We start from the raw sequence: 72,089 nt of genomic DNA, 5'->3' as shown, positions 1-72,089 counted from the left end.
ATAATAATGATACTAATATTTATATTAATAATAATAATGATAATATTAATATTAATAATAATACTTATTTTAGTAATAATAATAATAATAATAATAATAATAATAATAATAATAATAATAATAATAATAATAATAATAATAATAATAATAATAATAATAATAATAATAATAATAATAGTTTTACTACCTCAAAGGAGTAGCCCTTAAGAAAATGCCCAAGTCCAGGTGTGAACCCGCGACGTCCCGCTAACCCGTAAATACCATTAACCATCAGTCTATTTCTGTTTCTCTGATCACAACTTAAATATATTAAACCCGCCTTTTCTGTTTCCCTTTCTTCATCTTCAAAAAGATTTCTTTTAACATCATAATAATACCGAATATCATTTATCATTATAATTATCACATAAAATCATGAATTATCATTATAATCTTAAATGATAATCTTAATCATACAATCATCGAAATTTTTGTGTATCATTCATTATCAAACTTTATTATTAGCCCACTATATCATCGTCACCATTTTAATCGTTATCATATTACTCACCGGTTACCATAATCACTTTATCCTTAATCCTTTCTAGTTTATCACCACCACTAATCTCTCGCCTATCTTTATATCATAATCATTTACTATCATCATCATAATCATTACTTTATGTATCATTAACTTGATATCATCATCTATTCTAGATTTCATCATACATATAATCTTAATCCTAATCATTCTAATTAAATTGGGTTTCGGCCCAACTAGGAACCCGAAATATATAGCCCAACATCAAAACCCGTAATGCGAGTCTACTTATAATATTTCTGGCCCAGCTTCTGCTCGATCCAACAATAAACCCCGGCCCAATTTGAACATGTGGCAGCCCAATCCATCCATGGATTTAACTGATGCAGCTAGATCGAAGGAAAAAAAAATAAATATCGTGCCCCACTTTAATCACTATCAAGTCACAGTTTTCAAAACCAACCTTGTCTACCACTTTCTCAACCAAAGGAAATAAAAAAAATGACTTTTAAGTTTCTTTAATCGAGAATTTGGACAGCAGTAATAACAACAAGTATGGTAGCTTTCAAGTGAGGTTGTTGGGTCGTTTTTAAACGAAAACAGTAAGAAGGAAAATAGCAGCTTTTGTGTCAATTTAAATGGTGGTGGTTTATGAGTGGATGATAGGTGTTTATATAGCAGTAAAGCTGATGTTCGAGTGGAATTAGAAACAGAAAGGTAATAGCAGCCTCTTGGTGATGGGTGTTTGTGTGGTTGTTCATAATACGAAGGAGAGGGAGAGAGAGAAGAGAGGGATGGATGAGAGAGAAGTGGAAGCTAGCGATGGTGGTTCCTGGGTTTGGTTTAAATAGAAAACGAAAACAACAAAACTAGAATGGTGGTGTGTTGATGTCTGTTCAAACAATAACCGAAGCAGCAGCAACTGTAATCATAAAATAATAAGTATAGCGGTAGTAAGGATTAGAGGGTTTGGGTCTGTTGTGGACTGCAGAAAGAAGGAGAAATTAAACGGTTCGCTCATTTGGTTAAGAAATAGAAAAATATAACGCAGGTGGTTGGGGATATGGTTCGATCCCACAGAAACAGAAAGTAGCTGAAACTGTAATTTGAGAATAGGGTTTGAGTGTATCAATGGTTAAAGGTGGTTTCGAGGGTCTTGTAGTCGAACAGAAACTCGCATAATAGCCTCAACAGTAGCAGTAGCAGCGATTTGGTTCATGGTTCATGGTGATAATGTGTTCCGGATTCGAAACAGAAAAAGGGATAGGGAGGAAAAAGGGAGAGAGAAGTTAGAGAGAGATGGAAGGTGGTTCTTGGTGGCGGGTTATGGTTCGTAGTGTTTTAATGGAGGTGAAGTGGGTTTCGATGGTGAAGGTTTTTGGTGGTTTGTGGTTCAAGAGTGTGATGGGTTTAGGGTGATGATTGCTTGGTTTAGTCGATCACAATGAGTAAAAAAACAAAAGAGTGTTCTCGTTTATAACTAGAAATGAATCGGAGATATAGATGATTGATTTATGCTAGTTCATGGTGGTGAAGATGGTAATTCTTGTAAAACAGGAACATGAAATCAAGAAATGGAAAATGGGTCTTCTTTATCATAACTCGTGTATATGTATATCTATAAATAATCTTATTAAGTGGGATTGGAAAGAGGAACAACAACAATTTGTCTTCAATCAAGGAATAACAACAAATTTAACACTGTACATCTTTAATCATACCTACTCGATTCATTGAATCAGAAATTATATAATATAATATTAATAATATAAAAAAAACGTGTGAAATATTAGCCGTCGTCTACTATTTCATTCCTGGACTGAAATTCGAGCTCCGTTGATAAATCAGTGACGGATAATAAAAAAAAATCTCAGGAAATCCCAAACTTTTAAAATTAAATATATTTATTTATTTAAGTCATTATGATGTAAAATTTGATTATTAACTATTAAATAAAATTTACATCACTGTCCACGCTCGATCTCAGTTAAAATATAAAGAGTGTTAAAATTTATTATTTAACTTCTAAATATATTTTTAATAAACCTATGATTCATATAACACATTTTCGGATCACCGTTTATTTTAAAATCATATAAGTTCGAATTAAACTTCTCTAAATGATAATCGAAATGTCCAACGAGTGTTACAATCATTAAATCATTATATTTAATATACATTCTACATATATTTATATTTATTTTTATATGTATACACATTTATATACAAATAATAGTTCGTGAATCGTCGAGAACAGTCGAAGGTCAATTGAATATATGAAACAGTTTAAACTTTTTGAGAATTAACCTTACAGACTTTGCTTATCGTGTCAAAATATTAAATCGTATCGAGAGTTTGGTTCAAAATTAGTCAAAATTTTCCGGGTCGTGACAGTATCTACCCGTTAAAAAAATTTCGTCCCGAAATTTGATCGAGGTTGTCAGGGCTAACAATAAGAGTGTTTTCATGACGAATATGAATTGATAGAATAGAATTTTTTTTCATCATTGAGTAATATGGATAAAACAATTCGATTACTTGAAGCGTATGGGTGAATTTTTCACAAAAAGATTGAAATGAGAAATAGAGTTTCGTCTTAACTTTCGACGTGGTGTTTGTTGAATTCCGAAATTTAAAGGATTTAAAGAAAATCTTCTAAATCTAAATGATTTAATTCTTCGGCCAATAAGAAAATTAAGATTCTCTAATTGAATGCGGAGATCTGCCTTGATTTTTCTATCACATATTTCACTATAAATTAACTTCTTCCATTCCGTTACCTTTACCATTCCTATATCCAATTCCCAAATTCAAAAGTTTATGAAAATGCTAAATTCAGTTCTGATCCTTGTCCTTATCCTTACTATCACAACCATCATTCTCCTTTTCCAACTTCCACCAGAAGAGTCTACTTATTTCTACTTTGTCCTTGGGGTTATAGTGCTCTTAATCCTCCCGTGTCTTTATGTTGCTATAAACATTGATATACACGGTTTGTAATTTATGTATCGTTATCGGGCTTTATATCCTTTCTTATACTTAGAAGTCCTTGCTTCTGTTTTCTATAATCATTGTCATCCCCAGTTAATACTCCCCCCTATTTGCTGTGATTTATACTCCAATTTCTATTTCGGAGTTTTGTACCTTCGTTTCTTCTTCTTGCAATTCGCATCTCTTGTAATGATAAAAAATTCGTAGATATAAGTTTCAGAATGAACATTGTTATTGTTCTAAGAAAGAAACGGTAATAGCACAATTTGACTTGTCAAATTACCAGAATATCCGGAAAAAGACCGAATCATCAAGAAAAAAATATTTTCTTGAAATGTTTAGAGGTTAAATAGAATACAAGAGTCATGTAACATGGCACATGATGACGGTACTGTGAATCATCACGTTCCATTAGAAACTCAGCATGACTTAATGTAATATAATCACGTTGATCAAGTGTCATTATATTATACTAACTCATGCATCAGTTCCCAACACTACTTCAAAATCATTCATATTTTAAGCTCGACAGTTTTACAGAAATTTCCAATGTAATGTGTTACAGATAACACGAGGAGGTATATAATTTCGGACGAGAATATTTATGAAAATATCTTTCGAAATATCGGAGATATTTATGATGATATTTTAGAATTTCTAAGTTCGAAGGTTGATGAAGAAAATCCTTCCGCAAGGATTTAGAATAAATAGGAACAAGATATTCGTTTAAAGATTTCAACAGATACGAAATCATCTGGATTCATTAGGTACAGGCTTAGTCTTTGTGATTTGTCCACGGTCTCCTTCATGGTGTGCTCAATCCGATTTTCAGTACCAAATTGTCTATCGAGTGTTCCTGACACTTCCTTCTTTATCATCAACTTTTGGCCATTAAGACCATCTACAACATGCTGCTTCATCAGCATTTTCAAAGTTAACGGATCTGGGTCATCGGTTATCAGACCGAGGTGGTTTCAAGAGAATTGTGTTTTTAGATGATTAAACGTTGATGGCAATATGGTGGAATATAAAAGGTTCCCCGGTAACAATAAAGAGTACGCATATATATCAAGGTTATAATAAGGTTGTTTCGGATGAAAAGTCGAAGTTGACTTGCTGGAGTTGTGACAAAATTTGCTACTTTGAAAGGGATTACCAAATTATTTTGGGTAATAATAACACTAAAGGAATTAGCACAGCTACGTGTGAAACGTTTACTCAGTTTCCGAGAGTTTTTCAGATGCATAACTATATGCATCAATCTTTTCTTCCGTAGATGAAGTGCGGCTGGTTCATCCTCTCGATCGAGGTGTTTTCAAGAATCATGAAAGGTTTGAACGCAGATTATAATCGTCAAGATACAAATGAGGTTTAAGATGAAAATCAAGTGGCAAACTTGAAGAATTGTTTAGTTTCATATGTTATAATCGATATTTTAATTCATTTTAATTGTCCAAAGTTAGTAGTCCAATAGTCCAATAGTTCATATATAGTTTAATATATAACATTCAAATTAATTAATACGTATCGTGACCCGTGTACTGGTCTCAGTATTGATCACAACTCAAACTATACATATATTTTGGAATCAACCTCAACCCTGTATAGCTAACTCCGTCATTTACATATAGAGTGTCTATGGTTGTTCCAAGATAGATATATAGATGGGTCAATATGATATGTCGAAACCTTGTATACGTGTCCCGTTATTTAATGTGCGTAAAATAAATAACAGAAATTAAATGACGATAAATAAAATTGCGAGAATGTAAATTGCGATAATTAAATTGCGATAAATTAAATGTAACCAGTTAGCTAGGAACAGTTAGCTAGGAACAGTTAGCGTGGATTCTTAACAAAATTTCTCATAGTTAATTTGTTTGTTTCTAACAAATTTTATTTTGTCCAATGTTTTCTTCGTTATGCCACTTATTGGATTATGATAAATAAAAATCCCAATATGAAATTTGATGAATATGGTTATTCTGTGGTAAGCGGATTTGTATATTGGTGGATGTAAGTAGGATAGTAAACGACTGCTGGATCAGCTTCGAAGAATGTACATTGTAACTTATTAATGTGAAATCTGAATATTCCTCGGGTATTACCTACCCGTTAAAATATTTTCACAATTAACACTTTGTACAAAAGAATTTTTAATAACAATCCTTATGAAAATATATATACATATATATTTTCTTCAGATGTAATCATGGATTTAATGAGTTAATATAATATTAATCTCATCTGATTTTCGGTTGGAACTGGAATGAATAATCTCCAAAACTTTAGAGATTACATAATCGCCGTGAAGAGCGAAGATAATAAATGTACAACGATACGTAGAACGATGATTATACTCGAAGTACAGATGGTGACATTGAGGCATGGATTGTTGATGATACTGGTGCTGTTATTGATGGTACTGTTGGTACCAGTGATGTTGCTGAAGCTGGTAAGTTTTGTATCATATTTTCCAAAGCTACAACTCGAGCGCGAAATTCGTTGACTTCTTCTATTATTCCGGGATGATTGGCGGTTTGAACAAGGGGATGGATAAGGTTTAGAATTTGAGATATTATATAACCGTTGCGAGATATTCTGGAAATGAGAGTGAAGATGGTGTTTCGAACTGGTTCGTCGGTAAGTGCTTCAGGTTTTTTGCCAAGAGGTGAATTCGGTTGGTGGAAGGAAAGGATCACCTTCTTCTCGTCTCCATTAATTAAGTCAACTACGAACACATCAGATGAATTGGGGTTGGATGACTGGGTGATTCATTCTGGTGACGCTGCTTTCGGAGCTTAGGTGAAACTCCAAATCGGAATTCGAGGGACTTGAACTAGTGGTGAGTTCCATTTTGCTCGGTTAGATAAAGAGTTTTTGGTATGAAATGAATTTCGGATATCGGATGATATTCTAATTACATAGAATATCTATATATAGTACAGAAGATCTCGTAGATTACGGAGAGAATTAAGTAAACGTGTCAGATAAAGTCTACAGTAACAGATTCGCTAAGATATGAATTTATCTGTACACTATCTATCAAATAAGTGCGGGAAGTCGTGTCTAGACTTAGGAATAATAAGCAGGTAATTTTCCACTAGAAATGATAAACAATACTTATAATATGCAGCTAAGGTCAAAGTTCAGACTCGCTAATGCATCCTAACAACTATCAGTTAGACACACTAATGCAAGACCTGGTTCGCTAGGACCAACGCTCTGATACCACCTGTAAAGACCCGTCCTTATCCACCTGGACGAAGTCATCAACATTTGGTCCCATTGCGATGATCGACTCCAAGTAATGTCCTTAAAATGAGCTAATGCACAGCGGAAGACTTAATTCGTACCTGAGAATAAACATGCTTAAAAGTGTCAACCAAAAGGTTGGTGAGTTCATAGGTTTATCATAACAATAATTTCAATATATTAATAGACCACAAGATTTCATATTCAAAAACGTTTTAATAAAAATATTCTAAGTGGTTGAGCACTTGGTAACCATACTTAACATTTAATCAATGTCGCATATTCCCTTTATTATGAAATCTCACTACACCGTACCAAATGTAGTCACCGAAACGAAGTACTGTGCAACCGTTGAATACTGGTCGTCCAGTCCGGTTGGGGTTGTCAGGCCCGATAGATCTATCAACAGGATTCGCGTTTACAATACCCATGTAAATATTAGTTACCAAGCTACAGAGAAATATGCCAGTGGTACAACTCAACGTAGAATGTATTTTAAGTACTTGTGTCTATCTCGTAAATATTTATAAAAGCAGCGCATGTATTCTCAGCCCAAAAATATATATTGCAAAAGAAATTAAAAAGGGAGCAAATGAAACTCACAATACTGTATTTCGTAGTAAAATACATATGACGGCAGTGACTAATGCAAGGTTAGCCTCGGATTCACGAACCTATATCATTTATATATACATTAACACATATACTCGTAATCGAACAAATTTATATATTGTTAGTGATTTAATTGTTGTTTTAATTATGTGTTTCATTACTAACCTAATTAATATAAAATAGTTATGTTAGATGTAGTAATTATAGTTTTATATAGCTAACAGTTATTGTTAAGATAATATTGATAATAATAAATAAATATCTATTTTTGTTTTATAATAATAATAGTAATAATAACAAAAGTAATAATTCTTTTGAAAATGATACTTTTAATGATAATAATGATAATTTTTATAAAAGTGATATTTTTTAAAAATGTTACTTTTAATAATAATGAGTTTTAATAATAATAATTATAAAAATATTGATTTTACTAATAATAATGATACTAATATTTATATTAATAATAATAATGATAATATTAATGTTAATAATAATACTTATTTTAGTAGTAGTAATAATAATAATAATAATAATAATAATAATAATAATAATAATAAAAATAATAATAATAATAATAATAATAATAATAATAATAATAATAATAATAATAATAATAATAATAATAATAATAATAATAATAATAATAATAATAATAATAATAATAATAATAATAATAATAATAATAATAGTTTTACTACCTCAAAGGAGTAGCCCTTAAGAAAATGCCCAAGTCCAGGTGTGAACCCGCGACGTCCCGCTAACCCGTAAATACCATTAACCATCAGTCTATTTCTGTTTCTCTGATCACAACTTAAATATATTAAACCCGCCTTTTCTGTTTCCCTTTCTTCATCTTCAAAAAGATTTCTTTTAACATCATAATAATACCGAATATCATTTATCATTATAATTATCACATAAAATCATGAATTATCATTATAATCTTAAATGATAATCTTAAACATACAATCATCGAAATTTTTGTGTATCATTCATTATCAAACTTTATTATTAGCCCACTATATCATCGTCACCATTTTAATCGTTATCATATTACTCACCGGTTACCATAATCACTTTATCCTTAATCCTTTCTAGTTTATCACCACCACTAATCTCTCGCCTATCTTTATATCATAATCATTTACTATCATCATCATAATCATTACTTTATGTATCATTAACTTGATATCATCATCTATTCTAGATTTCATCATACATATAATCTTAATCCTAATCATTCTAATTAAATTGGGTTTCGGCCCAACTAGGAACCCGAAATATATGGCCCAACATCAAAACCCGTAATGCGAGTCTACTTATAATATTTCTGGCCCAGCTTCTGCTCGATCCAACAATAAACCCCGGCCCAATTTGAACATGTGGCAGCCCAATCCATCCATGGATTTAACTGATGCAGCTAGATTGAAGGAAAAAAAATAAATATCGTGCCCCACTTTAATCACTATCAAGTCACAGTTTTCAAAACCAACCTTGCCTACCACTTTCTCAACCAAAGGAATAAAAAAAAATGACTTTTAAGTTTCTTTAATCGAGAATTTGGACAGCAGTAATAACAACAAGTATGGTAGCTTTCAAGTGAGGTTGTTGGGTCGTTTTTATACGGAAACAGTAACAAGGAAAATAGCAGCTTTTGTGTCGATTTAAATGGTGGTGGTTTATGAGTGGATGATAGGGGTTTATATAGCAGTAAAGCTGATGTTCGAGTGGAATTAGAAACAAAAAGGTAATAGCAGCCTCTTGGTGATGGGTGTTTGTGTGGTTGTTCATAATACGAAGGAGAGGGAGAGAGAGAAGAGAGGGATGGATGAGAGAGAAGTGGAAGCTAGCGATGGTGGTTCCTGGGTTTGGTTTAAATAGAAAACGAAAACAACAAAACTAGAATGGTGGTGTGTTGATGTCTGTTCAAACAATAACCGAAGCAGCAGCAACTTTAATCATAAAATAATAAGTATAGCGGTAGTAAGGATTAGAGGGTTTGGGTCTGTTGTGGACTGCAGAAAGAAGGAGAAATTAAACGGTTCGCTCATTCGGTTAAGAAATAGAAAAATATAACGCAGGTGGTTGGTGATATGGTTCGATCCCACAGAAACAGAAAGTAGCTGAAACTGTAATTTGAGAATTGGGTTTGAGTGTATCAATGGTTAAAGGTGGTTTCGAAGGTCTTGTAGTCGAACAGAAACTCGCATAACAGCCTCAACAGTAGCAGTAGCAGCAATTTGGTTCATGGTTCATGGTGATAATGTGTTCCGGATTCGAAACAGAAAAAGGGATAGGGAGGAAAAAGGGAGAGAGAAGTTAGAGAGAGATGGAAGGTGGTTCTTGGTGGCGGGTTATGGTTCGTAGTGTTTTAATGGAGGTGAAGTGGGTTTCGATGGTGAAGGTTTTTGGTGGTTTGTGGTTCAAGAGTGTGATGGGTTTAGGGTGATGATTGCTTGGTCTAGTCGATCACAATGAGTAAAAAAAACAAAAGAGTGTTCTCGTTTATAACTAGAAATGAATCGGAGATATAGATGATTGATTTATGCTAGTTCATGGTGGTGAAGATGGTAATTCTTGTAAAACAGGAACATGAAATCAAGAAATGGAAAATGGGTCTTCTTTATCATAACTCGTGTATATGTATATCTATAAATAATCTTGTTAAGTGGGATTGGAAAGAGGAACAACAACAATTTGTCTTCAATCAAGGAATAACAACAAATTTAACACTGTACATCTTTAATCATACCTACTCGATTCATTGAATCAGAAATTATATAATATAATATTAATAATATAAAAAAACGTGTGAAATATTAGCCGTCGTCTACTATTTCATTCCTGGACTGAAATTCGAGCTCCGTTGATAAATCAGTGACGGATAATAAAAAAAAAATCTCAGGAAATCCCAAACTTTTAAAATTAAATATATTTATTTATTTAAGTCATTATGATGTAAAATTTGATTATTAACTATTAAATAAAATTTACATCACTGTCCACGCTCGATCTCAGTTAAAATATAAAGAGTGTTAAAATTTATTATTTAACTTCTAAATATATTTTTAATAAACCTATGATTCATATAACACATTTTCGGATCACCGTTTATTTTAAAATCATATAAGTTCGAATTAAACTTCTCTAAATGATAATCGAAATGTCCAACGAGTGTTACAATCATTAAATCATTATATTTAATATACATTCTACATATATTTATATTTATTTTTATATGTATACACATTTATATACAAATAATAGTTCGTGAATCGTCGAGAACAGTCGAAGGTCAATTGAATATATGAAACAGTTCAAACTTTTTGAGAATCAACCTTACAGACTTTGCTTATCGTGTCAAAATATTAAATCGTATCGAGAGTTTGGTTCAAAATTAGTCGAAATTTTCCGGGTCGTGACACGTAGCGTACTTAACTTTGTCCTCTTCAGTACACTTACTTATGGCAAACACCGATTCGACTTTCTCGGTCCACCATTTCAATCCAATTGGTCCTTCGGTTCCATCAAATTCCAAAGGTTTGCAGGCAGTGAATTCTTTGTAGGAGCATCCTACATGATTTCTTGTGGAATTAGTTCCACTACTAGATCCAGAGTTATTTTTATTTTGCATTGCAGCCTGTACTGCGGCTATGTTTGCGGCAAGGAAAACACGGAAGTCTTCCTCGCTCATGTTCAAATTCTGACGAGTCGCCGGTGCCATTTATAAACTCATTTAAGAGTAGTCAATAGTATTTCGTAGCATAATATGAACTCATTTATAAAAGCTTTTTCTTCATATTAGCATTTTATAAGTTTAAATTCGGGTACTACCTACCCGTTAAGTTCATACTTAGTAGCTAATATACAATTCAACTACTACAATTCCATATGAAAAACTGATTATAATAATATATCACATACAAATATTCTTCAAACTTACAACTTCGCTATATTACATATAACATGAAATATAGTGCACTATGATACAGGACAGTTTTGAAGATAAATCTAGTTAATACGCAAGTTGTTCAGCAAAGGAAATAAAGACACGTAATTCATAAGTCCAGAAACAAGTCATGCATTCTGGTTTTACTAAGACGACTTCCCATCCTTGGTCTTGTGGAAAATAACCGTTATGACCATTGGCTAGGCAGCATGTTGTAATGTCGTCAAAAGGACGAGGGTTTCGTAATGTCCAACAGCCCCGTAATAATCTAAAAACCTTGTTTCTCACCCCAACTACTGAATCCGTCACTTGTGGGAAGGTTTTATTTAAAAGTTGCAATCCGATGTTCTTTTTCTCACTTTGGTAAGAAGCGAACAATACTAACCCGTAAGCATAACATGCTTCTTTATGTTACATGTTAGAAGCTCTTTCTAATTCACGAAATCCTATGTTGGTATATGTTGAGTCAAAATAGGTTCTTAACCCGTAGCGTAAAATTGCATTTGGGTTCCGCGCATTTAATGCTTTAAAGAAAACACGGCGTAACTTACGGTCTCCCCAATGTGATATACCCCACCTATCAAAGGAAAGCCTTTTATAAACTAACGCATTTCTGAAAAGTCTTTCAAATGTTTGACAAGTTAATTTCGCCATAACTAAATGTTCTGATGAATTCTGGCCGACTCTAGACAAGATTTCCTCAATCATATCCTCTGGTAGGTCTTCTAAAATATTCGATTGGCTACCTTTAATGTCCATTTTGTTTTTATACTGTAAAATAGACAAGGATTAGATTCGTAAAAGATAATTAACAAACAATACAAGCAATTTTTACATAGAACATAAAAGTACAAGCACACTACAATACATATAATACACAACATGATTACAACCCTCTAATCTGAATCACTGGTTTCTTCTTCTTCAGAATTGGTTCATTTTCCTAATTTTCTAGGAATATATGGTGTTCCTCTAATACGAGACGTCGTTTTCCATAATGGTTTAGGAAAACCTGGTGGTTTAGAGGTTCCCGGGTCATTGTTACATTTTAGGAAATACGGATGTTGCCGATACATATAAAGTTCATCAGGGTTGGAATCAGGTTTCTCTATTTTTATACCTTTTCCCTTATTATTTTCTTTTGCTATATTAAATTGGGTCGAGGTAATTTCTATAACATCATCGGAATCCTCATCGGGATCTAATTCATTGAAAAATTGGTAATCTTCCCAATATTTTGCTTCCTCGGTGGAAACACCATTGACCATTATTAACTTTGGTCCGTTGGTTGAGGATTTTCTTTTATTTAATCGATTTACTATAGGTATCAATATTTCTTCCTCCGGAACCTCTTCTTCTTCCTGTTCCTCCTCTTTCGGTTCCTCCTCTTCCGGTTCCTCTTCTTCCGGTTCCTCTTCGAGAATTTGTGAATCTTCCCAAAATATATTCGACTCTTCATTATTATTAGGTGAATCGATGGGATTTGTACTAGTGGTAGACATCTATCACACAATATCAAACACATTAAGAGGTTAATATATCACATAATATTTACATATAAATAATATATAGTTTCCAACAAAAGTGTTAAGCAATCGTTTTTAAAGAAAACACGGTTGAAGTCCAGACTCACTAATGTATCCTAACAAACTCGATAAGACACACTAATGTAAATTTCTGGTTCTCTAAGACCAACGCTCGGATACCAACTGAAATACAGTTGGGGACAACCGTCCAACCCAGTGCCTTCCCAGCTAACCGCCTGGTGACCACATAGTGTACCTCAGATACTGATTTTAGGGCCTGCCTCTCGGCTACTGCCAACCCTCGTAAGGGATCGCAAGGAGTAAGAGCCAATGCTTCGTCACAGGTAACACTGTGAGAACCTCCTTTACGACTAACCCGCCACACATGGATGGCGTTATTCCAGCTCTGATACCAACTGAAATGTCCCGTTCATATTGATTATAAACGTTCCATATTAATTGATTTCGTTGCGAGGTTTTGACCTCTATATGAGATGTTTTTCAAAGACTGCATTCATTTTTAAAACAACCATAACCTTTATTTTATCGATAAAGGTTTAAAAAGCATTACATAGATTATCAAATAATGATAATCTAAAATATAACGTTTACACACGACCATTACATAATAGTTTACAATAAGAATATATTACATCAAAAATAAGTTTCTTGAATGCAGTTTTTACATAATATCATACAAGCATGGACTCCAAATCTTGTCCTTATTTTAGTATGCAACAGCGGAAGCTCTTAATAATTACCTGAGAATAAACATGCTTAAAACGTCAACAAAAATGTTGGTGAGTTATAGGCTTAACCTATATATTATCAAATCATAATAATAGACCACAAGATTTCATATTTCAATTCATCCCATACATAGAGATAAAAATCATTCATACGGTGAACACCTGGTAACCGACATTAACAAGATGCATATAGAATATCCCCATCATTCTGGGACACCCATCGGACATGAAAATTTCAAAGTACTAAATCATTCCAAATTCCAGAATGGGGCTTGTTGGGCCCGATAGATCTATCTTTAGGATTCGCGTCAATTTGGGGGTCTGTTCCCAAATTCTTAGGCTACCAAGCTAAAAAGGGGCATATTCGGCTTCGATCATTCACCCATATAAAGTAGTTTCATTTACTTGTGTCTATTTCGTAAAACATTTATAAAATTGCATGTATTCTCATCCCAAAATATTAGATTTTAAAAGTGGGACTATAACTCACTTTCACAGATTTTTACTTCGTCGGGAAGTAAGACTTGGCCACGGGTCGATTCACGAACCTATAACAAATATGTACATATATATCAAAGTATGTTCAAAATATAATTACAACATTTTTAATACGTTTTACTGTTTTAAGTTTATTAAGTCAGCTGTCCTCGTTAGTAACCTACAACTAGTTGTCCACAATTAGATGTACAGAAATAAATCGATATATATTATCTTGAATCAATCCACGACCCAGTGTATATACGTCTCAGGCTAGATCACAACTCAAAGTATATATATTTTTGAAATCAACCTCAACCCTGTATAGCTAACTCCAACATTACTGCATATAGAGTGTCTATGGTTGTTTCAAATAATATATATACATGGGTCGATATGATATGTCAAAACATTTGCATACGAGTCTATGGTATCCCAAGATTACATTAGAATACATGTATAATACAATATAAGTTAGCTAGGATATGATTTGTATAGAATTGTTACAATATTTCCCGTAGCTACAATAATCAAAAATATCCAATCTTGTTTTACCCATAACTTCTTCGTTTTAAATCCGTTTTGAGTGAATCAAATTGCTATGGTTTCATATTGAACTCTATTTTATGAATCTAAATAGAAAAAGTATAGGTTTATAGTCAGAAATATAAGTTACAAGTCATTTTTGTAAGAGGTAGTCATTTCAGTCGAAAGAACGACGTCTTGATGACCATTTTGAAAAACATACTTCCACTTTGTGTTTAACCATGATTTTTGGATATAGTTTCATGTTCATAAGAAAAATCATTTTTCCAGAAGAACAACTTTTAAATCAAAGTTTATCATAGTTTTTAATTAACTAACCCAAAACAGCCCGCGGTGTTACTACGACGGCGTATATCCGGTTTTACGGTGTTTTTCGTGTTTTCCGGTTTTAAATCATTAAGTTAGCATATCATATAGATATAGAACATGTGTTTAATTGATTTAAAAAGTGATGTTAGAAGGATTAACTTTTGTTTGTGAACAAGTTTAGAATTAACTAAACTATGTTTTAGTGATTACAAGTTTAAACCTTCGAATAATGTAGTTTTATATATATGAAGCGAATGATGTTATGAACATCATTACTACCTCAGGTTTTATGGATAAACCTAATGGAAATGAGAAAAGTGGATCTATCTTCAAAGGATCCTTGGATGGCTTGAAAGTTCTTGAAGCAGAATCATGACACGAAAACAAGTTCAAGTAAGATTTCCACTCGAAATAAGATTGTTATAGTTATAGAAATTATATCAAAGTTTGAATATGAGTATTACCTTGTATTAGAAAGATATCTTACTGTAAATAAGAAAGATTTCTTGAGGTAAGCTAGCAAACTTGGAAGTATTCTTGATTTTATGAAACTAGAACTTATAGAATTTATGAAGAACACTTAGAACTTGAAGATAGAACTTGAGAGAGATAAATTAGATGAAGAAAATTGAAGAATGAAAGTGTTTGTAGGTGTTTTTGTTCGTTAGTATATGGATTAGATATAAAGGATGTGTAATTTTGTTTACATGTAAATAAGTCATGAATGATTACTAATATTTTTGTAATTTTATGAGATATTTCATGCTAGTTGCCAAATGATTGTTTCCACATGTGTTAGGTGACTCACATGGTCTGCTAAGAGCTAATCATTGGAGTGTATATACCAATAGTACATACATCTAAAAGCTGTGTATTGTACGAGTACGAATACGGGTGCATACGAGTATAATTGTTGATGAAACTGAACGAGGATGTAATTGTAAGCATTTTTGTTAAGTAGAAGTATTTTGATAAGTGTCTTGAAGTCTTTCAAAAGTGTATGAATACATATTAAAACACTACATGTATATACATTTTAACTGAGTCGTTAAGTCATCGTTAGTCGTTACATGTAAATGTTGTTTTGAAGCCTTTAGGTTAACGATCCTGTTAAGTGTTGTTAACCCATTGTTTATTATATCAAATGAGATGTTAAATTATTAAATTATCATGATATAATGATGTATTAATATATCTTAATATGATATATATACAATTAAATGTCGTTACAACGATAATCGTTACATATATGCCTCGTTTCGAAATCCTTAAGTTAGTAGTCTTGTTTTTACATATGTAGTTCATTGTTAATATACTTAATGATATGTTTACTTATCATAATACCATGTTATATATATATATATATATATATATATATATATATATATATATATATATATATATATATATATATATATATATATATATATATATATATATATATCCATATATATGACATCATATAGTTTTTACAAGTTTTAACGTTCGTGAATCACCGGTCAACTTGGGTGGTCAATTGTCTATATGAAACCTATTTAAATTAATCAAGTCTTAACAATTTCATTTAATATATATATAAACATGGAAAAGTTCGGGTCACTACACTTCCCATAATGACAAACGATGACAATAACAAGAAAAATAAGAACACGATAATTTAATGTGGTTATATGTAATCAAGAGTTGATTACTTTAATCCACAGGCCAAACTAGAGGGATTTTATTGATATACTTCGTGATACATGGTATGGGTTACATTAGGTTGCTCAAATAGGCAAAACTCAACAAGGAAACTGTGATGACCCGAAAAATTCTGACTAAATTTAAACTTAATCTTAAATGATTAATGATTTCGACACGATAAGCAAAGCCTATGAAGTTGAATCTCAAAATTTTGAACTATTCAAATACCCTTCGGTTGTTCTCAACGATTCGCGAACAATTATATGTAAATAGATACATATGCTATAACTTGAAAACGTAACAAAGTGTTATGAAAAGGATACCGTACATTACACTTATTGGTTTATATATCTATTTGAATATATATGATCTCAAGTTATTTAGTAAACGATAATAACATTCGATTATCGATTCAATTGATATTTAGATAAGTTAACTAAAACGTTTAAGATGAACTAGTAAAACACTAATTTGCTAAAGTATTTTCAAATTGCTACAGTACCCAAAATGCTACAGTGTTTTTGAAAATCGCTATTTGCTACAGTAAAATTGACTTTGCTACAGTAACTTTGCTACAGTAAAACACTATTTTAAAAATGTATTTTAACAAATAGTGAAACGATGATTTATAGAAGTAAATGACCAAAACACTCAAACGTATAAGATAGACTTTGAGTGACATAGTTTATGGATAGTTTAAGTCTATATTTTGACAAAGGTACGTGTCACGAAACGTAAAATGCAAGTTTTCTAAACGTACGAAAATACGTTCGAAAAACCGGAACCTGGACATAAGTCGAGTGATGACGTACGACTTATCGGAACTAAAATTACAAATCAACTATGCATGTGAATTTAATATAATATATATTTAATTATTTAAATTATATATATTATATATTTTTTTATTACGTCGACAAACAAAAATACAAAAGTTTTGTGAGCTGGAAAAGGAGCCCATGCGATCGCATGGGAATCCTTCTACAAAATCATGCGATCGCATGGAGGGGAATTCCAGGTCAGGTACTATAAATTCAGGTGTTTTGCTCGAATGAAAAATCACACACACATACTCAAATATATATTACTCCGTATAATATTTATTATTATTATTATTATTATTATTATTATTATTAATAAGATTATTATTAATCTTATTATTTTTATTATTAGTGTTATTATTTTTGCAATACAAAAATAATAATGTACATAAAATATTAAGACGAAGTGCTGTCCAAGTAATTTTCAAAACGAGTTCCCAAGCGAGCTAGAGCTAAGGAAAATATGGGTTATTACCAAGGAGGTTATGGGTAATGTTCGGGGATATTTTTGTGAAGCAAACCTCGTGTTTATCATCTCCGATGCGTCTAAGTGCTTTCCTACAATATTGTATATCAATATTAAACAGTGAGTTTCATTGATCCCCTTTTAATTGCTTTTGCAATACATTTTTGGGCTGAGAATACATGCACTTTATTTTAAACGCAATGAATACAAGTACATACTAAATTCTACACTGAGTTTGAACCGAAAATCCCTTAGCTTTGGTAACTAGTAACTGCCAGTTATAAGAACTGGTGGGCGCAGGTAGTAGTATATGGATCCATAGGGCTTGACATCCCCGTCCGAGCTAGAGCGCTAGCCTTTTAATGGACGTATGCTATTTGAGAAACGTACATGTTGGTTTGCGTGTATTATTAAGATGATTATACAAAGGGTACAAATTATATTATAACGTTAAAGCTTAGTTACCAGGGTGCTCAATCTTGTAGAATATTTTGATAAACGTTTCTGGATGAAACAACTGAAATCTTGTGATCCACCTTTATATACAGATTATATGAAACAATAAAACTATGAACTCACCAACCTTTGTGTTGACACTTGTTAGCATGTTTATTCTCAGGTTTTCTAGAAGTCTTCCGCTGTTTGCTTAGATGTTAAACAAGCTATGTGCATGGAGTCTTACATGACATATTTTTCAAGGAGACGTTGCATTCACCAAATCATCACCATGTATCTTATTTTGACTGCATTGTCAACGGAAATACTGTTGTAAACTATTATTTATGGTGATTGTCTATATGTAAAAAATCATCAGATTTCGAAAACCTTTGATTTAAATATTCATTTATGGTGTGCCTTTTCAAAAGAATGCAATGTTTACAAAACGTATCATATAGAGGTCAAATACCTCGCATTGAAATCAATGAATGACGTGTTCATCCATATGGATTTGGAGCGATCGTCACAGAAACAACTTAACGACCAAGAAAACGAGGATTTGGAAACTTTCGCAGACCATACTCATTCTCGCGATCGCGAGAATTTACAGGCTTCTCTTTCGTGATCGCGAGCTTCATGATGAGCATAATCTACAGTCACGAACAATGATTTCCCTATCGCGATACCAGTCCGTATCAATCTCGCATTCGCGAGTCTTCTTCTTCCAATTCTCTCGCAGTCGCGAGTCCTTCTATCTCGTTGTTTTTGTTCAAGCTTCTTCACTCCAACACCTTGCCATGGTGTTTTAATAAATTAATAAATTTCATCATTACGAAAAGCGATAGCTCTTAGAATTATAATTATAAAAACTCAAATTTTAGACGTGCAATTAGTAGTGTGTGATGACAAACTTGCATCAATGTCATTCATAACACTAATTATAAAAGCACAAAAGTTGAAATTTTGATGACATTAATTTGGTATTTAACAGGGTCGGTCCTGAGTATTTTGATGCCTAGTGCAAAACTGCCAAATAATGCCTATTTTCTATCTTATAAAGGTGTTTCGAACTTAAAAAACTACCGTAATTTTTTACTCCTATAATGTAAAAATTACTAAATTAATACTCTGTAGTGTGTGTGTGTGTGTGTATATATATATATATATATATATATATATATATATATATATATATATATATATATATATATATATATATATTACTTCATCCATCTCCAGATACATGTGTATTTCTAATTTTGTTTTCTCCAGTATAAATCAACTTTACTCTTTTACTCTTATATATAATTTTACTTAAAAGTTTATAATACTAGAAGTGACATTACCTCATGTCCTCTAAGAAGAGAAATTTTTATACTTTACTTAAAGTTACACCAATAGAACATATGTTTTTGAACGAAGTGAGTATATAGTATTTACTTAAGAGGGATATAAACATTAATCACATTTATAAAAATAATACTAATTGAATGTATAAAATAAAATTAATTAATGTATTATAAATGAAGTATGAAGTAAATCGAATATGACTTTTTTCCTTAAAAAATAACTTAAGTCAATAAAATTTCTAAAACCAACTTCAATACTCCATTATCGAAATCAGACGGTACATATTTTTCATTTTGCCGCCTACTTTTTTAATTAAAATTTTAAAATTTACTCGAATTATAGGTCAATGGTTTGTACAATACGTTGTAAAAAATGTACCATATTTTAAAGCTAAAACTAACATATCTGGAAAAGGAATAAAAGTCTACAATAATGAACCTGACGCGTACAGTACTAACAAAAGTTAATAATATATATCTATAAAATTATTTTTCTCTCACTTCAACTTTTTACCTATCTCTCTTTCTTCTTCCTTTTCCTTCTCTTCATGTATCTTTTTGCAACTTAAAAAAAAAAACTCAAACCCTCCATTTGATGCCCCTTAAATCTTGATGTCCAATGCGGTCGCACTTGTGGCCCACCCTCAAGTCTGGCCCTAGTATTTAATGATGTTCATACTTGCATGATTTGTATACACGTATCACACGTGATCAACACGTTCCTAACATTGCATAATCAACTGATTATTAAGTAAAACCTTGGATGCATTGTCAATGCTAGCACCATTATAGCACACTACGAGTAGATGCGCTCAAAGCTCGTTGGCACTACAAGCAGGTGCACTCACAAAACTGGCATGCTGGCACTAAAACATGAGCTACTAGAAAAGTTGTACCAAGGACTGTAACATGCAGTTCATATATATATGACATTAACCGACAAAAGATGCCATAGGTGGTTGCCACGATTCCAACAATGTACGATCACCAGATAGTTATGTAGTCCGCACGACGGTTGTTGCATACAGCTGGTAGATTGCATCAGGACCACTTGCACTTTTTCCAGCTCTATAGACAAAACATTACGACATGGTAAGGGTATGTCCCCTTTTGTCACGTTACATGCCACTAATGAATAATAATGTTCTACTATAAACTGAACGTGATACCTTCATTACAACACACTTGATACGTGCTTAATACATTCAAATTTCACGTACAACACTCAAAGCGACTAACTTGTTAGTTGCAAGACCATCAATGTCAAGAGTGTGTCCTGATTAAACCGGCAATCTTAACAACTTCATAGATGTTATTCGACAGTCACATGTAATGTTCATTAAACATAAATCCTAACACTTTCTCTAGAGCCATCAATATCGGCTAGCCCGATGATGGAGGATTGACATTTAATCACCTCTGCTAAGATCCTCATCTCACATCAGGGTTACTCACAGTACACTGGATCGGAGAGTTAAATACAAAAAACCCTCAAATCCTCTCTTCTTTTGTTGACAAGTATGGATCGAACTCTAAGGATCAATTCTATGCTTGATCAGTAGTTCGTTCGTGAAACATATAAATCTTTTTTTTTAACTCTTGATAGATATACATATCCTAGTATCCTACACAAAGATTCTTATTTGACTTCACAGAAAAGGTACATTTATTTATTTATAAAACAGTCAGGAACATGCATTGGATGTATATAGATAGATTTACCTTTATATTGTGTAAGGGAGGACCCATTTACTATTCAAGTTTGTAAAAGTAAAGGCACTAAACCGACCATTTACATCACATGTTAAGTTGTTTCCTATGTGATCCTACCAAATGCACTTTCCACAATTAAAGGATGAGACAAGAGAATTATTGGAGAATTTGGTGAATCTTTGTATTGCTAAAGTACCTTTTGGAACCTTGTAGCATCTATATCTATATAATGTACATATTTGAACAGTAGTAATATAAGTTGACATGTTATATTAATAAGAAGATGCAGTTTTTATATATTATAAGACATATGAATAATATTCTGGTAGTAGTAACAAATATAAATATATACATACATGTAATGTCATAATTTATGGTATACTCTCATTGTTTAAGTTAATAGGAAATTCGTCTTTTATAGAATCATCGAGTGTGTCTGTTGAGTAACGGTTAGGCGAACTGTTATACCATCTTGACCAGAAGAGATAGTTAAAGAAGTTGATTAAACTTAGTCCTGCTAACAGCCAATAAAACAGGTCTAATCTGGCCTTATTTAGATCAGAACCACCCAGCCAGCCACCATCTAATGATCTTGACGTGACCTTGTTTACGAGCGAAACAAGCACAGAGCTCAGATAGAACCCAAATGAGTATGAACAGTAAGTTATAGCTGTTAAAAAGGACTACATCCCTCTCAAATTTTGCTTGTAAAAAAACTCGAGCAACCCCACTGCAGTAAACATTTCAGATACTCCAAATATCAAAAACTGTGGAGAAATCCAAAAAATGGATAATATTTGACCCGAATTAATGAATGACTCCCTTCTCTTTTTTTCTAACAGGGCAGCTGAGACCATTGAAAAAGTAGCAACAAATAGGCCAAACCCTATGCGCTGCAAAGGGGTGATTCCTGAAACTTGACCGGTTATTTTTCGGGCAAATGGGACGAAAAGGTAGTTGTAAATAGGGACTAAAAAGATTAATAAGATGTAAGGGATGACTTGAAGTGAGGCTGGTGGGATGTGAAAAGATTTTGTGATTTGGTTATTCATAATACTTTCTTGTGACACTGAGAATGTTTGTAGTTGTGCTAAAATTGTGTTGAAGACGATTGTGCATGCGAATATTGGGACGACCGAAATTAGAATCTTGACTTGCTCAACATGGTCCAATGTGCAAAGTTTCCATGAGCTTTCTTTTGAGTTTATACCATTGTTTCCTTCTTGTTTCTTTATACAGGCTTTGTCTAAAAACCTGAATTTTGTTTGCAGTAATCAGCTACTCCGTATAACATAGTTAATACCGAGTATACTATTTCTTCACTTATTTACTTGTGATAAGTGCTTCAGTGGTACCCGTCGCTTATGATCCCTGGGCCCGCAGGAGGGCCTTATTGAATACTGAAAGGTGCAGGTTCGAATCTCGGCTTGCAACTTCCTGTTGGGTATTAGGGGGAGGTGTCTTACACGGCTTACTTAGCCCTTGCGGGGTGGGCGGTATGGGTGACATAGTCACACGGAGTCAGGGTTTCTCTGCCAGAATAAACCTTTTGAATATATCTTCGAATCGCATTAAAACGAAGTTACATTACCTGAACATATCAGTATGACCAAGACTAGATGGGCAGATATGACCCCTCTTATAAATTGCAGCCACAAATACCTGCAATAGTTTAACCAAATGTACACAGTAATTATCACTACTAGAAAAAACAGCTTTTTGGTGACAAGGGCTATTATGTCATTAACAATACAAAAATTTGTCACTAAGTCAAGTTAATGACCAAAATAGGTGGGTCACTTCTCGTCACTGTAGTCTGTCACAAAATATTATTAGGGACCAAAATAGTAAAATTGTTAACTGTAGTGACCATTTGTTAAGTCACAAATATGGTATAGTGACCAGAGGCGGACCTATTAAGGGTCAACCGGGTCGATCGCTCCCAAGTCCCAACAATCCAAATATTATCTCAGTCTATTTATGTGTTATAGTTAGACATTTAGTGTATTTATATTTTAAAAGTTGACATTCCCCCCCCCCCCCCCCCCCCCCCCCCGTTTTCTTGTCTTTTCTCTTCCAATTTTTTACATTTTTCTCGGGTCGAAAAAATTCCTAAATTTGCCGCTGATAGGCACTAAAATGAACGACTTTTCTAATAGTAACTAAATATCATTATTATTATTAGTAATAGTGACTAAAATTAAATAACGACTATTTTAAATAACGACTAAAATTAAATAACGCCTATTTTAATAGTAACTAAATATCATTGTTAGTGACCAAATAATAAGTTGTCGCAAATAACCATTTTTATTGTATTATAGATCCATTAAGGGGATAGGCACTAAAATGAAGTGTTGTATAAATATAAATTCGAGACATACCCGAAAGCTAATAGCGGAAGCGGTCGGATCGACATTTAGATCACCGGTCGGGAAAGCGATCACCAATAGGAAGGCTTTCTAGTTTCACGGCCTAAGTTCCTTCTACGGTTTGCAATGTTCCACTTGAACAACTATACTCACAATTTTACTACTTACTAGTGTATGATTTTCTCAATGATTTGTTGTGTATTTCTTGTGTTTTTGTGTATCTTACAAGAAGAGTTTAACTCTCTATTTATAGATACAAAGAGAGTATTTATTACCATGTAATACCAAAAGTACATAGTACTTATTACCTTTGTAAGTGTACTATCAAAGGGTAAATGGTACTTATTACCATTAGTGTACTACTCATTAATAGTGGCATGTACTACCAAAAGTACATAGTACTTATTACCTTTGTAAGTGTACTATCAAATGGTAAATGGTACTTATTACCATTAGTGTACTACTCATTAATAGTGGCATGTATTACCAAAAGTACATAGTACTTATTACCTTTAGTGTACTACTCATTAATAGTGTACTATCAAACACAATGAGTTTGTGGGTGTACCACAAATAATTTCCAACATCTCCCACTCGCACACAAACGAATTTTGATATACTCCTATATCTTGAAAAACATACCGTATAGTACGCAAACCATTCATACTGGGAACTAGGCTGTACGACCGGCATACTTTGAGAGCACACGTGCTATACATCTGTTAGGAATATATAGCGTCTCAAAACAAAATGACAAGAGTAGATTTAGTATGCAATATCCTAGATCATTAATCACATTAATAACTCACATGATCTCAGTTTTGCTCATAAAACTGTATTGTATTCCCAATTATCATTTATCACTAAGATTTGTCACTGAGACAAGATAATTGGCCGGCCGGTGAATACAAATCAATGCGAACTTCAAATGATCTTCCTTTCTCTTAGAATCCTTCGGCCTTAACTCGACTTGCTTTTCTAAGAACGTCCCGCCAGGTCGAAACGCTCATGACCCTTAAGCAATGCCTTAAGATAGCAAACATCAAACTAAGCCTCAAGAGACAAGAAAAAGTCATAAGGATATTATTTGAGGTTACTAATACCTCAAGGGACTCACATAACATAGAAGTAGAGATCGCTTTCTTCTATTTCCCTTATTGGTCGTCTTGATCACATGTGGTATGAATCACATGCTGCAACATTTCTCCTTTCCCAATGGAGGTATGTCTTTAAATCAATGTTGCACAGATGATAGTTTAAACATACTCAATGTTAAAACTCGAGTTCACTCATCTACTCATCAAAAACACGTCTTTCTCATAAGAACTCACATCTGGATATAGAAGACAGATAATGCGAAACTTAAATAATTCACATATTGTTGTAAACATTACAACTGTAGCATCAAATATTTTAAGTTTGCGCTCAGTTGTCACTCAGACAATATACTTAAAATGCGCCACTTCACCAGTCACTACTAAAGTGATGGAGCTGATCACCCATGTGAGTGGGCTGATCTATAATTTGTCCGACATACTTTTTTTACAATAATACTTTGTTTATAAGATTTGACAAACACATTGTCATGGATATCAAATACTAAATATGTTGGGAAAAATAAAAACTCAATACAATCTCAAAATCTACGCAACCTCTGAGACGTGACATGTCACATAAACATGTCTCTCTAGGCATGGATTTCTCAAATGATTTATAACCATTTCATTCGTAGATATGTACTACATATTTACTAAAACTCTTGCAACCATGTCTCTAAGTAATGATGCATTTTACAATTATGTGCTTGACTTACAATGGATCTTAGAATGAACTACAAAGTACTAACTATTTGAGTAAACTATTACTCAATCAATAACTTTGTTATAAACTCCAAGTTTCTCAAAAGATTGGTTAAGCTACAACAGCTTATTGAATCTTAATTGACAGTAAAATTCAGCCTCCATTGTAAACAAGGCTTCATATGACTAACTCTTGTTACTCCATGAGATAACAACCTAGTCAATATGTCTACAGCCTTTTGATTTCAAATCATTTTCATTAAAACACAATATGATAACATTACTACTTAGATACTTAGTATCATTTTCATGGCTTTTCAATTGCTTTCCATCTTAAATGGAAATTAATCAACTTTGTACATTGCATAACGTACAAAGGATTTCCAACATTATTCGCATAAACAACAAACTTCATATGCTCATTTCATATTGGAGTCTAAGGACAAAAAGATATGCTCAATATTCACCATAAGATTCTCAATGAGATTATTTAACACGTTCAAGGATCTTGTTAATATAAGCTCTTGTGAAAGAGATATTAACTTCCTTGAACAATCTCTTAAAATTCTAATTTCAAGAATACATGAAAATTTTCTCACAATAACATTCTTCTTATTTATTCAAGCCACAAAAATATCATCAACGTATAACGATAAAATAAACATTTAGACCTTTTAGTACATACTCATGATCCTTATTGATCATAATGAAATCATTCGATATGATTACATTGTGAAAGTACATATATCATTTTCTCAAAGACTATTTGAGGCCATAGATTAATTCAAAAAATCTATAAACCATATGTTTGTGGCCATTGTTTAAAAAATCTACACATTGATTTCTTGTTACAGTTCTTCATTGAGAAGTTAAGACTATTAACAATGATATAATGTAATTCACGGTCTATTGTTTGTCATTATGGCTAGAATCAACCTAACTTGGTGAAATTATAACAAGATACGAGGTTCTCACAAAGTAAACTTTTCTTGTTGGTTGTAGCCTTATGCCATATGTTGATCTTTGTTACTTCAGGATACTCACTCCAATTCTTATTCCATTATTCTTATTCAATCTCATTTCGAATAGGGTTTATGCTGACAACTTCTTTGTCGTAACTGAGTTTCAAATCGTATCTGAGATTTCTTTGAAACTAATTCTTGGTATCTCATAAGCTCTCACTCAAATCAGAATTATTCTCATTCGCAATAGTTTGAGAAATCATGCATAGATAAACAAATTATCTTGTGCATAGATAAACAAATCTTCTAACATCATTCCTCAAATTTCTCCCACTCGAATGAGATAATTATATGAGATAAACAAATTTCTCCCACTCAAATAAAGACGAAACTTTATTTGTATCTAGAGATTTTGAAAACTCATTTCCAATCAAGTTTTAAAATGAGTTAGACTCCCACCGACGTCTTCACGTATGAACATATAACCTCTTGATTGTTAACGTACTTGGTGAAAACAAATTTCCACCTCTTGGACCTATTTTCCAAAATTTATTTGATAAATTTAATATGTACGTTTCACAACCTTAATGTCTTATGACATTGTAATTGTCATAATCTTTCCATAACTTATATGGTGTGGAAGTTACTAATTTTCAAAGACATTCAATTAGGTACGAATGTGAGATTTCACATGTAAGACCCGAATATTTTATTGTACTTATGTGTGTATAAGTTATTCAAGTTGTGGGGTTTAGGTTGTATTTAATTAAAAGGTAAAAGAAGCTGAACTGGGCATTTGGCGTGCCGCGCGGCCTTATGGCGCGTCGCGCCATTACGGGCTGACAGCTCACTTTGTTTTTAATTAGATATTTTGAGGGCAATTGGGTAAATTCACTTGAGGGCCGACCTTAAGGCCCTAGATCAATTTTGGGGAGCCTCATAACTCCATTTTCATCTACTTCACTTCTTCCAATTTAGTTTCTAGAGAGAGAGAGATTCTTAGTGAGGGAAAGCTTGAATCAAGGAAGAAGGAGGCGATTTCGGATCAAAGTGCGGGTATTAAAGTTGTTCATCTTTCCTCTAGCTACGTTTTGATCATAGTGGTATGCTCTAATCTTGATTTCCTTGTTTAATTTGTGAAAGGGTTAGAGTTAGGGTTAATGATGAACTTAAAACCCATTTGTGGGTGAATGGGGTGTTTTTGGATGAATTTGGGTCATGAAGACTCAAAGATGACTAACTAGGTTTTTCAAGTGTTAGATTAATGATTATGAACTTAATTGGTTAGTTAAAGTACTAGAACACTTTAATGATATGTAAATAGGTGTTATTGGGTATGGATGACCCAAATGGGTGTGTTGACTTTGAAATGGGTCAAATGAGTCTTTAATGATCTAAGCGGCCTAGAAAGTATGAAAACGAGTTAGCCTTGTGACCTAAATGTGTTTTAAACCCATCTTGACGAATGATTAGGGTTTTGGTGTGTGTTGACCCAATTTAGGGTTAAGGGTGCAAATGGGTTGAAATTGCACCTTGGGTCAAAATGGCTTAGAATGGTGAAAGGGTTTGGTTGACCGACTTGAGTTTGTGTTTGATTATATGTATAATGTGATAGGTACGTTACTTTGAGGTTTCGCAAGCTCGGGTATCTTTTCACAAGACTTTGAGGTGAGTGGAATAATTATATGCGTATGTATATAATGTATCTATTGGTTGTAGCGTGAAATGTGTAGTGTCGAGGTGCTAAGACACCATGTTTCACGTGAAGAGTGTAGCATCGAGGTGTTAAGATGCCACTCGGGTGTAGCATCGAGGTGTTAAGATGCCACCTAGGAGTGTAGTGTCGAGGTGTTAAGACACCACTCCGTAAATTAATGAGTGATGCATCGAGGTGTTAAGATGCCACTCGGGGTGATGTGCCGAGGTGTTAAGGTGCCACCCTAGGGGTTAGTGGTGCGAGGTGTTAAGTGCCCTAACGGATGTTGTGAACACCGATGGCGTTTTCGCGAGCGCCGTTCCCTTGTACTATTGGTTAACCATGGTTATTTGTGTGGTAAGCATATTATATTATTCGAGTTATATTTATATGCGGTTGTTATGCTAGCTTGTGGTATTGGAGGTTTATAGCTTGTTATTGCGACGATAAGCTAATTGTGTTTGTTAGCATGTTTGCGGTTTGTGTAAGTGTATGCAAGTAGGTATAATTATATATGTATTCGTATAATTATTGCATTCACTAAGCTTTGCTTACCCTCTCGTTGTTTAATATTTTTATAGGTTCGGTTGTGGACAAGGGTAAGGGCATTATCATGGATTAGAGATCCCGCTTGTTGATTAGGGGACGCTTTTTGGAAGTGTTAGTTCTTGGAGTTTGACCGAGACTTGGGTAGTTTAATCCCAAACGCCATGCTCGTAGTGTAGTTTGGTACTTAAACTTTTTGGCGGTCGAAACTCATATTTTATATTAAACTCGTAAAACGGCCGAAGTGGGCCCCGCTTGTAAAACATCTTTTTTTTATGTTTGAATCGTGATAGTTTTACACATTGGAATGTGTGGTTAAAAGCGTGTGGTCTAAAAATGTCGGGAACTAGTCGATCTTTCTCGCATTTTGAAACTTTCCGGACAGGCCCGAATGGCGCGCCGCGCCACTTCTCTGTACAGCAAATTTTTTATTTTTATTTTGTATTTTGGTCGCGGTTTGGTTTGGGTTGTTACATCACATTACCCCATCATCGCCCTAACCAATTCGAGGAGCGTTTATTCCAACTTTTTAAAACATCGTTTTGTTGTAGAGTTAATGGAATAAATAAATGACTTTTGAATACTTTTAGCATCACGTAGTGCTATGAACTAATCAGAAGATATTCACTTCCTCGATTGCACCTATATACGGAGTATATGTTTTTAATAATTTTTCCCTTAAGTTAATTTTCAACAAAATTCACATAATTTTGAAATTTAATCCAACGCTTTGGATTTTCGAGAAATCAACTAACACGAGAAAATTATTAACAATATGTCCTTTCTCTTTCTCTAACGTTCATAAGACCACATAATTCAAATGAGTCAAGTGCAATGAAATGAACAATTTAGTTTACTTTCTACATGATTTTTCGTAGCTATTTCCTTGGCGATGCTTACAAGTGCACAATTTCACTTTATCACTATCTAGCGAGTAAAAACATGGTAGACTAAGCTAGAAGTATTGTTAGTTAATATGACTAAACCAGCATGCCACACTTACTTCATTCAAACATATTAAATTTCTAAGTGAGGAAATTTTATTTAGTTATCACTTAGATAACGATAAAATCATTTAGGTTAAAACTAATATTAAATGAGCTTGTTCTTAAGGAGAACTCAACCGCATTTCGTGAAATCAATAATGAAAACCAAAATCACATAGATATTTGTTTTGATGAACAATCATGTAAGGATCTAAATTCGATCATCATCCAAGACTAACTTGTATGAATCGTTCTTTACAACTCCATCTAAAGAGTTAATTTTCCACATATATCCACTTAACTTAAAAAGTGAAATTCATCAAAACTCTACAAAGATTTCGTTATTCTTTAATAAATTGTTTTCCATGTTCAAACATACTATTCACAGTGGACAGGATGTAAACACAAAGTTTACCAACCATGTTAACCATATACAATTCAAAACGAAACTTGCTGTTTTCATTATATGTAAGGTGCAATGTCATATGCTCCAAACTTTGAGGTAAGAAAATAATGATAGCTTGAACCAATGTTCATGCGTAATCTACCACTTAATTAGGGATTTATTTTCTTTCTCATATACATTTCTTAAATATGGTAAGAGCATCTTGAGCATCTTGCTCTTCCAAACACATTGGGCATTCATGCTTCTCAATTTTCAAAAATCATTTATATTTAACTTAAAATGCTCGTTAAGTCAAACAACGTTGTTGGATGTGAAAGCCATGATAGAACACAAAGTTCAAATGAGGCAGTTTTAAACTGAACCAACGTTCAATACATTAGACAATTATGCAAGACTAATTTATATCCATCAATATATACAAAACACTTTGTCAATAATAAAATCATGCTAAATAATAGTTCACAGTAGGGCATGAAGAAAAAGTTCACTATGTTCCCAATTATCATCCACAAACCTACCATGAAACTACAATTAACATAATCAATTATGCAAAGTTATCTAATTATAGCACATATGCTAATTTCATAAAGGTTCTAATTTCACTAAGAAATTACTTTTAAACGTAAAGAAAGTTTAATTATTACACTTAGTAATGATTCAATTGTACTATATTTCACTAAGAAATATATCATAAATTTGGTCCTTTATGAACTTTTCTTTCTTTTCCTCAATATTTCTATAACAAATATAGAATTACAAAAGAATTATATTACATCGGATACATAACCTCACTTCATGTTAAAAAAAATAACATGAATCGATTTGGAAAATAAACAAACCATAATCGAGGAAATGTTTATCTATACCAACAAATGGTTAATATATTCAACATTTCACATAGAAATGTCTATTCCAAAACTATAGAAGGTATAATATTTTCTTTCAATCGAAATGAAAGTTTACCATAATTATTAGTAAAATAATTGATTGTTATGATCACAATTTCATTACAAAAGTACAAATTTAAAAGAAAGAAATGTATAATCATTACAAAAATGATTAACCAAGTTTTCTTCTCGATACAAAACTTTCTTTATATAATATCTATAACGTATACAGAAAAAAAAATCAACGTTTATAACAATTATCCCAAAGATAATATAATGAACCAAACATAATTTTTTTTGAACTACTCCTAGTTCATTTAATAATTCACCACTTACATAAATAACTATATAGCTCCGTAGTCCAAAACACTAGAGCCATAATACCATATCAATGATTACACAATTGGTCAACAACTATTAACCAACCACTCCCACTCACAAAAAAAATTATTTGTGGGTGAAAGTGACATAAAGTTCCAACATTAATGGACCAAATTTAATATTTCAACTTTTAAAATTCGTTTAATAAATTATCGCAATACACTTAAAAAAATAATTGTGAGTAGTCACGAAACTACATTGACGATGTATATATCTAGATTTATTATGAATCATAATTTAATATTAATGTAACTAATACATTCATTGTGTACTCATTTCATATTCATAAGAAAAGTTACATAAACTCATCATTGTAGATTTATATAAAAATAATAATGTCCACATACATAATACATAATAATATAATATTACAAGCAAATAGGTATGTAACTAACAAATAGATACATTACACTATTTGTTTAGCATCACCCGAAAGTAAGTTCATTTTTCATTTAATTTATCATTTACCATTCTACACATGATAGTAAATACTTATACTCATCTTTTCATTTTAATCCCTTTTATCATTTATTTCTTTTTATATTCCTTCATCTTAAAAAAAACGTAATAAATCGTAGGGAGGCACCAGGTGTATATCTATTGTATTACCTTACACATGTTATCCACGTGTATAGCTATTGTATGGGTTATTACTTTATTCATCCATCAATAATGGATTTGTTTTTTTTTTATCCTTTTTTTTCAGCAAAACAAAAATACCCGACAAATCCAATCTGCTATCTTTGAAAATTATAACTAAAGCTCTTCAACTCAAATTATATGATTTGCTTTAGTTTTTATATTTATACATCCATCGTCATGCTAAGTAGAGTAATAGTAATAATATTCTAGAGGCAAATTATTACTAGCAGTTCATGTAATAAATCAAACATATTTCATCAAACAAATTGACGCACTTAAAACCGGGATTATAAACATATAGCTCTGATACCAATGTTGTATAAATATAAATTCGAGACATACCCGAAAGCTAATAGCGGAAGCGGTCGGATCGACGTTTAGATCACCGGTCGGGAAAGCGATCACCAATAGGAAGGCTTTCTAGTTTCACGGCCTAAGTTCCTTCTACGGTTTGCAATGTTCCACTTGAACAACTATACTCACAATTTTACTACTTACTAGTGTATGATTTTCTCAATGATTTGTTGTGTATTTCTTGTGTTTTTGTGTATCTTACAAGAAGAGTTTAACTCTCTATTTATAGATACAAAGAGAGTATTTATTACCATGTACTACCAAAAGTACATAGTACTTATTACCTTTGTAAGTGTACTATCAAAGGGTAAATGGTACTTATTACCATTAGTGTACTACTCATTAATAGTGGCATGTACTACCAAAAGTACATAGTACTTATTACCTTTGTAAGTGTACTATCAAATGGTAAATGGTACTTATTACCATTAGTGTACTACTCATTAATAGTGGCCTGTATTACCAAAAGTACATAGTACTTATTACCTTTAGTGTACTACTCATTAATAGTGTACTACTCATTAATAGTGTACTATCAAACACAATGAGTTTGTGGGTGTACCACAAATAATTTCCAACATGAATATTACTGTTGGTGGCTTTAAGTGATGACCCATGCACATATTAGAAGTAGATGAATCTTACTTGTAAGATAGGCACTAAAATGCTTCCTTGAGGAAGTTTATTCCTATAATATAAGATTCCAGAAACCCAACAGATCAAACCCATTGCCATGATAACAGCAGATACTCCGAATCCAATATCCATACCCGAATGGGTTTGGATCCAAACAATGAAAGTGAGTGCTATAAGTTCACCCATGGAGAAGGCAAAGTAGGCAGCATTGAAGTAGGTAGAGAGCTTTTTTGACTGTTTTGAGTCACTTTTGTCGAATTGGTCCGCACCATGAGCTATCATATTTGGCTTAACACAACCACTCCCTAGTGCCACCAAGTAAAGTGCTATAAACAATATTAAGGTCTTAATTCCTTTAGCTTCTATGCAATGGTCTCCATCTGTTAACATATTGCATTTCGGTGGCTTTAAATGAGCGCAATGGGCTTGGAGCGACAACAGTATGAAACCCTATACAATATATAACAAATATAAATCATTAAATGAGCATGGTCCAGTAACATTATAAGTTTTTTTTTTTTTTTTTTTTTTTTTTTTTTTTTTTTTGGATTAGCGAGGAAACCCCCCTATGAATGAGTACATTGACTTCTCCACAGAGGGTAAACATCGAGTAATCAAGCCCCCTGAGCGCGAGACCTGGTACCGGATGAATTGCGCACAAGGCACACCCTCTGGTCACACTCCCTTTAAGAACGAAATGAAAGTGAAAGGAATTCGACTTACAGAGAGTTCGATAAATCCAAAAATGAGCGTCGTCCAGAAACAACCTAGATAAGAATCAGAGAGGTAGCCACCAAGGAGAGCAAGAATAAAGAGAGTACCGATAAAATTTGTGACTATGTTAGCTGATTTTGATAGCGAAAAGTGCATCTCATTTATGAGATATGTTATAAGGTTGTTCCCAACTGCTGCAATAGCCATTATCTCAAATGATTGCACCCCTGCAATATTCAAAGTAGAACATCATCAACTAAAGTAAGTTTAAGTTGTATATAATTGAAGATATATATAGATAAATATATGAAGAGATATCATACCAAGAACAAAGAAAGCAGCTCTAATTCCTCCATGTTTGTTTCGATCCGATGGCCTGCCCTTCCAATCAACAGTCGCCTCTTCTGACATTCTTTCTCCTTTATGTTTGTGTGTGCCAATAACTACTTGTAACTAAGTGAAAAAAAAAAACCAAAATAAATGGTTTGAAGAGAAAAAAAAAACTTGATTTAATTTTGCCACATTAGGAAAATGGAAGTTATAGTTAGATGTCTAATCATGATATTATAGCCATATATGCTGATTAAATTAAGGAAAAGAATTAAAAGGTTGTGGGGGCTAAAACTCTCTTCCCTGATTATGAGGCAGGTAATTAACCTTTACCCTTCTATTCATTTTATATATATTTCAGTGACAATTAAATATTTATTTGAATTGGATAGTATTTGTACAGTAATTCTCTATGTCATATTGTCACCAGTTAAGGTCTTTCTTACCCCTCATATTTAAAAGATTCTTTAATCCTCAACACTCCCATCTTAATATAGCTAGGGATGGCAAAAATACTCATACCCGATGGGGAAACCCGAGACTCGACATTAGTGGGCCGGGTTTAGTCTGCATCCGCGGGTTTTCAGCAGGGTATGGTTATGGTTTTAATTTTTTTCCCGGGTTCAGGTCCGGCGATGGGTTTAGCTAAAAACCCGCTTACCCGACCCGAATACCCGGCCCGATGGGTATTTTTGTAATATTAAAATTCAATAAATTATTATAATTAATATTAATAACAAGACAATGTTACACTTGTACAAGTCACTAAGCTACTTGTTCAATTTTCATTTGAATATATTTACATATATTTATTTGTGGTAATCGCAACTTTAATATTTTGTAGTTTTGTACCTACAACAAGTATATTTCAAGAATAGAATAGGTGAAAATCTTTACTGATAGATTGTTCAATATATTAGGAACGACTAAATTAGTTACAATAAAAATGTGGCAACTATAGGAAGTCTAGATGTTAGTTCAAGTAAAATAAATTGTTAGTGACAAATTGTTCAAGAAATACTACCTACAATAAGCCTAGTTCATCAAATGGGATATTTTATACCCGCGGGAAAACCTGTCACCTCGATTGTTAGTAAGTAAGCGGGATCCCCGTTTACCCATGGGGAAACCCGAAACCCGATAGTTAGTTAGTAAATAGGGACCCCGGTGGGTTTTGGGCCGGGTTTGGGACATAGTTTCTTAATCGGGTTCGGGTTTGGGATTACCTAAACCCGGCCCAAACCCGGCCCGATGTCATCCCTAAATATAGCTTGAACCACTGACGTTGCTAAAATACTATTTTTATAAAATTTAATAACATTGATTTGGATCAACAATATATATCCCATTATTTGTTCATATAATTGGTTTACTATTTTGTCAACTTTATGAGTAGCCAATACACTCTTTCTAGATCTATGATCTATCCAATCCAACGTCACAGCTGAAGGAGTAATATTTTTATTGATTATTTTTATATTTCGTCTTTAGAAGAGGATATACTCGCACACAGTTTCCACGAATATATACGTCCGTCCCATCTCAGAAATTGAACCCGCAACTTTAAGTTTGAAGGTCATCTGGATAATAATGTGAATGGCTAATATATGCGAAAATAAGGGCAACAAAAGAGTGCAATAAGTCAAGAAACAAATGAAGGCGACTTCCACTTTCTTGCAACGTATTACGTAGTAGTGGTCCAGATCGATCAACTACGTTTGATACAGCCATAGCCTGTAGTGTCCAGTGAGTCGACTTCTAAACTGTCATTGCTCGATCTGCAAAATTCTATACATTATAACAATCCTACTGGATTGATCTAAGAGAAATTAAACATTGATTCTGTTAATCTGTTATAGTGATGGTTATGAATTATGATGAACACCATCTTTTTGCATGGAGGAGGGTCCATGAATTATTACTCTTTATCCAATATTACGACAACAATTGAATCTGTTATTGTGTTTTTGTAAAGTTTCTTCTTACAAAGATTGTTTCCAATCCGTAAATCTGTAACATGTTCCAGACATGTTTCTCCTTTACATATGTAAATCATTTACAACATACACCTCTCTAGAGTTTTATCAAAAGAGACCCCCCCACCCCCCAATCCATTTCTTTATCATAAAGCAAATGGTAATGGTATTTTTGACTTTACTACTAAAGTAACTTCCACTAGTTAAATTTCAATGAACATGCATCTTATAAGAGTCTTGTTATATAAATTTGGTATTAGTATCATTATATCTATCAGCCACCCAAGATCTCCATTTAAGCTACTATAAGCGAATATTACGGCACTAGACCAACCACTTTGTTAACAACAACAAAATCCAATCCCAGGTTAACAACATATTGAACTAAAAAACAATTATTATCAAGTAAGTATAATTGAAAACAGTATACCACGGAACAAATCTGGGAAAATTGACATTGATATACCATATTAAGAGAAACTTCCTTCCATAACTTCATAAAAAGATGGCATCAAGAGCTTACATCTTCATCTAAGCATCTCTTTCATAATATGATTTATTTTATGATATAAACTACTAGACAGAGTACATGTCAAATATATGTACATGTATGGAATGTCATAACTTAAATTACATTTTCTTGTTCAACATCCTTAGTTGGCATTATGATATTATGAAAGACTTCATTTGTAGATTCAACATTTCCTCTTCGTGATGACGAGACGCTAGATGATTGATTATACCAATTTGCCCAGAAGAGATAGTTAAGGAAGTTGATTAAACTTAGGACCGAAAGCAGCCAATAAAACAAATCTAATCGTGTTTTATTTAAATCGATACCACCAAGCCAGCCACCATCGGACGACCTTGAGGTGATCTTATTTACCAAAGAAACGAGCACCGAACTCAAATAAAAACCAAACGAGTATGAACAGTACATAATAGCTGTTAAAAAGGACTGCATTCCTTTCAAATTCTGCTTATAAAAGAACTCGATCAACCCGACTGCAGTAAACATTTCTGATAATCCAAAGATTAAAAATTGCGGAGCTATCCAAAAAATGGATAATTTTTCACCAGAAGTTGTAAACGCTTTCCTTCTTTTTTCCTCCATTAAAGCAGCTGAGACCATTGAAAAAGTAGCAGCAAACAGACCACAACCGATGCGTTGTAAAGGGGTAATTCCTGATACATGACCAGTTATTTTTTGTGCAAACGGGACGAAAAAGTAGTCGTAAATAGGGACTAAAAAGATGAGTAAAATGTAAGGGATGGCTTGTAGTGAGGCTGGTGGGATATGAATTGATTTTGTGATTTGGTTGTTCATAACGCTCCCTTGTGACACTGAAAATGTTTGTAATTGTGCTAAAATTGTGTTGAACACGATTGTGCAGGCGAATATTGGGATAACCGAAATCAGGATCTTCACTTGCTCAACTTGGTCGACTGTACAAAGCTTCCACGGGCTCTCAGTTTTATTGGTAATGTTTCCTTCTTGTTCCTTTATGCAGGCTTTGTCTAAGAACCTGTTAATTAATTGTTTTACACTAATCAAGATAAGAGACTGATTTTGACTGTAGATGGAATAACCAATAAAGCAAGGTTCTGAATTTGCTGGTTCTTGATATATTATTGTTTGTTTTTTGATTAATTAAAGAATGTAGCAAACTAGTTATATATAATATTAGAAAATTAGAAAATGTTTAGTGTCCAAGATCACCTGAATCTGTCTGTGTGACAAAGATCGGCCGTATCAACTGATGATGTGTAATCATAATTGTGAAGCTCATTTCGGCTCCCATGAAGCAGGCGGGGGTTAGATGGAGGGACTTTACTTCTTTTCAAAGTAGCAGCCACAATTACCTGCAATTAATCATGTTATTGTGTAGTTAGCAGATAAGAAAGGCATCAAATTAAGAGCATAAAAAGGAAGAAATATAAGTGTCGCAATAGCAAAGTTAGTTCTAATAAGATAACATGCATGGAAAATAAGCGTTTATATGCATAACTATCATGTCCGTGCGCTAAATGAACTAAGAGATTCACCATGGTTTCAGAACATATGAAAGTTGGCTAAACGAACGGGGTAAACGTGTGAGATTTTTCGTGTTCAGGATACCTGTGGTTGTGGAAGGGGGAGAACATTTTACTAAGATGCACGCAACCTATAACATATGAAAGTTGGTTATCTTGTTACCGTTTTCGGCTATTTTCTCTGGTCATCCCAAGATATGCTGTTGGATGCTGCTGGTGAGGTTTGAATTACTCAGTGAGAACTCTCACATAAGGAGGAACCAAACCGCTAGGCTATTTGTAAAGATATAGGATCATAAGAAAATGAAGATGGATGGAGGTATACAACATCAACTACGACACCATTTATAGAATCAATATTAATTAAGGCCAGACATTTTTTTAAGTAACATGATCTTACTTGTAGAATAGGGGCTAAAATGCTTCCTTGAGGAGGTTTGTTCTTATAAAACAAGGTACCAGAAACCAAGCAGATTAAACCCATTGCCATGACGATAGCAGACACTCCGAAGCCAATATCCATACCTGAATGGGTTTGAATCCAAACAATTAATGTGAGAGCTATGAGTTCACCAATTGAGAAGGCAAAGTAAGCCGCATTGAAGTAGCTAGAGAGCTTCTTTGATTGCTTTGAATCACTCTTGTTAAATTGGTCAGCACCATGAGCTATCATGTTTGGTTTTACGCAACCGCTCCCTAATGCCACCAAGTAGAGAGCCAAAAAGAATACGAAAGCCTTCATTCCGTTAGCTTCTATGCATTGATCTCCGTTCGTTAGCATGTCACACTTTGGTGGCTTCAGTTGAGGGAGATGAGCTTGAACTGACAATAGAATGTAACCCTACACAAGTTTTTAAAACAAATAACAAAAATATACGGAAATGATCAGTATAATTTATTTTTATATTGCTAGTTGTACGTGTTTTATGTACTGTTACTAGTTGAACCATGCACGATCCATATGAATCGTGCGTGGCCCAACATGTAACAGAACGCAACTGCTAGAAGCAGATGACAAACTTTTGTATAAATAATATGTTTAGTAACCCCAAGTTGGATAGTACTTAATGAAAATAATAACAAGCATGGGGTAGAAAAGGGCGAAAACGAACCATCCGGGCTTGCCTGGGTGGCCATTCCATGTGTGCAGGCTTGTATTCATTCCAGGTGGTGCAGGTTCGAATCCATGGGAGGGGAGGTTTTCCCACAAATGTTGAGTCACCATTCCACCTTCTGGGTGGGTGGGACCTCAGATAAAATCAACTCCCCTTCGGGGATTCGAGAGTGGGTTTCCTCCTCCGCGGGTACGTGCGTTTAACCAACTAACCGGCCGTTAAAAAAAAAAAGGGCGAAAACGATTTGACTTACAGATAGTTCAATAAATCCAAAAATGAGCATGGTCCAGAAACAACCAAGATAAGAATCAGAGAGATAGCCACCAAATAAAGCAAGGATGAAGATGGTTCCAACGAAGTTTGTGACTATGTTGGCGGATTTCGATAGCGAAAAATGCATCTCGTTTATCAGATATGTTACAAGGTTGTTCCCAACAGCCGCAATAGCCATTATCTCCAATGATTGAACCCCTGCATAAATCATACTAACTATGATCACATTTTTATTTGTGTATTACAGCAGCACCAACACCAGTACCAGTACCAGCAACACTAACAACAACAACAACAACAACAATAACAACACTATGGAGTATGAAGGAGATAAGATGTAGATAGTGATCCTTAACCCGAAAATAAAAAGCCCCGAAGGCCGAAGGTAGTAACTATTCTGTGTTAATTAAAATAAATATATAGGCAGAGTGAACTGACCAAGAACAAAGGCAGCAGCCCTCATTCCACCATGCTTGTTGAGATCACAGGGCCTGCCTCTCCAATCAACTGTTGCCACGTCAGAAATGCGATCTTGTTCTTGTTCACGTCCTCCTGCTGCATTCATATTTATAAACAGCAGATAATTTTTTATATTAAAACAAAAATGTCTGAACACAACCTTAGTTAACCAAGATCTATTTCTGCATATAGGCTCGTACCTTTGTGTTCTTGGTTCCGTTCTGATTCCATTTATGTGTTTATGGATTAGTTACTATTATAAGACCAACAAAAGTAAGATGTTTGGAAGAAGAAGAAGAAGAAGAAACAATTGACTAGCTTTCTGTAATAATAATTGAAAATTCTAAAAATATATAGTGTATTTTAAGATATTAAAGCCTATAGCTTGTTCACATGAAAAACATGTTGAGAAGAGAATTTTAAGGGTAAAGGACTAAAAGTCTCTTTTGGTGAATACAAGGCAAGTTGGCCTCCATCCCATTTTATATACAACTCAACTGACTAGTGCACAGTGCTGACCCTCTTCATTACAATAATATTTACTGACAACACATCCATATAAAAAATCACTTCTAATATTATTCTCTTTTTTAATATTATTTATATTTATATATTATATGTGTAGTCATGGGATCCGTTATAAATAGCAATTGTAAGAACTTAAACAGTTAGTATAATTATTTATTTTTTTATTTTTTTTTACCAAAGGGATATTAGCCCTGACAGTATCGTGGTAGCCCTTTCAACCAATAGGTTGGGGGTTCAAGTCATGATTTGGATGAATATTATGGATATGGACATGGATGTTTATTGGATGAACATTTGTATTCCATGAATGAACCCGATTTTACGAAAAAATGCATAAATATTCAAACATATAATACACACTACTACACAAAAGAGTATAGAAACCCCTTTTGCAAACCGGTTTTCTGGATAAGAAATAAAAACCGGTTCCGAAAGAGTATAGAAACCGGTTTTTAGTAACACGGAAATGTGAGACCGGTTTTTTCAAAAAACCGGTTTTCAAAGTGTACTTTAGAAACCGATTGTTTTGTGGAAACTAGTTCCAACTTTGGAAACCCCTTTTTTAAAGAAACCGGTCTCCATACCCCGGCCACTTAGGAAACCCCTTTTTTAAAGAACCGGTCTCGATGCAAATTTGAAACACTTTAAAAATTCTACCCCATTTTACATTTTCCCGCTGTATTCCCAAACAAAAATTCAAACATTTTCACTCCACACAAACACCCCAAATACTTTAAAGGACACCAACCAAATTTTATGAATTTTAATGTGAGCAATTCGCTAGTTCTTCATCTGCTTTATGGGTATGTTTGGATGAAAGTAGCTGGAGCTGGACCTTGTAGCTGGAGCTGGAGCTTATAAGATAGAGCTGGAGCTGGAGCTTATTTTATAAGCCGGTAGCTGGAGCTTATTATTTTTTATAAGTGTTTGGTAAACTAGCTGGAGCTTATTTTCTAGTTCATAAGCTCTACTTTTTTTCATAAGCTACTAAAAGTAGCTTATTTTTTCAGAGCTTATGATTTTCATAAGCTCTACTTTTTTTGTCTACCAAACGAAGCTTATGACTTGGAGCTTATTAAAATCATAGGCTCAAGCTCCTATAAGCTCTCATAAGCTCCGACAAGCTCCTCACCCAAACACACCCTATATATGGATATTTAAATGCCAAACTATCATAAGTGAGTTCTAATAATGTAAGTGTTAAACATTCTAAACCCCGTAAGGATTATTGTGCCATTGTCCGACTATTTATAATATTACATAAACCCTAATAGTACCCTAAACCCATTAACGGGCCGGGCCTAATCCATACTCTAACACTCTCCGCAATCCGAACGGCGAAATCGCGAAAGTTCGGACTGGAAGAAAACACAAATATCAAATAAACAAATAAAACATAATATATATTTTTTTCTCTTGATTTGTTGCGTTGAATAAACCGATATTCGCTGATTTGGTTGCGTATGTCTTAATGGCTTCTTCTTTTCCGTAGCGTTTTTTTTCTTTACGCCGTGGCTTGTGCCTAAGGATCAAGTACCACTTTGGTATGCAATTTCTGTCGACGATAACAATAAACTTCAACGCGCTGCAAACAAGAATTTTGACTATATTCTCTTTTTTCGGAGTTTGGAACCTAGTCAAGCTAGGCGGCTTATCCCCACGCCAATTATTTTAAAAAATAAAACTGTAAAGATAAAGAAATACTATCCTCATTAAAAGGGATGACTCGGTAGATCATAGAACAAGATCAGAGGGTTTTTTTTTGTTTTTTTTTTTTTTTGTTTTGATACTTGGCATAAACATGGTAGGAACTCTTTTTTTTTTTTTTTTTTATCATTATTATGTATATGTGACATGGAAAAAATAAAAGGGTACGAAAATCACTTTCAAGGAAGAAAAGAGGATAAATTGAGAAGCTAGCATGCATCTAGTGCGAGATAGAGGTAGGATTAAATGAAAGAAAGTAGGAAATTACAATTTGGAGTGATACGTAATGCGACGGAACAAAAAGAAAAAAAAATAGTGAATGGTAATGTTGAAAAAGGCTATGGCGGTCGTGATTATGATTATACATTATACATAGTTATACATTTATAGGAAAATAAAAATAAAAAATAATGTGGTGGATAGCTAGAGAGAGATGCGCCAATGGGGCTTTGCCTCATTGGTCACCATGTTAACATGGTGTTCGAGGAGACCAGGGTTCGAGTCTCGGGGGGGGGGGGATTTTCGTGAATTAACTTCTAACCACTAACATTGCCTTTCAAAAAAAAAAAAAAGCTAGAGAGAGATGCATGATTATACGTTGGGTTTTTTTTTTAATAAGATTGGAATGGTGATCGACCACCATAGAAGGGAGGTGGTGATCGACCAAAATATAGAAATATAGAATGAGACAGATCAACCAGGATCGTACCTATCTGATACCATGTTAAACATTCTAAACCCCGTAAGGATTATTGTGCCATTGCCCGACTATTTATAATATTACATAAACCCTAATAGTACCCCTAAACCCATTAACGGGCCGGGCCTAATCCATACTCTAACAGTAAGTTAACAAATTATATGATTGTTATTTTTTTGAGCTTTTATTCGATTTAATTTAGCTGTATTTGCTTATTTGTTTTGTTAACCAGGAGCATCATGCATCTCTCTTAGAAATTGAAGAATGGTCTTTTTGTACATTGACGATGGAGATCGAGATATTGGACAGTACTGAACCATTTTATTTAGTTTTACATGAAGTCGGTGAACATAAATGTATAAAACAAATTTATTTAGTTTTACATGAAGTAGTTACATAGCTAGCGAGCACACTTAGTCGTAATTCGTAAACCATTTTATGAATTAGTATGAAGAGATGTTGGACTGCAATGTCCAATTGGGCAACATTAGCAAAGGATGAAGATGCTACAATTTTAAAAAGAAAAAAGTAAAAATGAAAAAGAATAGAAACCGGTTTTTGTTAAAAAAAAAAAAAAACAGGTTTCTATTCTCCAGAATATAAACCTATTTTTTCGTAAAAACCAGTTTCTAAAGTCAAGTTTCGAAACCGGTTGTAAAACCCGTCTCAACTTTATAAGCCCCCATGGATGGAAACCGGTTTTAAACCGGTTTCGAAAGCCTCAAAAACCGGTTTTAAAACTCCTTTTTTGTAGTAGTGACATAAATATAAATATATCATCATAGTTACTTTCAGTTACATATAGTATTTCATTAAATATATAAATATGCATTTCACTTTTAATTGCAGTAAATTTTTGATATTTCATATTCCAACTGGTGGAATATTCCCTCCATATTTAACGACAGACTGGTTAGTTAAGTGATTTTGAACATGTAGGATATATATGTTACGCCTTATGTTTAAGTAAGTATATAATTTTATAACACGTTATGACTTTTAACAGTAAGAAGTTGAAAAAACATATCTAATGATGGATTATCTAGTGAATATCCATTAACTCGATTAATCAATCATATATGTATATGGATGGATAATTAAAATTTAATGAATATGAATGAAATTTTGGTTAATGAATATGAATGTGAATATAATATAATCCAATACTTATATGATCCATGTCGTTCCTAGTAGTAGGACAAATGTAAATGTATTTGAGTAGTTTTACCTATTTAGGTAATCTAGTGAATATTTTTATTCAGAGATCTAATCAAATTATTTTGTGATCCGGTATATGTATAAAGGAAGGCTATGAGTCTAATTCAAATTTCATGTTGTTTAGTTTTTGAGTTAAGTAATTTTTCTCTCTTATATTTCTCTTATATTCAAAATTGGTTAGCCGTTAAATGGTAAATTTAATTTGTTTATTGTGGATGAGAAACTAGGAATTAATATGGACTGTATTTGTTGATGGACTCTAGTCCAATGGACCACTTTTAAGTTAAATCGTATACTTCCTTCGTCCCAAAAAAAATCACGGTACCATTTATGTCTGTCTAAATGTCTTTTACTCAAACTAATACTACAAAGTCATTAAAGTTCCAATTCAACTATTTTTATATATGAAAGTCGGAAAATATTTTACTACAGATTTTATCGTTTCCTTACTTTGTTTTGGAAGTTAATTAATTACAATAACTTATTTAATGAAGTGTAAAGTGGACATTTCAATAAATTATCATAAATTAAAGAACTTTTGTTAGTGAACATTTAATTCAGAACGGAGGGAATTATAATTAAATATTTATTTTAAAAATAATTCTATCCAAATGCTTGCTAATTAATATTCCGTATTATCTAATACGTAATGAATAATACCGAAAAAACTGTATGAATAAAAAACGTAATATGATAAATGTAGCCCTATATATAAGATGTCATATTTATAACTAATTGTTGTCATGAATAACACTAAGACCAAGATTATATGAGGATACGATATTAAAAAAAGAATATTTATGTTTTGCAATTAATTCAAAGGAGTTTTAAAAGTTAAATATGGTATGCTTAAACTTATATCTAAGAACTACATTTAGCATGTGTGTCCATGTGTATAAAAGTTCATAAAACACAATATTAGTGAATTTATCAAAAATAATACTCCCTCCGTCCAAGATTAATTATCCCCAGACAAAAAAAAACACGGTGTAAGAAATATCATTATCACATTGTATTTTTTCGGTATTTTATCCTAACTTTACAGTTTTACCTTCAATCATTTAATTATAAAGCCCTCAACTTTTGTAATTTAATTAAATCAATAAGGAAAATATTATAAATTTCGTTAAATTTACATTCTATTTTTAAAAGTGAACAATTAATTTGGGACAACTCGGAAAAAAATAATAGACAATTAATCTAGAATGAAGGGAGTACTAAAAATATCACTACATATTTGCTAAATTTCAAAGAACCTTTAAAATACACTTTCAACTACAACTTATCTAATAAAGATACTATATATTTTTTCATGATTAGGTGACACTATAAGCATGTTAGAAATACTAAAATAGATACCCCACCGTCCCATATTAATAGTCTATAGACAAAAAATACACAGTTTAAGAAAATGTCATAAAAGTACTGTATTTTCTGTTTACTTTTCAGCTTTACCCTTACCTTTTTCTTTCTCCTTTAATCAAATCCACATACATTAAGGGCATAATAGAACTTAAGCTTCATATTCTTTTCTATTTATGGATGTAGACTATTAATTTGAGACATTCCAAAATGACATACTGGACTATTAATATAGAATGGAGGGTGTATTAAATAAGTGGAGTTGCTACAAGTCAATAACAAGGAAGCAATTCACATCAAATATCAAATATGATACGCTATCTGTTCTAAAATTCATTTTAATTTTTAAATTTTTTTCTATTTCTACTTTGACTTTAAGTGCTTTTATTTAAGATATATAATACTTGATAAAAACTAGAAAAAAATTCGACCGCGCGTTGCTGCGGTTGTATTCGACGCGCGGTCGAATTTGGATATACATTCTTTGGTACCTAATATATCTAGTAGGTTGGGTTGTTTGTTGGACGTGTATGTATGTATGTATTATAGCCCGAAATATATAGTGTTTTTTTAACGATGTCCGTTTTTCGTTTAGTTAGTCGCGTTGTGTTCGTAAAATTATTTCGAGTTTAACGGTGGTCTCAGAAAAATTTAACTCGCACCGAGCGAGAATATAGGGCCCGTTACCTAGTGTTTTTTAACGATGTCTGTTTCGCGCGTAGTTAGTCCCGTTGTTGTGAAGACCCGTCCTAATCCATCCGGACGAAGTCCATATCGATTATAAACGATTCACAACAGTTGATTTCATCGCGAGGTACTTGACCTCTATATGATACATGTTACAAACATTGCATTCGTTTTTGAGAAGACAATCTTTCATTACAACGAAAGTTGACGGCATGCATACCATTTTATAATATATCTAACTATAATTGATTTAATAATAATCTTGATAATCTCAACGACTCGAATGCAACGTCTTTTGAAATATGTCATGAATGACTCCAAGTAATATCTTTAAAATGAGCAATTACACAGCGGAAGATTTCTTTCGTACCTGAGAATAAACATGCTTTAAAGTGTCAACCAAAAGGTTGGTGAGTTCATTAGTTTACATAAATAAACATTTTCATCATTTTAATAGACCACAAGATTTTCATTTTCAGTTCTCATAAACATACGTCTCATGCATAGAGACAAAAATATCATTCATATGGATTGAACGCCTGGTAACCGACATTCACAATATGCATATAAGAATATCCCCATCATTCCGGGATCCTCCTTCGGACATGATATAAATTTCGAAGTACTAAAGCATCCGGTACTTTGGATGGGGCTTGTTGGGCCCGATAGATCTATCTTTAGAGTTCGCGTCAATTAGGGTGTCTGTTCCCTAATTCTTAGATTACCAGACTTAATAAAAAGGGCATATTCGATTAGATAATCCAACCATAGAATGTAGTTTCGATTACTTGTGTCTATTTCGTAAAGCATTTATAAAAGCAGCACATGTATTCTCAGTCCCAAAAATATATATTGCAAAAGTATTTAAAAAGGGATTAATGAAACTCACGCATATAAATATTGCAAAAAAGTTAATAAAGCATTTGCATGTATTCTCAGCCCAAAAATGTATATAAAAATGGAATAATGAAACTCACCTAATGTATTTTGTAGTAAAAATACATATAACGGCATTGAACAAAAGTAAGGTTGGCCTCGGATTCACGAACCTATGATAGTTATATATATATATTAACACATATAATGGTAATCGAACAAATTATGTATTATAAGTGTATTAATTGTTATTTTAGTTATGTTTTTCATTAATAACCTAATTAGTTATATTTATTAATATTTATTGTAAAAAGTATTAATATAGTTACGTTATGTGTAGTAAATATGATTTTATATAATTAATAGTTATTTGATAAAATAATATTGATAATAGTAGATAAAAGGTGTTTCATTCTATAATAATAATAATAATAATAATAATAATAATAATAATAATAATAATAATAATAATAATAATAATAATAATAATAATAATAATAATAATAATAATAATAATAATAATAATAATAATAATAATAATAATAATAATAATAATAATAGTTCTGATAATAATAATGATAAAAATGATACTTTTAATAATAATGGTAGAAAAATGATAATTTAAATAATACCTTGAATAATATTAATAATAATAATAATAATAATAATAATAATAATAATAATAATAATAATAATAATAATAATAATAATAATAATAATAATAATAGTAATAATAACAATAATAATAGTAGTAATAATAATAATATCTCAAAATTACTACCTCACACGAATTAGACTTCAAAAAGAATGGCACGCCATTGCCAAGGCTCGAACCCGTGACCCTTCGTTACACATGAACACGCCTAACAACTGTGATGTTCCATTTTTCTGTTATATTTTCATTCCTATGTATATATAACCAATATTTATCTGTTTCATCTTCTTAACTATCCTCAATCCATTTAATCGTTATAGTATCCTCATTCTACTATCATATAAACTGTACCATCATTATTATCATAAATGTATGTGACCATAGTCATCATCAACTACATACACATGACCGTACATCATCACTATCATTCTCGTCATCCCTTCGTCACATCATCATCATAACAATATCATCATCTTCTTGACATGAAATCACGATCACAATCATTAATCATCGTCATTATTCCTTCATTATCAGTATATCCTAACCATTAACGTTTCTATAATCATAATCTGACCATAATCCATGATCATCATCGAACATCATGAAACATATTTCATGACACCATCCACGTTATCAACAAAATTGCGCAGCAGGCCAACAAATGTTTTAAATTACGGTCCAAATTATCAAACCAATAACAATCCTATAACTCATTCTAATCGCTAGAAGGAATTTTAAACATAGAAGAATTATTTGCGGACATAATAATTTATCCCCACTACCCAACTTAGGATCCCTTCTATATATTTTTTTTTTATATACAACTATGCGTGTATGTGCTGTCATTAAAATTCAAAGGATAAGAGGTAGTGGGTTAGCAAAAGTTCTTGTCCTTACCTTTATATTATCATCCCACTACCAATACCAAATCCTCATGAACTATAACTTGTCTCCCTCATTTTTTATATATAAAACCACGATGTAATCTTCCCTTATAAACACGAAAATGAAAGCAGTCAGAAGAAGAACCGGAGTGGTAGTAAAACGCAGCAGTGGTGGTGGTTTTCTCACGATTGTTTCAGCTGCAAACCGAAGAGAGAGAGAGAATAAGAGAGAGAGAGAGATATTGGTGTTGTGTTGTTCTTAGTTTCAATAGAAACAGGAAATAAAAGTAACCGGTTCTCGTTGTTTTCGATCACCCAAAACAGAAAACATAAAACAGTCTCAACACAGCAGCAAGCATTACAGTGGTAGCGAAGAAAAGAAGAAAAGGAAAAAAAAAATTATAGAGTGTTCGATAATGGTTGTTCATGATGATGAGCTTGTGGTGTTATTGGTGGTGTTGCATAGTGACTGAAAACAAATAGAGTGTTGGGTTGTCAAGCGGTTTAAGAAGGTAAGCACCCCAATGGTGGTCGTCACTAGTGCGAGGTGGTATTCGATCAAGAAGAATACAGAAAACAGATTCACAATGGTGATGATTATCATTGGTGGTGATTCGGTTTCAAGGTGGTGGTGATCGATGAATTTTTAATGGTGATGTGTTGGTTCGATCAAAAATCTATAAGACATCAAGTTCAAGTTAGGATAGTTTGTAGGTGGTGGTCGAACAACACAAACAAGAACAAAGTGAAGTGGGTTCATTGATAGTTATGGTTCGATGGTTTGTAGAGGTGGGGTGATGGTTATAGCAAATATAGTGGTGCAAGTTTTTGTTCGTCAATATATTGCATATGTAATGTATATATAATATATAATACTTAGATATATATAGGATTTAAAAAAAAATGTTGCTCATGAATTATTAATAGCAAGTGGATGTTGGTGATGTTTAACGGAAAGTAGAAAAGAAAGTAGGACAGTGGGTTGTCTTCGTGTAACAACCCAACCCGTTAACCAACCAAAAACGCGGAAATAAAAAAAATAAAAATGAACAGAGCTGTCCAGATGGGGTGCGCGGCGCGCACCCACACCTGTGCGCGGCGCGCACAGGGCCTGGCAGCCCGATGTCCACTTTTTCCAATTTTCGCAAAAAGATCTCTTGCTTCCCGACACTTTTAGACCAAACGCTCTTCACAACAATTTACATTAGTTAAAACTAACACGTTCCAATAATAAAATGAGTTTTACGAGACCGGGCCCACATCGGCCGTTCTACGACTTTCGTACAAAATACAAGTTTTCAACCACACGACTTCTAATACAAAATAAAACCGAGCATGGTGATTGGGGATACGCTACCCAATCCTATCCAATCCAAAAGCAAGATCTTCTAAAGCAACTACGCGAGCCACTAGTTCCTGCGCTTACCCGAGTCACCGCATCCAAGCAAATCTATAAAAAAAAGTAAACAACGAGAGGGTAAGCTAACGCTTAGTGAGTGAGAATATACTACATACATATATATGCATAAAATGGACATGCCACACAATATCAAATAACACATACCGGATCATCCGAGCATATAGCAAGCAAAACTAAGCTTACCGTACAATTGCGATACCACTAGCTACAACATCAATGTAAGTTCACTCACAACGTTATGAACAACACTACCAAGCTACACCCGAAGGGCTAGCTACAACACATCAATATCAAAACATAAGATAATATAATATCCCCGAACCTACGACCCAAGGCTAAACACTTAACCTTAACAATAAGATGATCGTATAAATCGAGTCACCATGAATCCGCTCTAACCGAAATTCACAACTTAACAATAAAATGATCGTGCAAACCGAGCCATCATGAACCTATATGTGAAGTGATCTCTATAACCGAGAACCGCTTCACCCAACCCGCACCCATCCTACACATATTTATGCACATAGGATATTAACACTCACCTTTTCGCCTTGATGAATGCAACCGATTAATTCCGCAACATGTCAATGGAAAGTACCTAATCCATTATCACAAATACAATAACACACTTAGAGTGGATTTACAAACCAACTCAATTCGACACTTAGTGCAAATTCGACCAATTGCACTTACAAACACCAAACGCGTCCAAACTAACCACTAATCACTAATCATAAGTGAAAATGGTCCTAATAAGCCAAAAGAACCCAAACTTAAGTGTTTAACACTTATCAATCTCAAAATCACCCAAAAACCCTAATTTTGACTCAATTCCAAAATTAGTCTTTCAAACACACCAAAAGGGTTCCAATACTTCCATAATCACTAAACCTAGTGATTAAACCTAATTACAAGTCATAAACAAGACCAATTTGTTCGCCAACCCAAAATCCACCATTAATAACAATAAACCCGATTACTAGCATCAACAAACTCACTTCAAGAGTTTTAAATGGGTTTCTCTACAAATCAAGTTCAAACCTAACTTTGAATATCAAATCAAACAATGAAATTCGGAGTTAGAACTTACCACAACAACCAAAACGTAGCTAGGAACGAGGTGAACAACTTTAAAAACCCGAGCTTTGGTGAGAATCCAACTCTTTCTTCTCCAAATGAAGCTTCCTCTCTCTAAAACTCTTCTCTCTCTAGGGTTTGAAGATGAGAGTGATGAATGGATGTGAAAATGATCCAAAGTTGGATCCAAACCAACTGATAAAGCCCACAGATCCGGCCTCAAGTGAAATGACCAAATTGCCCTTCATTAAACTCAAAATAGAAAAAGGCTGAAATCTGTTGCTGGCAAGGTGCGCGGCGCGCACCCATAACTGTGCGCGGCGCGCACAACAGTCTGGGCAGATTCTGACCTTCGTTTAATTCCACAATACTTCCTGCATTCAACGTAGTATAATTACACTTCCGTACAATAAATATTAGAGTCTTACAACTCTCCCCCACTTAGAATCGGTCACGTCCTCGTGATCCTTGTCACTTAACCAAACGGACCACGCTCCACGGTCCTTAAACGTAAGTCCCAAACCGACTTTCCTAGGCAATTCTTCCCAACGAATCGCTTTTAATAACCAAAATCGTCACACGCGATTTATCAAGTCACAATCCGTGCACTAAACCTTACTCAATCCCTCACATCGGGAAAACTCAGCAAATCTCGAACCGAGATATCAATTCCTTAGCGTACCTTTACCAAGGACAACGCTAAAAGCGACCAAGTCTCAACCTAAAGTCAACAATCCGAACGTTGAAGATCGAACCACAAAAATCCTTACGGATTACACTTACCACTAAACATCCTTTGTAGCGTGCAATACAACCAATACGCCACTATCCTAACATCATAAGCAACGGCTAAGACCGAAAGCGACCAAAACGACTATCGCAACGCTAAATCCAAGGTGCACAAAAATCGACTATTGTTACACCCGTAACAACATGTGAGCGAAACACGGCTATCGCCTCACTAATCCCACGACATGGTCCCCACGACCCCACCATCGACGTATAAAACCACCGTTAGTTCAAACAACGTGGTCCTTACAACCCCACCATTGGCATATAAAACAACCAATAGATCACACATCCAACAACAAGAAGGCTGGCAGAAAACTACACGCGACCCACTTCCCAAATCTCAACACCGAATGAAGTCAGCGGACCCCGTCAACGGTCATGCTTCACCGATATAACACTACACCCATGATGAAGTCAGCGGACCCCGAAGGTCATACTTCACCAATCAACGATCTCATGATGAAGTCAGCGGACCCCGAAGGTCATGCTCCACCAATCAACGATCCCATGATGAAGTCAGCGGACCCCGAAGGTCATGCTTCACCAATCAATGATCTCATGATGAAGTCAGAGGACCCAGAAGGTCATGCTCCACCAATCAATGATCCCATGATGAAGTCAGCGGACCCTGAAGGTCATGCTTCACCAATCAATGATCTCATGATGAAGTCAGAGGACCCCGAAGGTCATGCTCCACCAATCAACGATCCCATGATGAAGTCAGCGGACCCTGAAGGTCATGCTTCACCAATCAATGATCTCATGATGAAGTCAGAGGACCCCGAAGGTCATGCTCCACTAATCAACAATCCCATGATGAAGTCAGCGGACCCTGAAGGTCATGATTCACCAATCAATGATCTCATGATGAAGTCAGAGGACCCCGAAGGTCATGCTCCACCAATCAACGATCCCATGATGAAGTCAGCGGACCCTGAAGGTCATGCTTCACCAATCAATGATCTCATGATGAAGTCAGAGGACCCCGAAGGTCATGCTCCACCAATCAACGATCCCATGATGAAGTCAGCGGACCCTGAAGCTCATGCTTCACCAATCAATGATCTCATGATGAAGTCAGAGGACCCCGAAGGTCATGCTCCACCAATCAACGATCCCTTTTGGCCTCGAACAACGAGTAGTGTAACATCGCGCTCTGATACGCCATAGTGAATCCTAACGGATACCACTAACCATTCACACAATCGAGCAAGAACCGCCTATATCAAACATAGGCACAAAACAATACTTCTCTTAAAAAGGATCCGATACGCACATCCCTTAACCGAGGGATTTCACCTTGCTCACCATACCCGTCCATTATCTCTCAACGAGATTTACCACATTACTACCTTGGTGATATTTCAAATCCAAAATCATAAGTACAATTTAACCGAAATTGTACCCTACCACAAATCGACCAAATCTAGGTCCCGACACAAATTTCGGATCTACCAAAAGCATTGTCCAAAAACTCACACTAAAACCTCCTCGTGCGGGAGTGTAACTCCCCCACTTGGAACTACATTCCATAACCGCATCTCGTACACCCGCACAATGCTACCAAAGGTAGACTTTACCAATAATTAGGTTCACACGGCCCATCACCATGTCTTGCTTCAACTTTGAGCATACCAAGGATCCTAACCTATCCTTAAACACTTCGAACAAAAAGTGTACCACAAATTACACGAACTATACACTCGCAATCATCCAATTGCTTTAGTTTGTCGAATTTCACCCGATCGCTCATGAACCTAAGGGTTTCACTTCGGTACCCTAAGTACAATGTAACCGCGACATAATCGGAGTCGAACACCAAGCTAGCAGGTATAAAAAGGCACCTAATGTCGCGTCACGTAGACTCCTTTACCAACATGCATCGAGATCAACACTCGATTTCAAGAGTTTCAATCCACCCGACGAACCTCATGGTTCATCAACTTCAACACGAAAGCGAACACGCACTTAACGACCGAACACCAAAACCCATTTCCATGGTTTGGTAGAAACGTTTCCCAAATACTAAGGAATGCTTTGTTGCACCAAGTCTTACGCCCTTCGCCCGACAATCAAACGTCACCATAGGGTACTTCCATTAGGAACGTCACCCATATCAATAACATGCAAAACACTATGCAACCCACAAACCCGAACGCATCGACACATAAATAAATATTCAAAGGGCATATTTATTAAAACGAAACGTACCTTAATGTCTCCTTGCGGCATTCGCCACCGCCAACTCGGGACAATCCAGCTTGCGATGTCCCTCTTTATGACAATAGTAGCACATTCCGTCATCACTCTTCGGCATTGTGCATTCCCACAACTTGTGGCCCCTAACACCACAATTGAAACATCTAGGCGCACGAGAACTCGTCGAACCTTTCTCCGCATTACCCATACTCGCACCTGCGCCCTTAGTTTTCTTACTTGGAGCACCATACGAATCAACCCTTCTTTTACTTGAGAGCTCCCTAGCTTTCGATCGCGAATGTGATTCGAAACCCCTAGCCATGTTAAATAACTCCGCAAACGAGTTCACTTGGCCAATGCTGATTTAGCCCTGCAAATCATCATTCAAAGTCCGATAGAAATCTTCCATCAACATCCGATCATTCCCAATATACTCCGGGCAAAAACGAGCCTTCGACATAAAGGTCGTCTTTAGATTATTCAAGTCCATCGACCCTTGTTGCAAATTTCGCAACTCATTCCGCATTTCCGACAAATCGGCTGAAGTCCGGAACTCCTTGAAGAATTCCCTCTTAAACTCGTCCCATGATAACACCATAAACAGTTCACCACCGACAAGATCAATCTTACCATCCAACCAATCCTTTGCTCTACCCCGCAACAAACTAGTAGCGAGCCTTATCCTCTTCTCGGGAGGACATTCAATCGTGCGAAAATACCCTTCGACATCCGAGATCCAAGTGGTGCTTACCAAGGGATCCGGTTTCCCATCGTACATCAGAGGTTTAGTCCTCATGAAGCTCTTAAGACAATGCTCCATTTCGCCGCTACTCCGAAATTCGAAATACCTCCTATCCATTCTTTCTTCCAACGCACCCATTTGCTCCGCAACGGCGGCCGCAACTATAGTATTAAACTCCTCGTCATTCGTCTCGATCTCATTTCGCGTCGCCATTCTAATGAATGCAAAACGATTAGTCCACGAACGTGTAAAACCACACGCACAACACCGCCCATCTTGCTCAACACCCGTCGTACATCACTGGTTTGACACGATTTGCACCCGTAATAAGGTTTGCAAGTCCTTATTACGCACACACGCTGTATCAACTCGTTAGTACAACGACCGCCTCGCTTGATGTCATAAACAAACACAAACAAATTCCACGCGACAACAACACACGCGAGAATTATTATCACAACACAATAATATATTAATAATATCCGCATTACTAATATAAACGTTAGTCCACTTACAAACAAGTCACTAACTATAACCCATTCCGACCCGTAATCCTACAAGTCCCGCAACAAATAAGCACACACAAAAGTCTAAGTCTAGGCACCTATCTCAAGTCACCTAAATCCCTTAGACCATGCTCTGATACCACTTGTAACAACCCAACCCGTTAACCAACCAAAAACGCGGAAATAAAAAAAAATTAAAACTGAACAGAGCTGTCCAGATGGGGTGCGCGGCGCGCACCCACACCTGTGCGCGGCGCGCATAGGGCCTGGCAGCCCGCTGTCCACTTTTTCCAATTTTCGCAAACAGATCTCTTGCTTCCTGACACTTTTAGACCAAACGCTCTTCACAACAATTTACATTAGTTAAAACTAACACGTTCTAATAATAAAATGAGTTTTACGAGACCGGGCCCACATCGGCCGTTCTACGACTTTCGTACAAAATACAAGTTTTCAACCACACGACTTCTAATACAAAATAAAACCGAGCATGGTGATTGGGGATACGCTACCCAATCCTATCCAACCCAAAAGCAAGATCTTCTAAAGCAACTACGCGAGCCACTAGTTCCCGCGCTTACCCGAGTCACCGCATCCAAGCAAATCTATAAAAAAAAAGTAAACAACGAGAGGGTAAGCTAACGCTTAGTGAGTGAGAATATACTACATACATATATATGCATAAAATGGACATGCCACACAATATCAAATAACACATACCGGATCATCCGAGCATATAGCAAACAAAACTAAGCTTACCGTACAATTGCTATACCACTAGCTACAACATCAATGTAAGTTCACTCACAACGTTATGAACAACACTACCAAGCTACACCCGAAGGGCTAGCTACAACACATCAATATCAAAACATAAGATAATATAATATCCCCGAACCTACGACCCAAGGCTAAACACTTAACCTTAACAATAAGATGATCGTATAAATCGAGTCACCATGAATCCGCTCTAACCGAAATTCACAACTTAACAATAAAATGACCGTGCAAACCGAGCCATCATGAACCTATATGTGAAGTGATCTCTATAACCGAGAACCGCTTCACCCAACCCGCACCCATCCTACACATACATATGCACATAGGATATTAACACTCACCTTTTCGCCTTGATGAATGCAACCGAGTAATTCCGCAACATGTCAATGGAAAGTACCTAATCCATTATCACAAATACAATAACACACTTAGAGTGGATTTACAAACCAACTCAATTCGACACTTAGTGCAAATTCGACCAATTGCACTTACAAACACCAAACGCGTCCAAACTAACCACTAATCACTAATCATAAGTGAAAATGGTCCTAATAAGCCAAAAGAACCCAAACTTAAGTGTTTAACACTTATCAATCTCAAAATCACTCAAAAACCCTAATTTTGACTCAATTCCAAAATTAGTCTTTCAAACACACCAAAAGGGTTCCAATACTTCCATAATCACTAAACCTAGTGATTAAACCCAATTACAAGTCATAAACAAGACCAATTTGTTCGCCAACCTAAAATCCACCAATAATAACAATAAACCCGATTACTAGCATCAACAAACTCACTTCAAGAGTTTTAAATGGGTTTCTCTACAAATCAAGTTCAAACCCTAACTTTGAATATCAAATCAAACAATGAAATTCGGAGTTAGAACTTACCACAACAACCAAAACATAGCTAGGAACGAGGTGAACAACTTTAAAAACCCGAGCTTTGGTGAGAATCCAACTCTTTCTTCTCCAAATGAAGCTTCCGCTCTCTAAAACTCTTCTCTCTCTAGGGTTGAAGATGAGAGTGATGAATGGATGTGAAAATGATCCAAAGTTGGATCCAAACCAACTGATAAAGCCCACAGATCCGGACTCAAGTGAAATGACCAAATTGCCCTTCATTAAACTCGAAATAGAAAAAGGCTGAAATCTGTTGCTGGCAAGGTGCGCGGCGCGCACCCATAACTGTGCGCGGCGGGCACAACAGTCTGGGCAGATTCTGACCTTCGTTTAATTCCACAATACTTCCTGCATTCAACGTAGCATAATTACACTTCCGTACAATAAATATTAGAGTCTTACACTTCGAATATAAACAAGATCCAGAAAGGTTTGAATGTGTGATTGAAGGGAATATATAACACATACGTATATGATATAACATTAGTAATGATAATGATTATTATTATAATATAAAGTTAAAAACATGTGAGAATTTAATAATGCACTCATTCAATTATCATCCATCATCAACAGTCGTGGATTTAAATTTATCTACCTACCGTTTTAACGGAATATAATATCGTGACCCGTTGTTCACTCAGTGACGAATAAAGTCTTCAGAAAAATTCCATATTTTTTTAATAATTATCTTTATTTATTTCAGTCATTATGGTATAAAATTCTATCATTAATTTATTAAATAAAAATTACATCAACTGTCCCTCTCAATTCTGGGTAAAAATATAAAAAGTGTTAAAACTTAACAAATAGTTCCTAAATACATTTTTAATGAGTCTATAATTCATAGAACTCAGTTTCGGATGACCGTTTATTTTAAAATCATATAAGTTCGAATTTAACTTGTTTAATATCAATCGAAACATCAAACGAGTATTACAATCATCTAATATTTATTTTTAATATACTATATATATAAATACATTTTAATATCAAGTTTTATTATATAAATAAATATATTAAATATATTTTCAAATAATAAATTTAATATTTAATCTTATATATTTAAAATTAATATTAATATACAGGTACATATACATATATATACGTATCTATTTACAAGTAGTTGTTCGTGAATCGTCGGGATTGGTCGAAGGTCAATTGAATAAATGAAACAGTTCAAAATTTTTGAGACTTCAACATTACAGACTTTGCTTATCGTCTTGGAAACATATAAAGATTAAGTTTAAATTTGGTCGGAAATTCCCGGGTCGTCACAGTACCTACCCGTTAAAGAAATTTCGTCCCGAAATTTGAGTGAGGTGGTCATGGCTAACAATAAAAATGTTTTCATGACACATACGAATTGATAAATAGAGTTTTATTACTGTTGAGTAATATAAATAAGATAATTCGATTACTCGAAGAGTACAAGTGAAGCTATCACAAAATAGTGAACTAAAAAAAATAAGTTTCGTCATAACTTTTGATGTAGTCATGGTTGAATTTAGAAAATAAGATGCGTCTTAACTTCTGACGTTGTCCTGGTTTGAATTCCGGAATTCAAGGGATTTAAAGAAATCCTTGAAATCTGAGTGAGATCTGATTCTTCAGTGAGTAAGGAGATTAAGATCTCTTCAATTAAATGTGATGATTTGCCTCGATTGCTATGTCTGATATTTCCATTATAAATTAAACTTTTCAGTTCCATTATTCTCACCATTCCTATATTTTCTTTCTTAATTCATACATCCAAAAGGTTATGAAAATGCTTAATCCAATTCTGATCATTGTCCTTATCCTTACTATCGCAACAATCATTCTCCTTTTCTAACTTCCACAGGAGGAATATGTTTTCTTCTACTTCGCCCTTGGGGTTACAGTGTTTTTAATTCTCCCATGTCTTTATATTGCTATTCATATTAATATCCAAGGTTTGTAATTTCTGTGTTATTGTCGAGTTTTATATCTTCCCTTATGTTTCGGAGCTCTTTGCCTTTTTCTTCTCTTCTCGACTTCTAGTAAAGTGAGTAATGGTTCAGAATTCGTAAGTATGGAGTTTCGAATGATTATAGTATTCTAAGCAGAATGGAATGTATTAGCACATTTTGATTTGTCAAATTACCAGAATCAATGAGAATAGAACTATCAAGAATATATTTTCCTGATATGTTTAGAAGTTAAACAGAATGAAAGAGTTATGTAACATGACACATGATGATGGTATGATCTACTGTGAATCATCATCACGTTTCATTAGAACTCAGCGTGACTTACTGTAATATAATCACGTTGGCCAAGCGCATTATATTATACTAACTCATGCATCAATTCCCAACACTTCTCCACAATTCATTCATAATTTATACTTAGATTTTACAGTAGTTTCCAATATAATGGAATACAGAAAACATGAAGAGGTAGATAATTTTGAACAAGAATATTTATGAAAATATCCTCAGAAATATCGAAGATATTTATGATGATATTTTGAAATTTCTAAGTTCGAGAGTTGATGAAGAGAAAATTTTTGCAAGATTTTTAACATGACTTCGGAACAAGATATTCTCTAAAGATTTTGGCGGATCCAGAATTACCTGGATTCTTTGAATATTGAGTATGATCCTTGTATTTGTCCTTGGTTTTCTTCATGGTTAGCTCAATCCATTTTTCGGTACCAAGTTTTCTATCGAGCGTTCCCAACACTTCATTCTTTATCGTCAAACTTTTGGCCATTAAGACCATTTACAATTTTGCTGTTTCCTCTGCATTTAATGCAGTCATATCTGAATCGTCGGTTATCAATCCGAGGTGGTTTCAGGAGAATTATGTTTTTAGATGATTAAACATTGATGGTAATATGGTGGAATATAAAAGGTTTCCCGGTAACAATAAAAGAGCACGCACATATATCAAAGTTATAATAAGGTTTATGCAAATGAAAAGTTGAAATTGGTTGGCTGAAGCTGTGACATAATTGGCTACTTTGAAAAGGAATTGCATGGTTATTTTCGGTAATAGCAATGCCGAAGGAGCTAGCACAGATGCGTGTTAAACGTTTACTCAGATTCTGAGTGTTTTCAGGTGCATAACTATATGTATCAATATTTTCTTCCGTAGATGAAGTGCGGTTGGTTCATCCTCTCGATTGAGGTGTTTTCAAGGATCATGAATGGTTTGAACGCAGATTATAATTGTCAAGATTCAATGAGATTTAAGATGAAATCAAGTGGCAAACTTGAAGAGATGTTTAGTTTCATATGTTATAATCAATATTTTAATTCATTTTAATTGTCCAATATTATTAGTCCACAGTCGATAGTCTACAATTAACAGTCCAATAATTCATATATAGTTTAATATATAACATTCGAATTAATTAATATGTATCGTGACCCGTGTACATGTCTCAGACTCGATCACAACTCAAAGTATATATTATTTGAGAATCAACCTCAACCATGTATAGAGGACTCGATCATTACTGCATATAGAGTGTCTATGGTGATTCCAATTAATATATATAGATGTGTCGAGTAGTGGTGTTCATTTTCGGATAGTGAAAAACCCCATCCGAAATCCGAATCCGAAATTTCGGATTCGGATATCGGATTATCCGAATATCCGATATTTTTTAAGAACTTCCAATATTTTCGGATAATTTGGATATATTTCGGATATTTTTTCGGATATTTCGGATAGTTTTCGAATATTTCGGATAATTTTCAAATAATTTTCAGATTTTTTCGGATTTTTTCGGAATTTCGGATATTCGGATATCCGAATATCCGAAAAATTTGAAAACTCCATCCGATATCCGAATCCGAAAAATCGGATATCCGATTTTTCGGATATTTTCGGATTCGGATTTCGGATACTTCGGATTCGGATTTCGGATTCGGATATTTTGAACACCCCTAGTGTCGAGATGATATGTCAAAACCTTGCATACGTGTCTCGATATTTAAAGTGCGTAAAATAAATAACGGAAATTAAATGACGATAAATTAAATGCATAAAGTAAATAACAGAAAATTAAATGACGATAAATAAAATTGCGATAATTAAATTGCGATAATCAAACTGCGATAAATAAAATGTAATCAGTTAGCTAGGAACAGTTAGCTAGGAACAATTAGCGTGGATTCTTAACAAAATTACTCGTAGTTAATTTGTTTGTTTCTGACAAATTTTATTTTGTCAAATGTTTTCTTCATTATGCCACTTGTTGAATTCTGATAAATCAAAATCCCAATATGAAATTTGATGAATATGGTTATTCTGTGGTGAACGGATTTGTATATCGGTGGATGTAAGTAGGATAGTAAACGACTGTTGAATCAGCTTTGAAGAATGTACAGCGTAACTTATTAATGTGAATCTTAAATATTCCTCGGGTATTACCTACCCGTTAAAATATTTTCATCATTAGCAGTTTGTACAAAAGGATTTTTAATTACAATCTTTATGAAAATATATATACATATATATTTTCTTCAGATATAATCATAGATTTAATGAGTCAATATAATATTAAACTCATTTGATTTACCGTTGGAACAAGAATATATAATCTCTAAAACATTAGAGCTTACATAATCGCTATATCGAACGAAAATAAATGATGTAGAACGTCGTGTAGAACAATGATTATTCCCGAGGTACAGAATGAGATGTCGAAGTTGATGACGCGGATGTTGTTGTTGGTGGTACTAGTGCTGTTGGTGCTGAGGCTGGTGATGTTACTGGTGTTAGTGATACTGCTGATGCTTGCAAATTGTGTACCGTGCTCTCTAAAGTCAACACTCGAGCTCGGAGTTCTTTAACTTCTTCTACTAACCCTGGTTGGTTATCAGTGTGAGGTAGAGGTCGGATATCTTCTCTAATTCCGTTAATGGTAGCCTCAAGACGAAAAATCCTTGCAAAAAGGGTATAAACGGTGTTACGAACAGGTTCGCCGGTGAGCGGGTCGAGTACTCCAAGGTTAGGTGGTAAATCCGGTTCATGATATGGAGTACCTTCTTCCCTTCTCCATAGGGTGAGTACATTGCGAACCCACCCCCATTTTATCCAGTAATCACGGTAGTTGATTGGTTGGTGTGCTTCTGTCACGCTGTCTTCGGAGTCAGAGGAACGTGGTCGATTTGTAGAGGCCATCTTACGCGATTACAGAAAAGATATTTGGTATGAAGAGTTTAGTGACAGCAATTGATAGTTGGATGGCATTCTCGATGCATAATTTGTATAGATATATATAGTACCAGGATCCCTTAAATTAAGGAGAAATTTACGAGAGATATCGGGCAAGGTCTACAGTAACAGATACGCTAAGATATGAATTGTCAGATATGCTAAGGTATGAATTTTATCTATACACTATTCATGCAGTCAATGCAGTAAAACGTGTCTAGACTAAGAATAATGAGTAAGTGATTTCCTAAGGATGATAAGCAGATGATTTTCGACAAAAATGATAAGCAAAACTTTTGACATGCAGACACAGTCGAAGTCCAGACTCACTAATGCATCCTAACAACTATCAGTTAGACATACTAATGCAAGACCTGGTTCGCTAAGACCACCGCTCTGATACCAACTGTGAAGACCCGTCCTAATCCATCCGGACGAAGTCCATATCGATTATAAACGATTCACAACAGTTGATTTCATCGCGAGGTACTTGACCTCTATATGATACATTTTACAAACATTGCATTCGTTTTTGAAAAGATAATCTTTCATTACAACGAAAGTTGACGGCATGCATACCATTTTATAATATATCTAACTATAATTGATTTAATAATAATCTTGATGATCTCAACGACTCGAATGCAACGTCCTTTGAAATATGTCATGAATGACTCCAAGTAATATCTTTAAAATGAGTAATTACACAGCGGAAGATTTCTTTCGTACCTGAGAATAAACATGCTTTAAAGTGTCAATCAAAAGGTTGGTGAGATTATTAGTTTACATAAATAAACATTTCCATCATTTTAATAGACCACAAGATTTTCATTTTGAGTTCTCATAAACATACGTCCCATGCATAGAGACAAAAATATCATTCATATGGATTGAACACCTGGTAACCGACATTCACAATATGCATATAAGAATATCCCCATCATTCCGGGATCCTCCTTCGGACATGATATAAATTTCGAAGTACTAAAGTATCCGGTACTTTAGATGGGGCTTGTTGGGCCCGATAGATCTATCTTTAGAGTTCGCGTCAATTAGGGTGTCTGTTCCCTAATTCTTAGATTACCAGACTTAATAAAAAGGGCATATTCGACTAGATAATCCAACCATAGAATATAGTTTCGATTACTTGTGTCTATTTCGTAAAGCATTTATAAAAGCAGCGCATGTATTCTTAGTCCCAAAAATATATATTGCAAAAGCATTTAAAAAGGGATTAATGAAACTCACGCATATAAATATTGCAAAACAGTTAATAAAGCAATTGCATGTATTCTCAGCCCAAAAATGTATATAAAAATGGAATAATGAAACTCACCTAATGTATTTTGTAGTAAAAATACATATAACGGCATTGAACAAAAGTAAGGTTGGCCTCGGATTCACGAACCTATGATAGTTATATATATATTAACACATATAATGGTAATCGAACAAATTATGTATTATAAGTGTATTAATTGTTATTTTAGTTATGTTTTTCATTAATAACCTAATTAGTTATATTTATTAATATTTATTGTAAAAAGTATTAATATAGTTACGTTATGTGTAGTAAATATGATTTTATATAATTAATAGTTATTTAATAATATAATATTGATAATAGTAGATAAACGGTGTTTCATTCTATAATAATAATAATAATAATAATAATAATAATAATAATAATAATAATAATAATAATAATAATAATAATAATAATAATAATAATAGTTATGATAATAATAATGATAAAAATGATACTTTTAATAATAATGGTAGAAAAATGATAATTTAAATAATACCTTGAATAATATTAATAATAATAATAATAATAATAATAATAATAATAATAATAATTATAATTATAATAATAATAATAATAACAATAATAATAGTAGTAATAATAATATCTCAAAATTACTACCTCACACGAATTAGACTTCAAAAAGAATGGCACGCCATTACCAAAGCTCGAACCCATGACCCTTCGTTACACATGAACACGCCTAACAACTGTGATGTTCCATTTTTCTGTTATATTTTCATTCCTATGTATATATAACCAATATTTATCTGTTTCATCTTCTTAACTATCCTCAATCCATTTAATCGTTATAGTATCCTCATTCTACTATCATATAAACTGTACCATCATTATTATCATAAATGTATGTGACCATAGTCATCATCAACTACATACACATGACCGTACATCATCACTATCATTCTCATCATCCCTTCGTCACATCATCATCATAACAATATCATCATCATCTTGACATGAAATCACGATCACAATCATTAATCATCGTCATTATTCCTTCATTATCAGTATATCCTAACCATTAACGTTTCTATAATCATAATCTGACCATAATCCATGATGATCATCGAACATCATGAAACATATTTCATGACACCATCCACGTTATCAACAAAATTGTGCAGCAGGCCAACAAATGTTTTAAATTACGGTCCAAATTATCAAACCAATAACAATCCTATAACTCATTCTAATCGCTAGAAGGAATTTTAAACATAGAAGAATTATTTGCGGACATAATAATTTATCCCCACTACCCAACTTAGGATCCCTTCTATATTTTTTTTTATACAACTATGCGTGTATGTGCTGTCATTAAAATTCAAAGGACAAGAGGTAGTGGGTTAGCAAAAGTTCTTGTCCTTACCTTTATATTATCATCCCACTACCAATACCAAATCCTCATGAACTATAACTTGTCTCCCTCATTTTTTTATATCTAAAACCACGATGGAATATTCCCTTATAAACACAAAAATGAAAGCAATCAGAAAAAGAACCGGAGTAGCAGTAAAACGCAGCAGTGGTGGTGGTTTTCTCACAATTGTTTCAGCTGCAAACCGAAGAGAGAGGGAGAGAATAAGAGAGAGAGATATTGGTGTTGTGTTGTTCTTAGTTTCAATTGAAACAGGAAATAAAAGTAACCGGTTCTCGTTGTTTTCGATCACCCAAAACAGAAAACATAAAATAGTCTCAACACAGCAGCAAGCATTATAGTGGTAGCGAAGAAAAGAAGAAAAGGAAAAAAAAAATTATAGAGTGTTCGATAATGGTTGTTCATGATGATGAGCTTATGGTGTTATTGGTGGTGTTGCATAGTGACTGAAAACAAATAGAGTGTTGGGTTGTCGAGCGGTTTAAGAAAGTAAGCACCCCGATGGTGGTCATCACTAGTGAGAGGTGGTATTCGATCAAGAAGAATACAGAAAACAGATTCACAATGGTGATGATTATCATTGGTGGTGATTCGGTTTCAAGGTGGTGGTGATCGATGAATTTTTAATGGTGATGTGTTGGTTCGATCAAAAATCTATAAGACATCAAGTTCAAGTTAGGATAGTTTGTAGGTGGTGGTCGAACAACACAAACAAGAACAAAGTGAAGTGGGTTCATTGATAGTTATGGTTCGTTGGTTTGTAGAGGTGGGGTGATGGTTATAGCAAATATAGTGGTGCAAGTTTTTGTTCGTCAATATATTGCATATGTAATGTATATATAATATATAATACTTACATATATATAGGATTTAAAAAAAAACGTTGCTCATGAATTATTAATAGCAAGTGGATGTTGGTGATGTTTAACGGAAAGTAGAAAAGAAAGTAGGACAGTGGGTTGTCTTCGAATATAAACAAGATCCAGAAAGGTTTGAATGTGTGATTGAAGGGAATATATAACACATACGTATATGACATAACACTAGTAATGATAATGATTATTATTATAATATAAAGTTAAAAACATGTGAGAATTTAATAATGCACTCATTCAATTATCATCCATCATCAACAGTCGTGGATTTAAATTTATCTACCTACCGTTTTAACGGAATATAATATCGTGACCCGTTGTTCACTCAGTGACGAATAAAGTCTTCAGAAAAATTTCATATTTTTGTAATAATTATCTTTATTTATTTCAGTCATTATTGTATAAAATTCGATCATTAATTTATTAAATAAAAATTACATCAATTGTCCCTCTCAATTCTGGGTAAAAATATAAAAAGTGTTAAAACTTAACAAATAGTTCCTAAATACATTTTTAATGAGTCTATAATTCATAGAACTCAGTTTCGGATGACCGTTTATTTTAAAATCATATAAGTTCGAATTTAACTTGTTTAATATCAATCGGAACATCAAATGAGTATTACAATCATCTAATATTTATTTTTAATATACTATATATATAAATACATTTTAATATCAAGTTTTATTATATAAATAAATATATTAAATATATTTTCAAATAATAAATTTAATATTTAATCTTATATATTTAAAATTAATATTAATATACAGGTACATATACATATATATACGTATCTATTTACAAGTAGTTGTTCGTGAATCGTCGGGATTGGTCGAAGGTCAATTGAATAAATGAAACAGTTCAAAATTTTTGAGACTTCAATATTACAGACTTTGCTTATCGTCTTGGAAACATATAAAGATTAAGTTTAAATTTGGTCGGAAATTCCCGGGTCGTCACAGTTGTGTTCATTAGATTTTTTCGAGTTGAACGGTGGTCTCGAAAAAATTTAACTCGCACCGAGTGAGAAGATAGAGCCCGTTAAAAATTAGGGTGGAATTAGGTTCATTTATTTTAATAAAAGTATATATTTACGCTTTCTACCCCTGAAAAATGTAAAGTTGAGGGCCGTTGTGTAAATTAAGCCAAAGTTGAGGGACCATTTGTAGTGTGAACGTAAACTCAAAACGACAATCCAATACAACTGAAACGGCGAAATCTGGCGCGTGTTTTAGTATATATAAACGGCGAAATCTGGCGCATGTTTTAGTATATATAGAAATTATATCAATAAAAATACATTTAAATCCGATCCATTCATATAAATTTTAATTTCTAAAATGAGAAAGAAATATCATTTGAGAGATAAATGACAGTCATTATAAAAAGGAGAGCGTATAATATATAATTAAATTATATGGTAAGATATAATTGTAGTATTATAATGAACTTTAAAGTGTTGGTGTATTAGTGGTGACCAGATCTTTAATAAGGTAGGTCAGGTTCATAAGGGAGGTCACTGGTTCGACTCTAATGCACTGCCAAATATTTCTCGTGAGGTTACTCGCTCATTTCAAGGGCCTCGTAGGTCTCAGACGTCTTGCGTTTGACCTCAAAACCGAACACAAAACTTACACCAAACATTTAGGGACTCAAACTCTCTTGTTTTACACCAAAACAACATCAACTTTGCAAGATTTTGACACCAAACTCACTTTTGTAAAACCTAACTAAAAATTCCATTTATATTCAGATTTAAACACAAAAATGGACAATTTTTACCTTGTTTAATTCCTTAAAACCACAAGCTACTAATTTCTTAACACAAACAAGCACAAAAACTCAGTGATTAGGGTTTGAGATGAGTTTGAGTTAGGTACGGTGTGTGTTTGGTGAATTAGGGAAAAGAGCTGAAATGAGCAGCTCACATACACTTAAATAGGTTCTAAAACCCATACCCCACATCACACGGGTATTTTCCAGTTATCTGATATCTTACGTACTTCGTTAGGCGGCCCTAACAGAGTCCAAATAAAATAAAGACATAATTACTTCGGTCGTCCTTGAACTTATACCTAAATAACACAGGTCGTCCTTAATCTTTTTTTTTTACTTAGGTCATCACTATCCTTTTAAAACGTACCACCCGTCATCCTTCTGTCTACTAGCCGTCCACTTGATCCGTTAACCCACCTCATGTGCGTCCCACGTGAGGGTATTTATGTACTTTTCACCTTGTTGTCCCATTAATACCTCACCTACTCTCGTTTTCCCCCAATTCTACCAGATACCCATTTTCCCTCCTAAATCACCCCCAATTCGTTCACTTTTCTTAAACCTAATCTGAATCAATTCAACCATGAAACCCAACATTACTAAGTTCTACCAGATTCGCGATGACGATGTAACTTACAATCTTGAGGAGCTCTATGTTAAGCATTTCTCCATAATTTGATTATTAATACTAACATTGTTGTATAAAATACGCCAATTTTAACCTAAATTCTATGTTATGCAGAACATACCTCTACATTATTTTCAATACAGTTGAATCATGGTGGTCATTTTACTGATGCACCTGGAACGAGATATTTGGATGGCAAGGTAACCTACGTCGATGCCCTTGACACTGATTTCTTTTCATATCACGAACTTGCTGATATTATTCAGGATTTGGGTTACAATGGTCATGAAGTCATGCTTTTTCACTTTTTAAAGCCTAATTATGATCTGGATTATGGTTTAGAACCGTTAGGATGTGATGATGATATAAGACTATTATCCAAGTATGCAATGGAATTTAAGATAATTAGTATATTCACTGAACATGGGTTGAAACCCAAAGTAAACCCATTTAGGAGTCCTACAGCTAGGGTTAATTTTGTGTTAGAAGAGATTGTAGATGAAGAAACTAGACCAACTAAGATTGAAAAACCAACCAAAAAGCCTGCATTGAATCCAAAGAAGCTGCTATTAGAGTACAATGAGAGTCAAGTATTAGATGAGAGTCAAGTATTAAATGATAGTCAAGGAAAAACACCTAGTGTTGTTGTTGATGAATTCCAACAAAATGAATTTGAAACACATAGTGAAGCTGCCAATGATGGTCAAGATATCCAACAGGATGAATCTGAACCACATGATAATATTGAAGATGCCAATGATGAAGATACCAATGATGAATCTGAAAGTGATAGTGAAGATGATGATTTTGTAGTTGATAAACATAATATTGAGGATGTTGAGGTTGATATGGAAACCTTTAATTTTTGCATTGATAAAGATGTGGAGTTTGTGGGTTCTGGTTTACAAAATGATAGTGAGGGTAACAACTTTGAAGGTGATGAACCAGTTATGTTGAACAATGATGACCTTGATTCTGGGTCTGAGGATGATATTAGGAAGAAGAAACTTAAAGAATTGAAAGAACAAGAGATACATGGTAAAGATTTTAAGACAACTGTGTTCTATCTTGGGCAAGAGTTTGGAACTGCAGAAGAGGTAAAGAGATATATTGAGTTGCATGCAATAGAAACTAGAAGAAATTTAGTATTGATAAAAAATGACAAAACTAGAATCCAAGTTGGCTGTGAAGGTTCAATTGGAGTTTTCAAAGATGGTCAATTAGTTGGGGGACAAAAGTGTGAGTTTGGTAAAAGTGCTAAGCATGTGAAATCTGGGGAAAAGGGGACCACAAAAGAAGGAATAAATGCTTTATCAGATAAGGACAAAAAGAAAGATAGAAAAAGAGTGAATGCAAAAGATCTACTGTGCAAATGGAAAATGTATGTTTCTAAAAACTCTAAATCTGAAACATGGGTTGTAAGATCACTTAAAGATAAACATAAATGCTTGACCTCAAGGTACATCAAACAGTGTACATACAAATACCTTTCTACAACATTGGTTAATGATTTAGCAACCAATCCAAAGATCCCAATCAAAGCTGTTAAAGCTAGATTTGAATCTGAGTTAGAAGTGAGGGTGCATAGAATGAAGGCTTTTAGGGCATTAAAAGAAGCACAAAAAAAGATACAAGGAGATTATGCTGAGCAGTATACTGTTTTAAGAGATTATGTTGAAGAACTGTTAAGATGCTATCCTGGATCTACTATTAAGCTTGATGTTGAACCTGGTAACTTAAGGTCAAAGACAAGGGTCTTTAAAAGAATCTACATCTGTACAATAAATATGTTAATTGATATATGTAGGTAGAGCAGTCACAGATATTTTGTTGAACAACATGTGTGAGGTGTTGAATAGATGGTTGGTTGATGCTAGGGATAAACCAATTATAACTGCATTAGAGTATGTGAGAGAGTATTTGATGAAAAGGATAGTTAATGTGTTGGGTAAGTGCAAAAACAATGATCAACTGTTAACTCCTTATGCAACCAAACAATTTGAAGTCATTAAGAAGGAAGCAAGTAAGTTAACTGTGCTTTGGAGTGGTAGTCAGCAATACCAAGTGAATGGTCCTCATGGTGAACAAGTTGCTGTTGATTTTGGGAACAAAGAGTGTGCTTGTAGGAAGTGGGAGATTACTGGTATTCCTTGCAAACATGTTGTTGCTGCACTTTACAACTTAAATGCAAATGATGATCAAGTTGGTCCACCAGATGAAGTAGGTGCACCAGAGCATTGGGTTCACCCAGTTTATAGGATGGACACTTGGAAAAATACATATACATTTACCATAAACCCTGTTAATGGTAGATCTATGTGGCCCAAGTCTAATGTTCCTTATACCCTAATGCCACCAAAGAAAATAGCAAGAGCAGGTAGGCCAAAGAAAAATAGAAGGAAAGGGTTAGAAGAGAAAGACAACATTAGCACAGATGGAAGGTTATCTAAAAAAGGGATTATCATGCAATGTTCAAATTGCAAAGAGTATGGCCACAACAAAAGAGGGTGTTCAAATGGGGGAACTAGTGCAACAAGCAAGAAGAGGACCAGAAATGCTTCAACCAGTGGAACAAGCAAGAAGAAGTCAAAGAATTGAAGTTAAAGCAAGTTATTGTGTTCTTGTCTTTTAAACTTTGTAATGTTATTGGGTGTACTGGTACTTTAATTGTGATGTTATTGTGTTGTTGTCTTTTGAACTGGTACTTTAATCCTGATGGTATGTAATTTATGTCTGTATTTGGAACTATATTTAGGTATTTTGTGACTGTGGTATCATGTACTCTTGTTTCAACATAATGTGTTTGTTATTTTGTGTGTTTCCAGTTTGTAACATTTCACATTCCAGTTTGTAATACTCTGTGTGTAACATGGAGTAATGTACATATAAATGAATCAACTAAGAAATGAGTAATGTACAACAGATCTTTCATTCATTCATTAGTTCATACAAAAAACATTGGTTCTTATTAACCAAAACTATTACAACAGAGATTTCATTCTTTCATTCATTCATTGAAATCAATTAACCCAAACGATAATGAGGATAAAGAGGATCATAAAAAACATAATCTTCCACTTTCTTGAATTTACTTGTTCATCTTCCAATAGTTCTTCCAATAATTCATTGGGTCTTATTACCTCTGTACTGTTAATCGGTGGATCCACCCAAATGAACGACCTGCAGTCAGAAAACTAACCACGAATTCGATTCAATTAGGTGTATAACATTACACAAAGTTTTAACCCTTTAAATTATACAAAAAATAAATAAAAATATTACCAGTGTAGGACATGAATAATATCGACGACCAGGATTTTTAATATTTTTCGCCTTACGAATAACCGCTCTCTTGCCACAATTGCAGAACACCATTGTTGTTTGAAAATTGTATCGAAGGTTTTTTTTAATATGGAATTAGGGTTTATAGAGCATCTGGTGTAAGCAAGTAAGTTGAATTGGGGGAAAACATGAGTAGGTGAGAGGTATTAATAGGACAACAAGGTGAAAAGTACATAAATACCCTCACGTGGGACGCACATGAGGTGGGTTAACGGATCAAGTGGACGGCTAGTAGACAGAAGGATGACGGGTGGTACGTTTTAAAAGGATAGTGACGACCTAAGTAAAAAAAAAAGATTAAGGACGACCTGTGTGATTTAGGTACAAGTTCAAGGACGACCGAAGTAATTTTGTCTAAAATAAACAAACTTATCTGTGACCCTTGTCACAAACTGGTCTTAACTGAACAGTTAACTAATTATAAACAATTAAGTAAAATAAAGCATATAATTAATAAATATAAACCTAAGAGCAAAAAGGTCATCTTATATCTAACCCATGTTTCTGTCTGTTACAGGATCTATATCCAAGGTTGAAAAAATCAAAAAAATCGATCGAGT

General features: G+C 33.9%; 1 protein-coding gene and 1 pseudogene across 1 annotated transcript; both read right to left on the bottom strand.

Annotated features, from left to right (window-relative positions):
• Positions 1-21,778: 21,778 nt before the first annotated feature.
• On the bottom strand, positions 21,779-34,667 carry LOC139849510 (protein NRT1/ PTR FAMILY 4.3-like; annotated as a pseudogene).
• A 1,920-nt stretch (positions 34,668-36,587) lies between these two features.
• On the bottom strand, positions 36,588-40,342 carry LOC139885712 (protein NRT1/ PTR FAMILY 4.3-like). The gene is made up of 6 exons (XM_071869463.1): positions 40,176-40,342; positions 39,955-40,071; positions 39,497-39,714; positions 38,529-38,969; positions 37,815-37,957; positions 36,588-37,620 (listed from the first exon to the last, which is right to left on the bottom strand). The coding sequence occupies exons 1-6, from the start codon at positions 40,204-40,206 to the stop codon at positions 36,720-36,722; spliced, it is 1,851 nt and encodes a 616-aa protein (XP_071725564.1). The 5' UTR covers positions 40,207-40,342; the 3' UTR covers positions 36,588-36,719.
• Positions 40,343-72,089: the final 31,747 nt, after the last annotated feature.

This window comes from Rutidosis leptorrhynchoides, chromosome 1 (assembly GCF_046630445.1).
Source record: "Rutidosis leptorrhynchoides isolate AG116_Rl617_1_P2 chromosome 1, CSIRO_AGI_Rlap_v1, whole genome shotgun sequence".
Classification (NCBI taxonomy): Eukaryota; Viridiplantae; Streptophyta; class Magnoliopsida; order Asterales; family Asteraceae; genus Rutidosis; species Rutidosis leptorrhynchoides.
The sequence above is the reverse complement of the archived record's forward strand: the minus strand, read 5'-3'. Positions and strand labels throughout refer to the sequence as shown.

What these genes read in the sequence shown, in the direction of transcription:
- LOC139885712 (XM_071869463.1), bottom strand. Translation starts at nt 40,206, where the DNA reads ATGGAATCAGAACGGAACCAAGAACACAAAG. An exon ending in TTTTAGCCCCTATTCTACAA is followed by an intron (nt 37,958 to 38,528) that starts GTAAGATCATGT and finishes GATTAATTGCAG; the next exon opens with GTAATTGTGGCTGCTACTTT. An exon ending in TGTCACACAGACAGATTCAG is followed by an intron (nt 37,621 to 37,814) that starts GTGATCTTGGAC and finishes ATTAATTAACAG; the next exon opens with GTTCTTAGACAAAGCCTGCA.